Consider the following 72,089-nt stretch of genomic DNA (forward strand, 5'->3'; position numbering starts at 1 on the left):
ACTAAACGCCAAAAAGTCAAGCGTGGTGGGAAAAAGGATAAGTCCAAGTTGAAATGCTTTAACTGTGGTAAGAAGGGACATTTTGCTTAGGAATGCACTGACCCTAAGAAGGTTTGTCTTTTAAACCACTTTAGAACCTATGTATGTTCTCATGTGTTTATAGCTCATTCTCTTCTTGGTTGGATTGTAGATACAAGAGCAACCAAGCACATAACTTGCAACCGTGCAGGATATGTAGATTATCATCGTTTACCAATGAGTAGACACTTTGTCATGATGGGGAACGGAGAACAGGACGAGGTCCTAGGAGTAGGAACTTACCAACTCACAATGCACAATGGGCGAAAATGGCTCCTACATGATGTGCTTTATACTCCGTCTGTATGATGTAATCTACTTTCAATTTTAGCATTGATGGATTTAGGATTTAATTTTACCTTCGAGAATTATGGTTTGTCTATTTTTCTTGAAAACACGTTTTTTGGTCATGATTATTTTAAAGACGGTTTGATTATATTAGATTTGGATTCTAATAATGATGTTGCTTTTGTTTCAAATTCTTCTTCTGATGTTATAAATTATTCTATAAATGGCATGCTAGATTAGAACATATTGGGCAAAATAGAATGTCCAAATTGGCTAAAGAAAGGTTATTGGGCTCAATCACCAAAGTTAAACTTCCTACATGTGAGCCATGCCTTGCTGGTAAGTCCAGCAGAAAGCCTTTCGGGAAGGCTAAAAGGGCCACCCATCTTCTAGAACTTGTCCATTCAGACATTTGTGGGCCTATGAATGTAAAGGCACGCAATGGTGCATCCTATTTCATTACATTCATAGATGATTACTCACGATATGGATCCATATTTCTGTTGTCTCACCGTTCTGAAGTCTTGAATTGTTTTAAACGCTTTATGGCAGAGGTTGAGAATCAAAAAGAAAGGAAACTTAAAGTTTTTCGCACTGATAGAGGTCGTGAATACCTATCTGATCAGTTCAAAAAATTATGTGAGAAAAAGGGAATACGTCGACAATTAACGATACTTGGAACTCCGCAACTAAACGGTGTTGCAGAGAGAAGGAATCGTACCTTGTTAGACATGGTTAGGTCAATTATGGCACAAGCCAACCTTCTAATAAATTTTTGGGGGGATGCCTTTTTGACCGCATCATACATCCTCAATCGTGTGCCTTTAAAATCTATTCCCACAACTCCATATGAGTTATGGAATGAAAGTAAGCCCAATTTGGAAGGCTCATGTCCTTGGGTATCAACCGGGTACGTACATCACTCATCTCATAAGTATGGGAAACTTGGTTCTAAAGCTAATAAGTGTGTATTTATTAGATATTCAGAACATTTTAAGGGCTATGTGATGTATGAAGAACACCCTGATGAAGGGCTAACTGAGATGGAATCTCCTAATGTTGATTTTCTAAAAAATGACTTCCCAACCATAGGTGAGGTTAAAAAAAACCTTGAGCTTTATGAGATAGAAGAGCCTCAAGAAAATGTATCCCAACATGAGGAAATGAATGTGGAAACACATCCAATCCAAGAAACTGTTGAGGTCAGTGGGAGTACACTGTTTGAGCTCCACCAAGATTCATAGTTACGAAAAAGTGAACGTGGGCAAATACCCCGTAAACGATTCGAGATAGAAGGTCAGTCTTTCTTAAGAATTCTTGTGGATGTTGATGAACCATCTTCATATGAGGAAGCTTTATACTCACCATCATCAGACAAGTGGCTTACTACTATGGAAGATGAAATGAAATCCATGACTAGAAACCAAATATGGGACTTAGTTGATTTCCACCTGGGCGCAAAGCAATTGGAAACAAATGGGTTCTAAAGGTAAAGCGCAAAACGGATGGATCAATTGAAAAATATAAGGCTCGTTTAGTGGCGAAAGGCTATACCTAAAAGAAAGTGTGGATTATGAAGAGACGTTTTCTCTTGTGGTAAGATTTACGTCAATTCGCCTTATCTTGGCTATAGTGGCACAGCTAAATTTGGAATTGTTCCAAATGGATGTGAAAACTGCATTTCTCAATGGAGAAATCAATGAGGAGATTTACATGAATCAACCAATTGGTTTTCAAACCAAAGGAAAAGAACACAAGGTGTGTCGCTTGAAACGTTCTATCTATGGCTTGAAACAATCATCTCGACAATGGTATCTTTGTTTTCATCAAGCCATCATTTCCATAGGGCTTGTGATGATTGAATAGGACAATTGTGTATATGTAAAGAGATTAGGGAATAAGTTCCTTATTCTTTCATTATATGTGGATGATATCCTATTAGCCAAGAATGACATGGAGTTAATTGTCACCATTCAAAAGTGGTTGTCCTCCACTTTCGAAATGAAAGATATGGGACAAGCTGAATGCATCCTCGAGGTTAAGATCTCGAGAAATCGTTCTAAAAAGTCTTAAGTTTGTCTCAAGAAAATCACATTCAAAGGGTTTTAGAACGATTCCGTATGCAAAACTCCAAGCCAATAGACACTCCAATGGAGAAAGGTGTATATCTCAGCATGGAACAATGTCCTAAAACCAAAGAAGAAAAGAAACAAATGGCGAACGTACCATACGTAAGTGCTGTTGGAAGTCTGATGTACGTTATGATGTGTACTAGACCGAACATATGCTTTGCAGTTGGTATAGTTAGTAGGTACCAAAGTAATCCTGGGACTGCCCATTGGGCTGCGGTCAAAAGGATACTACTGTATCTGTGAGACCTCAACCCCTATAGGCTCATAACTATGCATACACGTAATAACACGGGCTAGTGGTAGTTTCATCATTTTCTTCAAAAAGCTCTCAAAAGAAGGTTTTATGGTATTTTAAGGTCTAAATAGGCATAATAAGATATTTTGGGTGCCAAGGAGACAAGAGGAGGCAAGAGAAAATTTTTGAAATAAAATAATATTTTAATAATAAAATAATATTAAAATATTAATATTTTATTCAATGTCAAAATTTTTCATAAAGAATGAGTATATGGCCAATCTAAGTGGGGGAGAAGAAGAATGAAATAATTTTGGAGAAAAATGACGTTAATGGGGCCGCGTATCTTTATTAAGTAAAAATAACACGGGCAAGTAAATATTTTAAATATTATGGGGACACCGCGTTGGAGTACAAACTTCATACCTTGTTTGCACATGTGTAGAAGAAGGTAATAGAAGGAAATTGGAGTTAAATGAGTGATGGGAGGACGAAGTTAAAATGGAAGGAAACAAAAAGGCTAAAATGGTCATTTTGCATCTCGAGTCAAAATTTTAAGTTTTCGTAAACTCGAGTAGCTTAGATCATTATGGACCTTGTCCCAGTGTCAAAAGATAAAAAGATTGCACAAAGGATGGGAGAAAAACAAGTTAACTTGCAAAAGGGCATTTTCGTAATTTATAAGGGAATTAGATAAGCTTGGGCTATAAGCATCTTGCTTCCAGCAGCTTCTCACATACTTTTCCAACAGCTTTCTTCTTCTCCTTTTTCTCCTTTTCACGTTGCTTCCATCTTCCATGGAAGCTTGATATCAAGCTTTATAACCTCTTTCAAATTAGCTTAAATTTTCATGCTTTTGATGCACCCTTTCATAAATCCTTATGCGCTTCCACTCTCTCTCTTTAAAACCCTTGAAAAATCTTGTTTCCATACTTTCTCTCACTAGCTAGATGTTTAGAGAGAGAAAGAGAGAAAAAGCCCTATAATAGCTTGGGAATTATTGGAAAAAAATTCAAAGTTACTAAACTATCAAGGTGAGTAGTAAATTAACATTGGGTTTTAAGTGTTGATAATGTTTAGTGATTGAATTGTGGGTTTATTGTTGAAATTGTGTATTGACTCTATTGTGACTAGGATAGTGGGAATAGATAGCCATTTAAAATGGCAATTGAAAGCTAGCTAAGGGGTAGCTTTTAGGGTTTATAAGTATGAATTGACATTATGGTGATGTTAATTTAATGGTAGGTTCCAAAGAAGTCCCATTATCCTAATTGGACCATTAGGGAGGTTAGAGTTGGCTAAAGGCTCAACTACTACCGGTGAGTGAACTACATCTCAAAACTTGTTTTGGAAATGTGAATGAAATTGCACAAAGCATTTGAATGATTTTATACAACTTTATCTTAAAACAAGTGCCTTGGGAACAAGCTTTTGCTAAATGGTTTTATGTTGTGATATGTGGTTGTTATTGATTTATGCACCATTTCATTATGATGATATATATATATATATATATATATATATATATGTAGTGCATGATAGTTGATATTGTGTATGATGATTATAACCGTGTGTGTGCACGATGTGGGGGGATGCATATGCCGGTGATGATGGCGGTGTGGGAGATGGATAATGATAGTGCTTGTGTGCACGATGTAGGGGGATGTACACGATGGCACTGATTGTGCACGGTGTCGGGGGATGCACATGATGGCGTTGGCTATATGCACGATGTGGGGGGATGTACATGAGCTGGGTGTGATTATACTGATATTGGTGTTTATCTATGCATTTATATATATACATCTATGTTTATGAAATCAAAGTTCATAAGTATGGTATATGGTTTTGCATATGTGAATCTTGCATGTTGAACATTGACAGTTGCTAAGTATTGTCAAATTGGTGTTCATTGCAACAAGGAATTTGGCTGCAGCGAAATGGATTCTTGCTGCCGCCAGAAATTCTCGATAGTGGTACAGTACTGTCACTTTGACAGTGATTTTGATCATCTTTCGATCAGAACTGGGCAAAGTGGTAAATAATAAAGTCGTAGCCCTGCCTCTTAGTTTTCTATTCACCTAACAAGAATGTCAATTGGACCCATGTAGTGGAAGATATGCTTGAAAAACCAAACCATATGCAAACCGAGAATGCCTTTTACTGCTGTGAGAAATGTGTTGTCACGTTGCTACCTTGCTCGGGTTCTGATATAATTTCCTCCACTCCCTTATCTTCATGATTGAGGATGGGTCTTTGCAATACTAAGAGTCCATTGATCAATGTCCAAAACAAGGGGGTTTAAGAAAGAAATTATACCAAATTGCATTGTTTTCAAAACAAGTGCATCACGATTTCCAAATTCTTCCTTATCAATTGCTTGTTCCCTTCCTTGTTCACTCACTGGGTTTATACTCACCATTTTCAATTTCATGTTTTCAGATTACGAGGCAGTTGGTAACTAGGTCGAGGTGCCTTTTTAGACTCGATTATTAGTAGGTGTCTCGGCATTCAGTAGTTGTATGTTCGTCGAGTTTTTTCGCTGGACATCGAGTCTTCTTTTGATATGTATAGACAAACTTAATGTAAATTATTAGAATACATGATGTAGACAATGTATGTATATTTTAAATGAGTAACGTCAGTACGAGTTGGCAATGTCCATCACCATTTTGATCCAAAGTTATAAAATGTGACTTAGCAATATTTGATGGAGTAATGAGCAGGATAAATAATAAGCTTGCTTGGGCTTAGTGGACTACGTCCATTGGGGCCATGCACCGGTCATGGCCTAGAATTTGGGTCGTGACAGTATCTAAGAGGAACCACTAATTTGGCTTTGTGCTATCAAGGTAGAAATCTAAAATTAGTCGGATATAGTGATGCTGATGACGCCGGTGATAAAGATGATCAAAAGTCTACTTCAGGATATGCTTTTATACTTGGAGGCGGAGCTATTTCCTAGAGTAGCAAGAAGCGGCTTTGTACTGCTCTATATACTATGGAAGCAAAATATGTAGCATGCTGTGCTGCAATACAAGAGGTAGTTTGGTTAAAGAGATTCTTACAAAACTTGAACATTACTAGGCATCTTAGTGAAGCTATTGTACTTTATTATGATAATACAACTGCCATAGCTTATACAAAAGATCCTAAGTATCATGGAAAAACCAAACACATTGATACTCGCTATCACTACATTCGTGACATCATTGCACAAGGTTTTGTTGTGTTGAAGTACATTTCCACAACTGATATGTTAGCAGACCCATTCACTAAACCTATTGCTCGAAATGCTTTTTAAAAGCATATTAGAGGTTTAGGATTATTACGCATTTAATATTCATGTACTATTATTTCTAAACAATTAATAAATTAAGTCTATTTTGAATCATTTGATCAAATGTTGTTAATTAATTAAGGCACATATCTAAGGTAATTATTGTCACCTGGCTTTATAGATTATTCCTCTCAGATGGGATAATCGCCCCAACGCTTCGGTAGTGTGTGGGATGAGACTTAAACGATCACAAGATACCAAGCATTTTGTGATCTCCTTGTCACATGAGTTGTGAGCAAGGATCTTAGCAATGTCACCTTGACTTATAGTCAAATTGAGGCTCGTAAGAGTCAAACATGGAGATTATTCATATTCCATGGAGCTAGTGATAGCTGAATTTGAATCTTAGGGGATTCAAGTCAATGCTTTTGTGAGGATTGGACCGAGATGTGTATGGTGGTTTTGACGTGACAAACCTTAAATAAAAGATCCACCATAACATACATTTCATACTGTATGTGCTATTAGTCGACCGATGGAAGGGAGTGATTGAATAAATTCCTGCTTCATCACTGTGTGAGCCTTAAGGACTTATGTAGTCCAAATTTTATACCCTTTGGACTTAGATCTATGATATGAAGTTGAGATTTGGTGTTGCTACTTTAGCATGATTTCCAAGGGTCAAAAATGATATGATCTAGCAGAGCATGACTAGGAAAGCAATCAGATCTCAATGGATTGACATGAGTATCCAAGGAAGAGTCATTATACATACATGGTCTATAACTCATTGCCTAGGCGGTTATAAAAAACATTAGTTGTTAGATATAACAATGAGTTTAGACACATAAAGAGATTCTGCATAGCTTTTACATGTAGGAGGCATCAGAGATGCAAAATTTTGAGTGATTAAAATGACTTGGGGTATGATGAGAACTCGAGCAGTGTTATGTTAATAAAATGGTAACTTAATATCTCCCTGCTCAATGGTACCTTTATTTTCTCGTTGGTCGCACGTTCCATTTTCCCTGTATGACGATGAATGAAGAATGAGTTAAATTGAGAATGATATAAGTTGATGCCAATGTGTACGAGTGGGAGATGTTGCATTTAAATGTGGTGCGTCCACATGGCATGCAACTTTATTAATTATTTGTAGATTAACTAATATTCAATTAATTAATATTAGATTTTGTTCTGATATAACTTAATTGAATAATTAATAATAAATGTTTGAAATAGGATAAATTTAAATTTAATTTGTTTAAATTTAAATAAGGATTAATTATATTTAAATTTAATTTGTTTAAATTTAAACATAATATCCTATCTCTATATCCCTAATACGTTTATAAATAGTGAATAGACGTGTTAGTTTCAAGACACAGAAAAAGAGTGAATGCAAATTCTTCTATAAGTCAGAAAAACAAAAAAGCTTTTTTCTCTCGTTTTTTTTTTTTTTATTCTTGAGGCACAATCAAATGCCATAAGGCTTTAAAACGTGTAATTTCTTGTAGATGATTCTAGTAACCACTCCATACCAATGAGAGTGAAGAAATTGTTGTGTGCACGAAGGAGAATTTGTAAGGCAAGCTTCTTGGATCAAAAAGAGAGTGGTATATTCTGTTGAAAAGGTAAGCCCACATCCCAATAATATGTATTATATATATATTTATTATTAAATTAATTGTTTGTATAAGATGTATTATATAACTTAACAATGCAAGAAACCTATTTTACAACCATAGATCATCCTAGAACTAAGTCAATGAATTTTTTTTTAAGCGAAAGCACTAGTTAGGTGCTGTAAAATTATAATTAAGATTTAGCAAGTGTCTAGCCGTTTCTCGATCTAGTCATGGAATCAAAATTATAAAAAATTGGTATGTTTGAATAACGCAGCAATGACAAATTCTGGTCCAAAGGGGTTTTGTCATCTCCACCGTGATGAATGTGTTTAAGATTATAGATATATGACTCCATAATGTTTCTTTTTGGCACATGGAATTAAGGATAAGACATGATTATAATAAAATAACTGAAAAAAAAAAAAAGAAGTGAAAGTTTGGGGAGAAGACAGAAATGGTATTTATAGTTAATATATATGAAATTACAAATCATTCCTTAAACCTTTGGACACGTTCACGTTTGACAGATTATAAAAAAAATCATAACTCAATAAGTCTTTTAGTTATAGTTTTTGTGATTTGTCAAATCAAAACACACATTACAAAAAAAAAAAAAAAACTCTTTAATCATTTTTGGGATTGATATATAATTCATTTGGTATCCTCTTTTTACTATCAAAATCTTCCTCTTTGGTTTTTTTTTTTTTTAACTTGGATCTTTTTTTTATTTGTTATTTTTGTTTATTTTCATGTTCATGAAGAGTTTACATATTTAACTAATTTATTATTTAGAACGAATAAAGTTATTATATACGTTCCATAATAAAAAATAAAAATGAAAAAAAAAACTTCCATATCATCCTACTCTCAATAATTATTTTTAATATCTATTTTAAAATAATGTTACAAATTAGTCAATGACATTTCGAAAAGTGTAAAGAGTGGTAACGCTTAAAGAAGTTACACTCATTTGTTACCACGCCACCTATTATTTTAATAGTAGAGTACTAATATTTTAAACTTCTGTTTGATTTTTAGGTCAGGGAAGAAAATGTTTTAGTTGCTTGCAAGAAACATATCGTTCAAAACTATAGCTTCCGTTGTCAAATTGACTTAAATAAAAAAAAAAAAGAAAATGAAGACATTATCATCTTTTATACATTAACGAAAAGGTTTTTAAATTTTATAAATAATTTGAATAAATAATACATGTTCATTTAGCATCGTTTATTCGAATTCTCCCAGTTCAGGTTAATCACCATGGAGTCAAATCCAAAATCAGTGCCAGTGCTTCTTGTAAGACATCAGTCATCATCTTTGAATTCCCTGTTGAAAAACAAAATACGGAATCATTCAAACAATCGTGTACTCTGGCTTTTCTTGTTATTGGGTATTTCTTTTATCAATCTAACACAACACTTTTGAAGCAAAATTGCCTGAGTAATGAGCATCTTTTCTCATTCTTATGACAGATTATGATAGACCCATGACCAATGATGGAGTTAAGATTTTACGTTTGGGGGATAAAAAATCAAAAACAATATTTATAAATTAAACAATTATATTAAAAATTCAATGTTTGACAATAATATAAAACAACTTGGATAAAAAAAATTCATATGAAAATTATACAAGTAAATCCAGAAAATTATTTAAAAGAATTAATCTTAATAATCTACTTAAAAGAATTAACTAGTATAATCATAAATAATTTAATAATAATAATAATCTCAATTTTTAGATTAACTTAACAACAAACAGAAAATAACAAAAATCTCAATGAGAAGCAATCCCTTAAAAATATTAAGGAACATCAATAAACAATTCAATGGAGAAGCAATTCTCTAAAATTAATTACAAAAATTAAATACAATATTAATAAACAATTCAATGAGAAAGCAATCTCTGAATAAAAAACTTAATTGTTCACAAGAATCTAAGCAAAAAAAAAACGCAACTAATTTGTAGGATAACAATCAAGCTAACCTTAGGTGTGTAATCAAATTGCTTTAAACAACAAATAGCTAAGACTATAATTTTTAAATCAAAATCATCAAGTAAAAATTATTAAATAAAGAAAAAATTTTAAGTTGAAAATATTTAAAATAAAATAAGTAAATAAATCAATCTTACCAATTTTCATAACATGAAAATTGAGTTATTGACTAAAAGTTTCTACACAAAGAATGTTGACAAGCAAAAAAGTGTAAAAAAATCTTTTTTTTTTTTTGTTTCTACAATATTTGGTAAAAAGAAAAGAGAGTAAGTGGTGATTGTGAGGTTTTGGAGAAGTAGGGTTTGAAAATAATTTTATTATAATTGGTTTTTTTTTTTGGAAAATGCAATTGGTTTTGTTTTAGTGTTATTAAAATTAGTTGTTGACTAATTGTTGTGCAATATTTCACTAAACAAAAAATTATTGTAAGGTAAAATTATAAAATTTTGAAAAAATAAAAATGTGCCAAAAAAATTTTAAAACTTTTGTAGAGATTAAATTATAAAATTTCTTAAGAGCAAAAACCAGTTAAAAAAATTTAAAAATTGTTGGAGGAGGCGGGGCCCCCACTAGCCCCACTTCCCCACCACCTCTACCCATGACCTAATTACATAACTGTTATTCAATTTTCTACTCATGTAAGTGTACTTATCACAAAGATAATATAGTAATGAGAAGAGTGTCGATCCCATAGAGAATTGAATTAATTCTTACTGTTAACTATTAAAATTGTAACACTTTAATCTTATCCAAACAATTAAATTTAAAATTATTAAAAAAATTAAAACTAATAAACTAATAATTAAAACTAATATATTAGCAAAATTACTTTTAGTGATTATCAGACTTAAGATTATGATATCCTTCAATACTTCATCTGAATATTGTCTCTCTCTCTCTTAACTCAGTTTAATAGATTAAGTTGCTAACCTAGAGTCTTAAATTATTTACAAGTCTTTATCAAGTTTCTCATAAAAATACCTCTCCCAATTAATTTACCATATATCTATGCAAATTATATTAAAGAAAGATTCATTAAGTTTGTTCTCTAATTTGGGCTACGTATGGCTTATAGGTGTATGTCTACCATATATGCATATTAAACCACCTAATCAACTAAGTGTATTCGATCATACACTATTTTATTCAAGGTCTACCAAAATCTCCTTCGTCAAGGTTTAACCTAGGTTTCCAATTGAATCTAATTGGTGATCAGGCAATTAGAAGCATTAAGAACAGAATAAAATAAACAACTTAAGTCTATCAAACATAAGCAAAAGAGAGATAAATAGATCAAACTACATATTGAGTTCAATCATAACCTTAGATAAACAATTTAGTTCCTCATCAAATCATATATTATCATCAAAATAAATTTAAACATTGAAACTAAACCAAGAATAATAAAGAATAAAAAAACTCCAAGAGTGAAACTCTTGATCTCCAACTCTTCTTGAGTCCTTCAATTTCTTTTCAGCTCCAATGAGACTTTTATTTTCAATAATTTTGTGGTTTTAATCTTAGCTGTCAATATGATATCTCATTCTCTTTTTTAAAAAAATCCTCCGAAAAGTTATTTTTATAGGGCTTTGAAGTTAAGCCAAGTTGAGTGAAGAAAGAAGTCAATTCCAATTACGATTTCCTCATCAGACTACGTGGGTCAAAGCCTTGATCTCCAACTCTTCTTGAGTCCCTCAATTTCTTTTCAGCTCCAAGGAGACTTTTATTTTCAACAATTTTGTGGCTTTAATCTCAACTGTCAATCTGGTGTCTCATTCTCTTTTTTTAAAAAATCCTCCAAAAAGTTATTTTTATAGAGCTTTGAAGTTAAGCCAAGTTGGGCGAAGAAAGAAATCAATTCCAATTAAGATTTCCTCATCAGACTACGTGGGTCATAGCCTTGCCCAATTAATTAATACAAATCGTAATTGCTCTAGGATTGCTACTGTGTGTCAACTTTGACAATATTTTTGACCATCTTCCATGCCAAACTGGATGAAGTGGTAAATATAAAAGTTGTAGAGTTTTCTCTTATCTTTCTAATGGTCTAAGAATCACTTCACTTAGAGCTCTGTAGAGAGAGTTATGGCTGAAATACCGAAATATATGTAGTAAAAGTCTGCACCTTGAAATTGCTTTTGTTCTTCCATTAAAATTCTTCTTTTATCAAACACCTACAAAAGCACAAATAAATCAACAACAACCTATCTTAACCACATTAACACCAAATTAAGTATAAAATTTACTAAGATTAGATTGACTCACCTAAAATAACTAATTTAAAATAATTAAATAAAACTTACTAATTTTTATGTATTACTAAAAAAACTAAGCCAAATTACTATCAAAAGTAAGCCCAAATAACTCTATAGTATAGAGTTATCAATAACTCGAACGTACTTACTGTTTAAGTGTGACCTAAGGGAAAAGGACATACCTACAATCAAGATACCAAGGTTGGATCCTACTACCTTGGCAAGTAGTGCATGTTAAAGAACCACCACTTTCACAGTTAATGCATTTCGAGGCTTCTTTCTCATCCCCACCAAGCTCTACACTTATCATCCCATTTCCCATACAAAACCTGCATCTTTCTGGACCATCATGAAACTTTGAATTACTCTAACATGACACTCCATGAAGCATGAACACCCCAAAAATGCTTTACAAAAATGATAGTACAAGTAGACCTTGAATTTGTAACATATACATCTTTCTTTATTTCTTTCTTTTTCTCTCAATAATTTTTCTTGATTTTTGTTTCGTTCAATTGTTATACTCGAGAATGAATTGCTTATGGGCATTGGTGCCATTCGGTTGGGTGTTTTCATACTTTACCTGCAAAATAATTGTCCCCATTTTTGTTTTCAAAATTTTAACCCAAAAGAAAACTACATTACTAAAATAATTCATTCATGTTAAAGAGAAAAACAAATGAAATTACAACACTATCGATTTGAGACTTGTAGAAGATTGGGATGCTGATCCCAATCGCAACGCTGACAAGCCCAACTGAAGCTGCTACTATCTAAAAACAGAGCTTTCTTTCAATTATCCCTATGAATCATTTCGAAATTACATGATTAGGAAACAGTTGAAGATAGAGAAGGAACCGTGTGCTGATCAAGATCGACAGCTCTGATGCATGGATAAGACGCCGACAACCGTGGGTTCCTTCCACATTTGAAGGACAAAGATAAAGTTGAAGGCTTGAGTGGACTGCAAAGAAATGGAGAGTGAAAATGAAGAAGTAAATGAGTTATTGAGATTTTGCCTCTTTTTCTTTTTTTTTTCTTTGGATAACGAAGGGAAATTCGATTAAGAACAATGAAACTCGAGCGCCAAGAATAGAGACCTGGCAATGGTCGATTTTGGATATGTAATTTATGGGACTAGGATCGATGGCAGCCACCTAGACAGCCGAAGATTTTGTGTATTCCACGTGGTAATCTCTGATTGGTTTAAGATTTGACAACTCAACATAACTTAGATTAATTGATTCTAAAAATTCATTATTTTTGTCTTATATTGAATGATTTTTGAATTTATGGAATGAATTTATAAAATTATTTGTTATAGAAAAGGTGGTATTGAATTGATAATTGTAAATAATAATATGTTTAACGAGTTTGTCGAAGACACACATCAAATTGATATTTTTAATAAATTTAATTATAAATATTAGTTTTTATTATTTGTTGATACATTATCAATTGAATCAGTAAATGACTTCTCATATTCACTAAGATCAACACTAGAAACCATAGTACACGCACAGAGTTCGTAGTCCATAACACTAAGCGTCAGGATCTAGACATCCATATCAAAGGCACTAAACATAACCTCTAATGTAGTCGTCGCCGACTCACGCCCTTGCACACTCCCTCTTGGCTTAACACGGGCTCACTTAGGCTTCAGACCTGTACAGGCCCTAGTGTAATAGGGCCTTGAAAACCATGCCATCGTGCTACAGTAACAGACCCATAGAGTATTGACCTTCGACTCTAATTTTGTGCAGTAGCACTAAGTAGTGGTCAGTAAAACAAATGCATGAGGTTTCTGATGCAGAAGATCCATCGAAATGGCAATCGCAGAGCATATGACTCTTGTCATTGCTTACTAGGTGTAAATAGTATATTCATACTCAAAAACTAACTGAAAGGAAAGAGTAGCTAAAGAGAGAAACTTTAGAAAAACATACTTTATACTTCACTTAATATTTTACAAAGGAAAACTCTAATAACTAAACTTAAAAATGTAGTCACTTGAAAAAGTGTTTACTTGAAAACATATTTAATTGAAAATGTGCCCCTTCTTAACGAAAGAGTTATCTTATATAGGCATTACAAAATCATATAATAACAAATTAGTCACTATTTATAATAGTGACTTGACAAGATTAAAGTTACATTATATTTTACATTATTAAAGCACATCTTTTTAAAAAGCATAAAGATAAAAGTATATAAAAAAAAGAATTTAATTTCTTTTCACTTTTTTTGAGATTGTGTTACTTTTAAGGAAGCATCGGATTCCTTTTTCTCTGTCTTGATGCACTTATTTGCTGATGACTTGGCACACTTGAACAGGAACTAAATTTTCAGAGCTTCTGTGCTTTGGATTGTTAGGCTTTTCATGAGCTGTCTTCTGTAAAGTTAGGACTTGTCTGTCTTAAGGGAATGGGCCAGTCTTGATTTGTTATGGTAAGTATTTCCTGGATATTTTCTCCAGTGCTGGCTGCAAAGTGTCCCATTTGCTTCTAAAGTTAAAATGTTGGTTCGATCAACTCTAGTAAAAAGGTACATGTGTTTGTCAAAATAACAAATATCTATATTGAAGAATTTAGTTGGGTCGAACCCAAAATCTTGATCCTTTGTCCAGTAAACGTTGTAAGGAAAATATCTTGCTTCAGAGGGGAGCATTAGGGGTGTAGACACTAAAATCATAAACAAAAAAATGAATCAAAAAATATATAATAAAAATAAAAAATAAAGAAGAAATGAAAAAAGAAGGGAGAGAGGTACGACTCCGCACCCTGCCAAACACCTCCCTCACCCTGCCAGACTTGAAAAATTCACGTCTGGCAGGGTAGTGGAACGTGCCCCCCCAATGCCCAGGAACCGGATAGTGGAAGCACTACACTCGACCAAAAGTCGAGTGTATAAAACACTGTAGCATTCGGGAGGGGGGTAGCCTGGAAAAATCGGCAACAAAAAAATCCCTAGGAAGTGAAAAATTTGAATCAAAAAAGCTTTAGAAAACCCCGAAGCAACCTGCAAAAATAAAAAAAAAATACCCTAGATCCTCTAGCAATCGAGAACAACCACAAACAAAAAAAAAGAAAAAGAAACAAAAAATGTCGTAGGTAGTGGGAGCTGGGGCTTTTGGGTTTTACCAACCACCGGTGAAAAGAGAGTGAGAGAGATCTTGACAAGAGATCTTGACCACCGGTGAAAAGAGATCTGGAGATCTGATCGAGCAGTGTCAAGGGGGTCAAATCTGGTGGCATGGTTGACGTCGGCAGAGAAGAAGAGTTTTCGGATGGTTGGTGAAAGGAAAGAGAGAGAGAGAGAGGGTGAGAGGTCGACGCCGAAAAGAGGAAAGAGAGGGAGATCCGATTTAGAGAGGGCATGAGCCTTGGGTTGCTGCCGCCCGATTATAGTGAGTCACGCCGGGAGAGAGCTGTTGGGGGGTGCGACATCGGCGACGTCGGAGTGAACAAAGAGAGGAAGACCGACGGACAGCTAGGAAGAGGGAAGGTCAATCTGTACCAAAAAAAAAAGTGAGAGAAAGAGTCATTGATTGCAAAAAGGAGGGTCGATTGGATAACTGGCGGCGGTAGTGAGACCATTCAAGAAGTGTTGCCGGTGAAGGGTTTTGGAGAGAGAAGCCGGCGCCTGCAAAGAGAAGGAAGAAGGAAATATTTTTAGAGAGATGGGAGAGAACCGGTGCTATTAGAGAGAGGAAGTGAAAGAGAAAAGAATGAGAAGCTTAAAAGACAGTGGGCAAAACGATGCCATTTTGCTAATCAATTTTTAGGTGCCCCAAAGAAGCTGAAACGATGTCGTTTCAAAGGAAGAAGAATACTCTTTTGGGCCTCCAACAGTAAATTCGGGAAGAGAGTCCAGTCGGTTGTCCTATTGAACTTGGGTCAGCATCTAAGCCAAAGTCAGGTAAAAAATTTTCACTTATTCCTTTATGGGCTTTTTGTGTCTTGTGATGATTAGACCAAATATGGGTTAGCTAGATCATTTAGTATAATGTTTGAAAGCTTTTTTTAAAAATAAATAAATAAATATTTAAAAATATAAGAATTAATGCAAACAACAAATATAAGGGTGAATATTAGTGGTAAAAGAAATATATTTAAATACTTTGTGAGTCATAAAAATTATAATAATAAATAATGAATAAAAAATAATAATAATAAATAATAATATAACTTTATATGAAATAGAGAAAGGAATATGAATGAGGAGAGAACGAAAATAGGATAAGATAAAGAATCATTAAAAAAATAATAGTTTAATTTAATACCAATGATGGGATAATCGGTCGAGGTACGAGAAGTCGCAATCCCGGGCCAATATTTCCTAGGTTCGGAATCCGAATCAAGGCTCCACCAGTACGATGGGAGAGCCTTGATTTCGAGATCCTGAAATTTTTTTAAAATAAAAATTAACAACAAAAAAATCATTAAAAAAAAGTAAATAAACAAATAATAGAAAAAAAGAAAAAATATAAAAATATAAAAAATGAAAAAATGAAAACCATAATAATAATAATTTGAATATATAGTAAGTAATCAATTTGTGAAAATGCAATATACATGACATTAAATAAAAAATAAAAATAAAAAAATAATAAAAAACAACTAATGTCAAATTAAGCATTGAATAGTAAGTGGCATAAACTATAAAAATATATAAAATATAAAATTTTTGTTCACTAAAATAACATAGAATTATAAACAATTTGTCTAATTATAAATGAAAAACATAAGAACTTAGAACAAAAAATGTAAAGTATAAAAAATAATAATAAGAAATAAGAATAGAAAATATGATAAAATAAAAATATAATAAAATAAAAATAATAATTAATTAATAATAACTAAAAATATATAGATAATTGCATTAGCATAGCATATATATATTGCATCATACATATCATTGCATATAAATATTTCTATTTTCGAGTTTAAGCCCCGATGATGGGATCTTCCGAGGATCTTGCGAAGGCGGGTATCCCTCGAAAAGTTCCTTAGGTGAAAAGGTGTCCCTGGGTCCCACCAGTATGATGGGAGGGCTCGAGAACCATCTTTAATAAGAGGCTTTTGCCCGAATTAGGTTCATTATGCACAAAAACATTATTTTTAAAGAAAAACATACTATAACTCCGATGATGGGAATTATTCGTAAAATTTGCGAAGGCGAATTTCTCGAACAATTTCCTAGGTGAGAGAATACCCCGAGTCCCATCAGTATGATGGGCAGATTCGAGAAAATATCCTCGATAAAAAGTTATTCGTCCGACATTTTTTTCACACCATGCATCTTTCCTCGCATTTGCATTCCATTTTAGGTCAAATAGGAGATAAAAATAAAAGAATAATAATTAAGAAAATATAGTGAAATTAAAAATTAAAGCCCAATAGGATAATCTAAAAATGGTACTGTTCATGGAACGGGCGTCACGGGGGTGCTAATCCTTCCCCGAGCGTAATCGTACTCCCAAGCCTAGATCTAGAAAACCGTAGACCAGTTGAAAGTTCTTTTCGGTGGGCTTAAAATTAATTTAAGGCTTCATCGATTAGAATCGAGTCAATAGGTGGCCAATCGCGCCTAGTAAAAAAGATTGGTGGCGACTCCTATTTTAATTTTTTAGTGAGTTTTCACATCCACGTCTGGCGGTCGGGTTTCCGGACCCGCACGTTACGACAGCTGACGACTCCACTGGGGACTGCCGAGAGTCGAACCATTAAATAATAATAGGTTATCCAAGGCTTTCCATAATTCAATATTTCATTAGTGTTAATGATTTGTTCTGCATATTTTGTTTGGTGCATTAGTTTATTTCGCATTTATTACGTTATTGCTTTTAATAATTGTAGGGATTTAGGATAGAGGGATGTGAGATTTTTACTCCAAACTCGATGTTTTCCTTCACACACACAGCACATTTTGTATTCATGCATAAACCCTCCACCCGGGTTATGTCCTTTTTATGAGGGAGTTTAGTAGCTACGCTCTCGTGAGGTGATAACCTCTGCACGAGCTAGTGAAGACTTCCACTCAAATCGAACCTAGTCCGTTTGAAGCCTGTAATGGGTGAGGACCGGGGTGCCTTACTAGTCCGCGTGGATGACAGTGAGGAACGATTTGGGAACCTTAGCTTTGTCTACAATTCCAACCCAGCATATAGAATACCGAGAGTAGCTTAATCCTAGGTAGGGCCATACCCGTGAGAATATACCCTATAAATAGGTACACATGAAGGAATTTCTTCCACTCCCTATATTTTAAATTATGCCACGAGATAATAAAGTATCGTGGAGTAGATAATAATACCCATGATATTGCCTATTATTCTTTTTAACATTCCATTCTTTCTTTTTACCATACTAACTTAAGTTTATTTTGCCTGTCATGCGCATGTTACATGTTCATTTGCATGCATCTTAATTGCATATAGGAGAAATATTGGCTACACAACATTCAACCTAAGGGATCCCGATTATATCCATGGCATCGTCATCGGCAGGTCTGCTCAACATATACAGAAATGACTATGAGATAGAGTTACAGATGGGGCAGATCCAACAAGAAAAAGGAGACTGTTTGAACCAAGGACATGTCCTAACTTTACCCGAGAGAGTTCACTTGGACCTTCAGTAGAATGACTTCACAAAAATGGTAGGAATTTGGGAACAGTGGAGACGTGCTCACCGAGACAATTTTTAAAACAAATATGGACACATTGCATGGCTCCTATATGTACCTGTTGATGACCAGATGCTCCGAGCCATTGTCCAGTTTTGGGATCCCTCATACCGTTGCTTTATCTTTAACAAGGTGGACATGACCCCTACCATAGAAGAGTACTCCTCTCTACTCCGAATAGATCACATGCAGCCTGACAAGATCTATTGGAGGGCCCAAAAGACGGGATACCGACGAAAGTTGGCCAAGTTGTTAGGAATGACTACGGTAGAAGTGGATCAACATTTGAAGAAGAAATGAGACACAGAATGCCTTCCGTGGAGTTTCTTGAACGGATATATTAAAAAACACATGGAGGATGAACAAAGTCTCTTAGCTTTTGCGATGGCAATCTACGGCTTAGTGGTCTTCCCGAAGGTTCTAGGTCATGTGGAGGTGTCAGTCATAGACTTCTTTGATCAAGTGACGAGGAGCATTAACCCGGCCCCATCTATCTTAGCTGAAACCTTCAGATCTTTGAATTTCTGTTGACGCAAAGGCGAGGGACGATTCATCGGATGTGCCCAACTCTTAACTATATGGGTCAAAAGCCATTTCGAATGTAAAGAGAGTAAATTTCGGAAGCCTTATCTGTCTGTAAGTTGCCCTATCCTCGAGTTCTGCGAAAGTGTATGGCCTGACTACAAGAGGAAAGAAGAGTGGGTCACAAATCTTCGAAGGTTAATGAGCGTTGAAGTAACTTGGAGAGCTCCATGGATGCCGCGAATACAAGTGATGTATAAATACGAAGACAAGCCGTGGGTGCCGCTGATGGGACCATGGGGAGCCATTAGCTATGCACCGATAATGGTACGGAGACAGTTCGAATCTGAGCAATTTGTCCCCATGACTCACCAGCTCAACTAGTTAGAGTTTACATATGGAGAGTCGGAAACGCTAAAGAAAATTGAGGAAATTGCACAAGATTGGAAGAAAACTTGCCAAGTGGATCAGGGAAGGGTTACTGATGAAGTCACCATAGGGTATCATACTTGGCATGACCAAAGGGTGAAAGATGTCGTATGCCCCCGAAAAATCCATCAAAACATCCCATAAACCTAAAACCTCAAGATGTCCTGCTGGAGAGTGAGTTAACAAGAAAGAGACTTGAAAATGAGATGATGAATATGAAGCGGAGACATGAGGATGAGCTAGAAGAAGTGAAGAAAGAGACGGTAAGAAAGGTACGGATGGCTTTGAAAAAGCTGGATGAGTGGTAAAGCAAGTTTGAGGAAGTGAGCGTGAAAAATTCTTCTCTGATAGCCAGAATGCAAGAACTCTAAAGTGCCAACAATGCTTTGCAGCACGAGGTACGAAGACAAGAACAAACCATCCAAGAGTTGAAAAATGACTGCAACTTGTTGGAAACTGCCATGGAGGGCTACAAGGCACAATACGAAGCAGTAAGGCAAGAATATTTCCAAATGAGGGAAAGAAATGATTCATGCACACAAAGCCTTCAAAGGAAAGAAGCTGAAATGCGATGGATACTGAGACAGATGAGAGAAGTGGCATTTAGAGCTCGGGTGATGGCAGACAAAACCGAAGAACTCATGCGAGATATTCTTCCCAGGGATGAATTGAGTGAGCGGTTGATCGATCACCTCAGGATAGTTAGGGACCAATATGACAAAGTCAGCTTTTCCTTTTGATAGTTATGTAATGGTTTTAGACAATGATGTAATCGGATATTTAAGTTTTATGGATGCGAATTTTCTTATGGTAAATGTTGGATGGCCAATATTTTTCCTATTTTTTATTTTCAAATACATTTCATTTGCATCATAATGCATGATTTAAATAAAAGTAATAAATAATAATGCACTCAACATAAAATTTTAACTTATTCCTTGAACTAATAGAACAAAAGTCAGAAAAACAAATTCTCCACAAATACAATACAAGAGCCCGTTCTAAGATCATGGGGGACGAGCATTCAAAGAGGATGGATAAGATTGAGAAGAAGCAAGAAGAAATCATGGGTCAGTTATCAAAAATTTTGGAGTTAATATCTACAGATAAAGGAAATAGAGCGGCTGGGAGTTCTGGTACACCAGAAGACGTTCAACAAATAGAAACCAATACAGACCCTGTGTATCCACCAGGATTTACACCACCACCTGCAAGAAATGCGTCTATTCCCATGCCATCAATGGGTCAATATCCATTTTTTGGGATGCCAATAGGGCCACCACCGACTTATGCTCAACAAAGGCCAATTAGAGGGGCAAGTCCTTCAGATCCCATCTCTGTACCTGATTTGGATGATCCAAAGGAACAAAAGAAGCTCAAATGTGGATCCGTTGAATCGAAAGATAATCCCGATACCCATCAAAAATTTGACCTTTTTGAGGAAAAATTACGCATGATAGAAGGAATGGGAATTTATTGTTCTATGGATGCAATTGAGCTCTGTCTTGTTCCAGATGTGGTTATACCCCCAAAGTTCAAAGTTCCAGACTTTGAGAAGTATGATGGAACCAAGTGCCCGGTCACACACATCACCATGTATTGTAAAAGGATGGCCGCATATACTCATGATGACAAACTCTTGATACATTGCTTCCAAGATAGCCTTACTAGTGCTGCAGCAAAGTGGTACATTCAACTGGACCGTAATTGAATCCACACGTGGAAAGACCTTGCTCAGAAGTTTGTAGCTCAATATAAGCATGTTACAGATATGGCTCCGGATCGTCTTTCTTTACAAAACATGAAGAAGAAACCCACTGAAAGCTTCAAAGAATACGCTCAAAGATGGAGGAATGTGGCCTCTCAAGTTCAGCCACCATTGACTAAGAAAGTAACCACTGTAATGTTTGTTAACACCTTGCGAGCCCCTTACTATGAACGATTGGTTGGTAGTGCCACAAAGAAATTTGCTGATATGGTGATTTTGGGAGAAATGATAGAAACTGCCATTAAGCAAGGGAAAATAGAAGCAGATGATATGGCAAACACGAGGAAAGGGGGAACTTTTAAGAGGAAAGAGGGAAAAACCCAAGCCATCACTTCAAGACAACATCAAGGAGGAATACACAACCCTTACCAGCCATACCCACCATACCCCTATTACCCAGCTGTGAACAACACTTCACAAAGCCCATACCTATACCCACCCATGCCAAATGCCTTTCCTAATCTGTACCCATATACTCCCATCCAACGGACACCTTACCCCACAAATATTCATCCACCTACTTCCACACCTGTTACAGCTTCAACCACACAACAAACAATACCTTCAAACAACCATACTACCGGTGAATCAAGAGGATGGCGGAACAAGTAAGAGAAAGTGCAGTTTGACCCAATCCCAATTATATATGTTGAACTCTTCACTCAGTTAGTTGCAAACCATCTAGTGGCACATTTATACATAGAGCCATTAAAACCTCCATTCCCGAGATGGTATGATACTTCCGCCCACTGTGATTATCATTATGGAATCGAAGGTCACTCGATCGAGAATTGCACGGCATTTAAGCATAAGGTGCAAGGGTTGATCAAGGCAAGAATCCTGAACTTTGAAAAAAAGCCGGAACAGAATGTTAACAACAACCCACTGCCAAATCACGCTAGGGTAGGGGTAAATGCAATAGAAAGGGAGGTGTATGTTAAAAGAAACATTCGGGAAGTGGAAACCCCCATGGAGAAAGTATTTGAAGCCTTGGTAAAAGCCAATATGCTCGAGGTTTGGCCGGAATGTCCTAATGCGAATGACTCGAGAGATATCCAAAGACTATGTTGCTTGTATCACAAAGGATGTGCGGGGCATTTAATCTAGGATTATAGTTCTTTCCGGAAGGAAGTGCAAAGAATGATGGACGAATCAAGGATCGAGTTTTATATGGAAGCTTCAGAGTCAGCAGTAAACATGATATCCAAGGAGTCCACTCACTCAATGAAGATAAAACCTTTAACCATTTTCTATGAACCAAAAGGAGAGTTTGTGGAGGACAGAACCCATGCCAAGATGATCATCGAAGTCCCCAAACCCTTCCCCTATAAAGACGACAAAGCGATCCCATGGAACTATAACTGCAGTATACAAGTTTCAAAAGTGGAGAAATGGATAACTAAATCTCAAGATGATGCTGCAAATATAACTGGTGTTAGAGAGATTACTCGCAGCGGACGTTGCTATTCACCGGAAGCATTAGAGAATCTCAAGAATGAGAAGGGAAAGGAAAAAGAGCAAAGTTCGAGAGAAGAAAAGGTGCAACCTCCGAAATAGACAGATGACTCAAAAGGACCGATGACGAAAAAAGAAGCTGTCGAGTTCCTCAAGTTCATCAAACATAGTGAGTACAATGTGGTCGAGCAATTGAACAGGTTGCCCGCTCGTATTTCACTATTATCTTTCCTTCTCAGCTCGAAACCACATAGGAACTCTTTGATGAAGATTCTGAACCAAGCATATGTGGATCACGATATCTCAGTTGAAAATTTAGACTACATCATTGGGAACATTTCGGTGGGTAACATAATATCCTTTAGTGATGAAAAACTCCCCTCTAGAGGTAGAGAAAATTACAAAGCCTTGCATATCACTACCAAGTGTAAAGGCTGTACCGTCGCAAAGGTACTACTTGACAACGGATCGTCCCTAAATGTGATGCCCATGAGGACCTTGGCCTGTTTACCCATCAACATGTCCTACATGCGAAAGAGTCAGATGATCGTGAGAGCCTTCGACGGAACAAGGAGAGAAGTAGTAGGGGACATTGAGATACCGATAGAAATTGGCCCGTGTACCTTTACCATTGAATTCCAAGTTATGGATATCGCTCTTTCATACAATTATTTGTTGGGAAGACCTTAGATCCATATGGCTAGGGCCATACCTTTATCTCTTCATCAGAAGGTCAAGTTCACGTCGAAGGGAAGATTGTTTATGTTAACGAGGAAGATGACTTACTCATAAGCAAGCCAGTAGATACTCCTTACATGGAAGCGGCGGAAGAAGTGCTTGAATGTTCCTTCTGATCCTTCGAGTTTGTTAACACCACATATGTTAGAGAAGGAACCACACAGCCTATTCCAAGGCTTTCCAAAACCACCAAAATGGCTGTTAGTCAGATAGTAGGGAAAGGATACTGAGTGGGGGCAAGACTGGAAAGAGAACTGCAAGGCATTAGAAGGCCCATACGTGCTACCAAAAATGTAAAAAGGTTTGGCTTGGGGTATAAGCCAACTAAGAAGGAAAGAGAAGAAATAATAGTCGAAAGAAGAAAGGAAAGGTTGGCTCGCTTTAAGGGGCATGAGTTGGAAATCCAAGGAATGACATATCCTCATCTCTACGAGACATTCCAATCTGCAGGTTGCATCTTTCCTGAATCACTCACCGTTGGGAGCCGAGAATCAGTGTCAGCTTTAGGGGAAGCCTTTTCTGATTTATCAATATGTGCAACAGAGGAAGCTGAAGAATAGTCAGGAAATGTGGATGGGATTCTTACTACATACCTCGAGCCACTGAATCTAAAGTTGAGCAGCTGGACCACCATGAGTTTACCAGTCACTTGTGATTCAATTTCAAAGTAATGCAAACTAAACATTCGTGCTTATACCCAAAAGCATTAGAATTTTATGTATCGGGCTTTTTATCATTTATCATTCTAATAAATTGACATGCGTAGTGCATTTCTCATATCTCTTCTCATGATTAACCATTTCCATTCGTGTCATTTCATCCCTTTATTTTAACTGTTTATCTATACAATAGCTCTACATATTTCAATCCCCTTTACCTTCCAAGATTCCAAATAATGAATGCGAAGATGATAATGACAGTGGTTTTGAAGTTAATTTCAAAAAAGGTACAAGTGTCAGTGAACTTGACGATACAGAAAACGTGGAGGATTATGATTTAACTCCGGACTTGTTAAGACTAGTAGAATAGGAGGAGAGACAAATTGTCCCACATCAAGAGACACTTGAAACGATAAATTTAGGAAATGAAGAAAATAAGAAAGAAGTTAGAATTGATATGACGTTGGTGCCAATGGAAAAAATAAAAATTAATAAAGCTACTCCATGAATATGTAGATGTGTTTGCATGGTCCTATCAAGATATGTCAGGACTCAATACAGACATTGTAGTCCATAAACTGCCTTTGAAACCTGAATGCAAACCGATTAAGCAAAAGTTGAGAATAATGAAACCTGAAATGCTGTTGAAAATTAAAGAAAATGTGAAAAAGTAGTTCGATGCAAGATTCTTGGAAGTAGCTAAGTACCCTGAATGGGTTGCAAATATTGTCCCAGTACCTAAGAAAGACGAGAAAGTGAGAATGTGTGTGGATTATCGAGACTTGAATAGAGCTAGCCCAAAAGATAATTTTCCTCTTCCCCACATTGACACCCTTGTTGACAATATTGCCCGCCATTCCATGTTTTCCTTTATGGATGGCTTTTCAGGGTATAACCAAATTAAGATGGCACCAGATGATAGAGAGAAAACTACCTTTATAACTATGTGGGGGACCTTTTGTTATAAGGTAATGCCATTTAGTTTGAAGAATGCCGGGGTAACTTATCAGCGGGCTATGGTGACTCTCTTCCATGATATGATGCACAGAAAGATTGAGGTGTATGTGGATGATATGATTGTAAAAGCTCGCAAAACAGAGAACCATGCGACTAATCTTGAAAGATTATTTAAGAGGTTACGAAAATTTCAGCTCAGATTAAATCCGGTAAAGTGCACTTTTGGAGTCACTTCAAGAAAGCTACTGGGTTTCATCGTCAGTGAAAGAGGAATAGAAATTGACCCAGATAAGGTTCAAGCAATCCGTGATTTGCCTCTTCCCAAAACGCAAAAAGAAATTAGAGGATTTTTAGGAAGATTAAATTATATAGCCCGGTTCATATCACAACTCACACTCAAATGTGACCCGATCTTCAAACTCCTTCGAAAACATAATCTCGGGGCATGGAATGAGGAGTGCCAAGTTGCTTTTGACAAGGTTAAAGAATATCTGTTGAGTCTGTCAGTATTGGTACCACCTGTGGTCGGGAGACCCCTCCTCTTATATCTGACGGTAAATGAAGGATCCATGAGATGTGTGTTAGGACAGCATGATGAAACTGGTAAAAAAGAAAGGGCAATTTACTACTTGAGTAAAAAGTTCACTGAATAATAGTCCAAGTATTCCTCGTTGAAAAAGATGTGTTGTGCTTTAGCATGGACGGCGCATCGACTCAGGCAGTACATGCTATATCATACCACTTGGCTCATTGCGAAGTTGGATCCTATTAAATACATCTTCGAGAAACCCTCATTATCAAGTAGAGTGGCAAGATGGCAAGTGTTATTGTCTGAATATGACATTTGTATATGTGTCCCAAAAAGCTATCAAAGGAAGTGCAATCGCGGATTTTCTTGCAGAAAGGGTGGAAAAGGATTATGAACCAATGGAGTTTGAGTTTTCGGATGAGGACTTGATGTCAATATGCTAAACAAGTGGGGAAAAATCGGAGAAAGAGAATTGGAAGATGTTTTTTGACGAAGCTTCGAATGCCTTGGGGCATGGCATAGGGATCATGTTAGTGTCACCAGAAGGAGATCATTATCCCATCATAGCTAAGCTCAACTTCTACTGCACCAATAATGTGGCTGAATATGAAGCTTGTGTCATGGGTCTTCAGGCAGCAATCAAGAGGAAAATTCACGTTTTGAAAGTGTATGGGGACTCTGTTTTGGTTATTTATCAATTACGAGGAGAATGGGAGACACGTGACTCGAAGTTAATCCGATATCACAAATATGTTTCAAAGCTAATTGAAAATTTTGATAAAATTTGCTTCACCCATTTGCCCCGAGAGGAGAACCAAATGGCCAATGCATTAGCCACGCTGGCGGCAATGTTCAAAGTTGGTACCAATGTCAAGATTCAACCCATGATGATTAATGTTCGAGAGTGCCTTGCACACTGCTCCAGTGTAGAAGAAGAAATAGACGGGAAACCGTGGTACCATGATATTGTGCATTATCTCAAGTTTCAGCAGTACCCAGATCAAAACTCAAAAAATGATAAGAAAACCATTAGAAGATTGGCAATGAATTTCTTTTTGGATGGGAACATCTTATACAAGAGAAGTAGGGATCAAACGCTTTTGAGATGCGTGGATTCAGCCGAAGCTCTGAGAATAGTTGAGGAAGTTCACGAAGGAATTTGTGAAGCACATGCAAGTGGACATAAGTTGGCAAGACAGGTCATGAGAGCAAGGTATTACTGGCTCACGTTGGAAACGGATTGTATAGATTTCGCTCAAAAGTGTCACAAGTGTCAGATATTTGCGGACAGAATCCACACCCCTGCTAATTCACTACATGTATTGACATCACCATGGCCATTCTCAATGTGGGGCATGGATGTGATTGGGTTGATGACCCCGAAGGCATCAAATGGGCATCGGTTTATTCTAGTGGCAATTGACTACTTCACTAAGTGGGTAGAAGCAGCATCTTATGCCAAGGTGACCCAGAAAGTGGTATGTAAGTTCATCCAAAAAGAAATAATATGCCGCTATGGTCTCCCGGAAAGGATCATCACGGATAACGCTAGTAACCTCAATGGTTCGATGATGAAAGAGGTTTGTGCCAAGTTCAAGATCAAGCATCACAATTCAACGCCTTATCGCCCAAAGATGAATGGAGCGATAGAAGCAGCCAACAAGAACATCAAAAGGATAATTGAAAAGATGACAAATGTATACAAAGATTGGCATGAGAAGTTACCCTTTGCTTTGCATGCTTATCGCACAACAGTCCGAACTTCCACGGGAGCTACACCGTTCTCTTTAGTGTATGGGATGGAAGCAGTTTTACCAATTGAAGTAGAAATCCCTTCCCTTTGTGTCCTTAAAGAAGTACAGTTGGAAGAAGCCGAATGGGTTAATGCTCGTTATGAGCAATTGAATCTCATAGAAGAAAAAAGGTTAACGGCACTTTGCCATGGGCAGTTATATCAAAAGAGAATGATGAAGGCATATGGCAAGAAGGCACATCCTCGACAGTTCCGAGAAGGAGAATTAGTATTGAAAAAAATTCTCCCGAACCAGCATGATCCTCGCGGGAAATGGACACCGAATTAGGAAGGACCATTTGTGGTGAAGAAAGCTTTTTCAGAAAGAGCACTAATTTTGGCGGAGATAGATGGAAGGGAGTTTTCCAACCCGGTGAATGCCGATGTTGTCAAGAAATATTTTGCATAAAAAAAAAGAAGAAAAAAGAAAATTTTCAAGTTGAAAACCTGAAAAGGCGGCTTGAATCTAGGAGATGTGTTTAGGGCGAAAACCCGAAAAGGTGGTCTAGACACGAAGGAAGTCCAAGTACTACAAAAGCTTAACACAGAAAGGGTGAAGATCATGATCCGGAGATGTTCATGCAAAAGACAAGGGAGCTGACAAATGTGCCTGTTTCAGGATAAAATTTCGAGACTACTGTTAATATCTATCGAAACAGTCATTAAAAAAGAACTGTATCCCTTTTGTTTTAACCAATTTTCCCCTGTTCTTTTTCATTATGCTTGATTGTAGAAACTTCCCTTTTTTCTAATGAAAAGTAGCCTTTCTGCTCCCAACAATGCCATCATTTCCATTCTGCCAAAAGAGGAGATAAGAGTACATTGCATTGCATTTGTCATAAAATTGGAATGATACTTAATAAAGAGCATGATAAAGTAAGAAATGTTTGCAATACTTTGAAAAAGGATCGTAATTGACAGGAAATAAAATGGAGTCTGGCAATGTAAGAAAAGAAAAGAGAAAAGATTAAGAAAAGAAAGAAAGAAATGGAATTAGCAATAGAATGGAGCACAGTAAAAATGTGAAGAATGATTAGACCATGCATATGATAGAGGAAGAAAACAGTTATGAGCAAAGAATTGGGGAAGACGAGAGATCGGAAGCGTGATCGATTCATCCCCCATTAATCAAAGAAAAGGCTCTAAAACACCCAAAAAAAAGGAAACTGATAAAGATGAATTGCCATGTTCAAAATTTTAAAACAATTGAAAAAGAGGGAAAGTCATCTTTAAAATCATAGAATTTCAGATGAGGAATTGATTATTTTTCACCATTTCAAAAAAGGAAAAAAGGTTTCGTTGCCTCAATTTTGAGGAATTCATTTTTAAAGGTACGTTGCCTCAGCTTTGAGGAGCTCATTTTTAAAAATTCTCGTTGCCTCAGTTTTGAGGAGTTCATTTTTAAAGTCTTGGTGCCTCAGCTTTGAGGAGTTCATTTTTAAAGTCTCGTTGCCTCAATTTTGAGGAGCTTATTTTAAAAGTTTCATTGCCTCAGTTTTGAGGAGTTCATTTTAAAAGTCTCGTGGCCTCAGTTTTAAGGAGTTCATTTTTAAAAGTCACATTGCCTCAGTTTTGAGGAATTCATTAAAAAAAATTTTAAGAATTTAGTCAAATACAGTGTCTACGTCTTTGCACTATTTCGAATTTCTGAAATGCGCAAAGAGGGGCAGCTGTAGACACTAAAATCATAAACAAAAAAATGAATTAAAAAATATATAATAAAAATAAAAAATAAAGAAGAAATGAAAAAAGAGGGGAGAGAGGTACGACTGGCAGGGTACGGACGCACCCTGCCAAGCACCTTCCTCACCTTGCCAAACGTAAAAAATTCACGTTTGGCAGGGTAGTGGAATGTGCCCCCCTCCCCCCCCCCCCCCATGCCCAAGAATCGGATAGTGGAAACACTACACTCGGCCAAAAGCCGAGTGTATAAAACACTGTAGCATTCGGGAAGGGGGAGCCTGAAAAAATCGGCAACAAAAAAATCCTTAGGAAGCGAAAAATTTGAATCGAAAAAGCTTTAGAAAACCCCGAAGTAACCTGCAAAAATCAAAAAAATACCCTAGATCCTCTAGCAACCGAGAACAACTACAAACAAAAAAAAGAAAAAAAAAAAAACAAAAAATGTCACCGGTAGTGGGAGTTGGGGCTTTTGGGTTTTACCAACCACCGGTGAAAGGAGAGTGAGAGAGATCTTGACGAGAGATCTTGACCACCGGTGAAAGGAGATCTGGAGATCTGATCGAGCGGTGTCAAGGGGATCAGATCTGGTGGCATGGTTGGCGCCGGCAAAGAAGAAGAGTTTTCGGGTGGTTGGTGAAAAGAAGGAGAGAGAAAGGGTGAGAGGTCGACGTCGAAAAGAGGAAAGAGAGGGAGATCCGATTTAGAGAGGGCAGGAGCCTTGGGTTGCTGTCACCCGGTCATAGTGAGTCACGTCGGGAGAGAGCTGTTGGGGGGTACGACTCCTACGACGTCAGAGTGAACAAAGAGAGGAAGACCGACGGACAGCTAGGAAGAGGGAAGGTCAATCTGTACCAAAAAAAAAAGAGAGAAAAAGAGTCATTTGATTGCAAAAGGGAGTGCCGATTGGTTAACTGGCGGCGGTAGTGAGACCATCCAAGAAGTGTTGCCGGTGAAGGGTTTTGGAGAGAGAAGCCGACGCTTGCAAGAGAAGGAAGAAGGAAATATTTTTAGAGAGATGGGAGAGAACCGGTGCTATTAGAGAGAGGAAGTGAAAGAGAAAAGAATGAGAAGCTTAAAGGGCAGTGGGCAAAACGGTGCTGTTTTGCTAATCAGTTTTTGGGTGCCACAAAGAAGCTGAAACGGTGTCGTTTCAAAGGAAGAAGAATACTCTTTTGGGCCTCCAACAGTGAATTCGGGAAGAGGGTCCAGTCGGTTGTCCTATTGAACTTGGGTCAGCATCTGAGCCAAAGTCAGGTAAAAAATTTTCACTTATTCCTTTATGGGCTTTTTGTGTCTTGTGATGATTAGACCAAATATGGGTTAGCTAGATCATTTAGTATAATGTTTGAAAGCTTTTTTTTAAAATAAATAAATAAATAAATAAATATTTAAAAATATAAGAATTAATGCAAACAACAAATATAAGGGTGAATATTAGTGGTAAAAGAAATAAATTTAAATACTTTGTGAGTCATAAAAATTATAATAATAAATAATGAATAAAAAATAATAAAAAATAATAATAATATAGCTTTATATGAAATAGAGAAAGGAATACGAATGAGGAGAGAACGAAAATAGGATAAGATAAAGAATCATTAATAAAATAATAGTTTAATTTAATACCAATGATGGGATAATCGGTCGGGGTACGAGAAGTCGCAATCCTGGACCGATATTCCCTAGGTTCGGAATCCGAATCAAGGCTCCACCAGTACGATGGGAGAGCCTTGATTTCGAGATCCTAAAATTTTTTTAAAATAAAAATTAACAACACAAAAATCATTAAAAAAAAGTAAATAAACAAATAATAGATAAAAAGGAAAAAATATAAAAATATAAAAAATGAAAACCATAATAATAATAATTTGAATATATAGTAAGTAATCAATTTGTGAAAATGCAATATACATGACATTAAATAAAAAATAAAAATAATAAAAAACAACTAATGTCAAATTAAGCATTGAATAGTAAGTGGCATAAACTATAAAAAAATATATAAATATATAAAATATAAAATTTTTGTTCACTAAAATAACATAGAATTATAAACAATTTGTCTAATTATAAATGAAAAACATAAGAACTTAGAACAAAAAATGTAAAGTATAAAAAATAATAATAAGAAATAAGAATAGAAAATATGATAACAAAAAAATATAATAAAATAAAAATAATAATTAATTAATAATAACTAAAAATATATAGATAATTGCATTAGCATAACATATATATATTGCATCATACATATCATTGCATATAAATATTTCTATTTTCGAGTTTAAACCCCGATGATGGGATCTTCCAAGGATCTTGCGAAGGTGGGTATCCCTCGGAAAGTTCCTTAGGTGAAAAGGTATCCTCAGGTCCCACCAGTATGATGGGAGGGCTCGAGAACCATCTTTAATAAAAGGCTTTTGCCCGAATTAGGTTCATTATGCACAAAAATATTATTTTCAAAGAAAAACGTACTATAACTCCGATGATGGGAATTATTTGTAAAATTTACGAAGGTGAATTTTTCGGATAATGCCCTAGGTGAGAGAATACCCCGAGTCCCACCAGTATGATGGGCGGATTCGAGAAAATATCCTCGATAAAAAGTTATTCGTCCGACATTTTTTTCACATCATGCATCTTGCCTCGCATTTGCATTCCATTTTAGGTCAAATAGGAGATAAAAATAAAAGAATAATAATTAAGGAAATATAGTGAAATTAAAAATTAAAACCCAATAGGATAATCTAAAAAATGGTACCGTTCATGGAACGGGAGTCCCAGGGGTGCTAATCCTTCCCCGGGTATAACCGTACTCCCGAGCCTAGATCTAGAAAATCGTAGACCAGTTGAAAGTTCTTTTCAGTGGGCTTAAAATTTATTTAAGGCTTCATCGATTAGAATCGAGTCAATAGGTGACCAATCGCACCTAGTAAAAAAGATTGGTGGCGACTCCTAGTTTAATTGTTTAGTGAGTTTTCACATCTACGTCTGGCGGTTGGGTTCCCGAACCCGCACGTTACGACAAGGGGAAGGTTTACATGTTTGAGATGTAAAGGTTCATATCCCCAATCATTAGAATTCCACCACTAGAAGTGATTATCAATGTAAATCTGAAGCTGAAGTTTTAGTTTTGGGATGTATTCCAATGGGTAGTGTTGTCAGGGATTTTCTTGGAGAAATGGGTATCTTTCTTCAGGAAGGTTTTTGCCATTCATACAGTAAAGAATGCTAAGCAACTCTTTGTATGGTTACTCTCTAGTGAAAAGGTTTTCATGGAGAGGAGGTGGGGATGAGGTGTAAGGTGTGGCAAATGGTTTGAACCATTCGAAAGTGAAAGGTCTTCCAAATATGATGACCGTAAAACTATACGGATTAACAATGTGGGTTTTAAGAAGAGTTCGTCAAATTTCTAGAGGATAAAACCACTTTAGGAATGTCAAGAAGTGGTCTGGTTGAAATCTTTCTTTAATAGCTCAATCCATAATAACACTTTAAAAGTGCTTAACATAAAAAATTTAACCAAGTATATATCCTTTTACTCCATATGAATGCTTTGAGCATACTAACTAATCATTCTTGCTAACGTAAAGATTCACAAGGATTAAAGATGAAGAATGAGAAACCAAAGATTAATTTGAAATCCTGCAAAAACATAATATATATATATATATATATATATACTAAATTGAAATCATGCGAAAAAGTTGTAAAATAATAATCCATATGAATGCTTTAAGCATACTAACTAACTGTTCTTGCTAAGGTAAAGATTCACAATGATATGAAGAATGAGAAACCAAAGATTAATTTGAAATTATGCGAAGACAGAATTATATAAATACTAAAGTAAAATAATGTCAAACAGTAACATTTAGAATAAAAAACTTAATCAACAATATATATCCTTTTACTCATATGAATGCTTTAAGCATATTAAGATTCACAAGGATATGAAGAATGAGAAATCAAAGATTAATTTTCGTTCAAAGACACAATATATAAAAATACTAAACTGAAATCGTGTAAAAAAGTCATAAGTCAAGATTCATTTTGTTTGTTAATCAAGATAGATGTGCATTATTGTTGAAGCATTGTTTTTCATCTCATTAACAAGGTTTATGGAGGTTTAAGGGAATTCGTGGAATGAAGTTTGAATTGAAGGAAGAAGACTACTTTGCTACCATTTTATTCTTGTTCTCATCTCGTTTCAGTTCTTTTTCTATCTTTATAGCATGCTTTATTTTATTTTTATGTTTATTATTTTTTTTTTATAATTAGAGGAAAGGGGATTCGAACATTTCTCTTTAGGGAGAGAGATAATACACCAATCAATGAGTCAAATGCTTAGGTACATTTTTACGTATACTGTTTGTATTTACTTTTTTTCCCAAATGTTAGGATTGTTTTCAGCATTTACTTTCCTTTAAAGCTACATATTGTTTCATACGGTTAGCTTGTGTGGGTGTGCCAAGGAATATTTCACCATTCCTTTTGCACTTAGAAGATAGAAATGCCAGATGGCCTTGTCTATTACTTTGATAATTTTCTGTATCCTTAACCATGTATATATCGAATATTGGAGACTAAATAAAACGTGTTAAATGAGTGTTGTTTTGGACTTACAAAATCTTTTCTCTTTTCTTTCTTGATTGCTCTATTTTCTCCTTCATTTTTCAAGTTCTTCATCATTTTCTAGATTTCTTCAAATCCTTCAACTTAAAAAAACAATTATACATCATTAATTCTTTTATTTATAAAAAATGGGTATTTATAATTTGTATAATTTTTTTTTAGAGTTTAAATGCTAATCAAGTAAACAATGCAAACACTGGAGAGAAATTCTTTGTACATTTCATACCAAACTAACAGAATACAAAAACCCCTTTATACTACGGTGTGATACAAGAATACAAAAGAGAAAAAGTAAAGCTAACTAACTTGAATATACTTTATGGAAAGAAAAGAGGAACAAAACAAGGAAAGGAGGAAATGAAACTGAATTCTTCTATTTTTGTTAACAGTTTATTACAGCTATTTATATACAAGACTAATATTGCTTTAAAAGAAAACTAATCCTAATTACAAGAATAATTAAACATATAATCATGTGTCTTTATACAATTAGACACGTGTAATATAACATGTGTAACTACTCTCTTATGGAAACCATCTGTTTAACACTCCCCCTTCAAATAAGTATTATGAGCACATGAATGTTCAGAATACTCATCTTGCTGATTAAAAATTAAAATTGTCCTAGTAGTGATGCTTTGGTAAACAAGCCAGCTAACTAGAGAGTGGTATGTATATAAATTGGCTTGATAAGTCCTGCAATCACCTTCTTTCTCATAAATTGACAATTTACTTCTATATGCTTTGTTCTTTTATGGAACAATAGGATTTTTGCATATATTTAATGTAGGCGGATTATCACAATACAATTTATGAGAGAGAAAATAAAATTAATTACAAGAAATTAATAAACTAAGAATTATTACAGTAACAAGTTATTAACAACTCGCATGACTACCACGTGCTTTTTAGTATATCTTGTCATGTGCTCTCCATGTGGTCCTCCTTTCAATCAAAGGTACTCTTTTATTACTTCAAACATAATCAACCCTCAATAACCTTTCACATTATCACTCCCTCTCAAGATGTGTGTGAATATTATGAACACACATCTTGTTGAGTAAATGATGAAATTGCTTTGGCTATAAAGCCTATGTGAACAGGTCTGTAACCTGTGAATTAGTGTGTACATATGCTGGTTCAATCACTCCTTGTACCTCTTCACGAACGAAATAGCTGTTCATTTCAATGTGTTTAATGCATTCATGAAAGGTACGATTTTTACAGATATGGATGGCAAACTAATTATCATAGCACAAGGATTTTAACCATATAACCTTCACTGCTGGATTGACAAGTGTGACACGAAACGACTTGAGAATTTAGTTCGAGCTCTAGAAAATGGTCTATAGGATATGGACTCCCATGGTGCCTGTAGTAGGGTGAAGAGCTCAAAGAGCTTGGGAGGTGTAAAGGTTTTTGTGGTAGAAACAGGAAGCGTTGTAAACAAGTAAGGGATTACCAGAGATAGCGAAGAAGAAGATTGGAATAGCTCCTAATGTCGTAACGTGCGGATCCGGGAACCAGACCGCCAGACTCGTATGTGAAAAATCACTAAAAAAATTTAAACTAGGAGTCGCCACCAATCTTTTTTTACTATGTGCGATTGGCCACCTATTGACTCGATTCTAATCGATGAAAACTTAAATTAATTTTAAGCCCACCGAAAAGAACTTTAAACTGGTCTACGATTTTCTAGATCTAGGTTCGGGAGTACGGTTACGCCCGGGGAAGGATTAGCACCCCCGAGACACCCGTTCCATGAACGGTACTATTTTTAGATTATCCTATTGGACTTTAATTTTTAATTTCACTATGTTTCCTTAATTATTATTCACTTATTTTTATCTCCTATTTGACCTAAAATGGAATGCAAATACGGGGCAAGATGCATGACGTGAAAAAAAAATACCGGACGAATAACTTTTTATCGAGGATATTTTCTCGAATCCGCCCATCATACTGGTGGGACTCGGGGTATTCTCTCACCTAGGGAATTATTTGAGAAATTCGCCTTTGCAAATTTAACGAATAATCCCCATCATCGGAGTTATCATACGTTTTTCTTTAAAAATAAGGTTTTCGTGCATAGTGAACCTAATTCGGGCAAAAGCCTTTTATTAAAAATGTTTCTCGAGCTCTCCCATCATACTAGTGGGACCCGAGAACACCCTTTCACCTAAGGAACTTTTCGAGGAATACTCGCCTTCGCAAGATCCTCGAAAAATCCTATCATCGGGGCTTAAACTCGAAAACAGAAATATTTATATGCAATGATATGTATGATGCAATATATATATGCTATGCTAATGCAATTATCTATATTTTTTTTGTTATTATTAATTAATTATTATTTTATTTTATTATATATTTTATTATCATATTTTCTATTCTTATTTCTTATTATTATTTTTTTTATACTTTACATTTTTTTGTTCTAAGTTCTTATGTTTTCCATTTATAATTAGACAAATTGTTTATAATTCTATGTTATTTTAGTGAACAAAAATTTTATATTATTTTTTTATTATACTATTTTTATTTTATATATTTTTATATTTTTATTATTATATTTTTCATAAGCAATCTTTTATTCAAACCTAATGTCTAAGATCTTATTATATATATATATATATATATATATATATATATATATATATTTATTATTATTTATTATTCTTTTTTTTATCTTTATCTTCACATTTTTTTATAGTTTATGCCACTTAATATTCAATGCTTAATTTTAAATTAGTTATTAGTTATTTTTTATTATTATTTATTTTATTTTTTATTTATTTAATGCCATGTATATTGTATTTTCACAAATTAATTATTCATTATATATTTGAATTATTTTTTTTTATCATTTTTTTATCATTTTTTACTATTTTTATCAAGTAATTTTTTTGATATAGTCAAACTCTTTATTTGTTAAGAATTTCAGAATCTTGAAATCGAGGCCCTCCCATCGTACTGGTGGAGTCTTGATTCGGATTTCGAACCTAAGGAATATCGGCCCGGGATTGCGACTCCTCGCATCCCCGACCGATCATCCCATCATCGGTATTGTTTACTTATTGAATAATTCATCACTTTGTCCCATTCTCATTCTTTTTCATTTATGAAACTATCTTTTTAAATACTTTGACAATTACATATTTTATTCTACTATATTTTCTATTTCTATTTTTTTATATTTTTTTTTCATATTCTTTTCCATGTACAATGTCCCTCTAAGCCTATTTACCATATTATTATTCTTTACTTAAATGTTCATTTATTTTCCTACTCATTTTTATTTTTGGATCTATTTTTATAACTAAGTAACCCTTTTTTTTTCCTTTTTTTACTTTTTTTTCTTATTTTTACCTAAGTTTGCTATTATCTATTACATAATTAAATGTATAGATTCTTATATTTTTACTTTATCCAATTTCTTGTATATAAAGTTTTAATTTCATTTTTTCTAAAAATAACTAAAATAAGTAAATATATAAAACAAAATTAAAAAAAAAAAAGAAAAAAAGCATTCACAATAAGCATAAAAGATTCAAGCCCAATAATCGTAGAGCCCAGAACATACCAAGGTCGGGCTTGGACTAGCCCAAAACTGAACCCACGGATGCCCACAATAGCTCCAGAAGCCCACTCCTCTTTCAGTCAAAACGCACCGTTTAGTGCCTTGCTTCAGCTGCCCTGTTGTGCGCCCAAACGACACCGTTTAAAAGGATTGGCTAAGTTTGTTGATGAGTCTCAAAATGACGTCATTTTGAACCTCCCAAACCCTAACTATAAATTCTTTTTTTTTTCTCCTCTCCCCATTTTCTCTCTTTTGCCTCTCTCTCTAGCCACCTAACTCTCTCCCTTCTCTCTACAAACCGCCGGCCAACCCAACGGTCAGCTCTCTCCCAAACCGGCAACGTTTTTCCTGCGTCGGTCGGCTGTCTCTTTCCTGGGACAGCTCGAACCTTTCTCCTCTCACTTTCCTTCTTTTCACCAACCACCTGAAAACTCTTCTTCTCTACCGGCCCCAATCGTGCCACCAGATCTGACCCCCTTAACACCGCTCGATCCGATCTCCAGATCTCTTTTCACTGGTGGTCAAGATCTCTCTCACTCTCCTTTCACCGGTGGTTGGTAAAACCCAAAAGCCCCAGCTCCCACTAAATCGGATCTCCCTCTCTTTCCTTTTTTCAGCGTCAACCTCTCACCCTCTCTCTCTCTTCCCGTCAGCCACCGAAGCCTATTTTACTTTCGTCGCCCAAATCTGGCTTTCCTCCCCTCGCCGGCACTGCTCGAACCAAACTCTCTCCTCTCTCTGCTTCTTCTTTTCACCGGGGGCGAGCCCAAAACCCAAGGCTTCCTATCCTTTTTTATGCATATGTGTGGTATTTTTTGCTATGTTGATTCTGGCTGCTAGAAAAACTTAGGGTAATTTTTTTTATTTGATTGATTTTTTTTTTTAGCAATTTTTGGTTGCTCTCGGTTGCTTAGAAAGCTTGTAGGTTGCTCTCCGGGTTCCCCCGAATGCTACAGTGCCCCCTCCCCTTTATACCCGATTCTCGGGCTCTAGAGGGGGCACGCTCCACTACCTTGTTCCTAGGCACTGGGGGGCACGTTCCACTACCCTGCCAGACGCAAATTTTTCACGTCTAGCAGGGTGAGGGAGGGACGCACCCTGCCAGTCATACCTCTGTCCCCTCTTTTTCATTTCTTCTTTATTTTTTTAATTTTTATTATTTTTATTATATATTTTTTGATTCATTTTTTGTTTATGATTTTAGTGTCTACACCTAAAGTATTAAGTGTCGTGACAAGTGAAAAAGAACAAGAAGAGAATAGCTAGACAATGTATAAAAGGGCTAGAAAGAGCAACTCTAAGTAAGAGTAAGGTAGTTTCAAAAAGTGAAAGTCTCCTCAAATGAATTGTGAAAGTTCTATATATAATGCTAGAAGTGGCGATTACTCAAGAATAGGGTTTAATGTGTATAATGAATGGCATTATTATAAAGAGTTTTAATGTGAGTAACTGTTACTGTAATTTATTATGTAGATATTAAAACAAAGATTTTATTGCATATAATGAGTAATAGTTGGAAACTTAATATATAATTGTTGAAGTAATTGACTATAATAACACTTGTTCTCGAGTAATAAAGAAGATGTATACATGAAAAAATATATTAGAACAAGTTAAGAGAAGAATGTGTACGTGAACAATTACAAGAGAAATAGGTAAAAAGGAAAAACATTTGTATTTCAAAAAAATGTTAAGAGGAAAACCTTTTAATTACCTCCACATTCGAGCCACCAAGCCAAACTCTTCAAAACATCTAAAAATGAAAATAACCCGTGAACCCTGTCACTTATTTTAGATTATTTTCATTGTCATCTGTGTGAAGTGGTTATTCTGTGCGAAATAGTTATTCTACTTATATTAGTTATTTCACATTGAGTAATGTTCTACTTATTCTAGTTGTTCTATGTAAAGTAGTAATTTATTTTTTTTAATTATTTTGCGTGAAGTAGTGCTTCACTTGTAATGGTTATTCTTATTATTCTCTGTATAATATTATGCTATAAAATAATTCTTCAAATAATAAGTATCGACCAAAATCAAGTATTTACAAGAGATGGTAGTAATAGAGGAAGAAATGAGAAGGCCAAAGGTTCAACCGCTAGATCCAACGGCTCTAGCGGAAATATGATGATTCAGGCCATTGGTCCTCTGAATATTGCACCTTTGCAAATGTCAAGTCAGCCACCATTTGCCATAAATTTTCATTACTACACCAGATTTATCTGCCTGGATGCATAGACATCGATCGGCTTTGCCTCATGATATTTGATAGCCATGGCGTGGGCCTCTAAAGCATAGCCAAAGGGATAAAAAAAGTTTTCCATTGCTCTTTCCATCTTTTAAATCAAATTTGCGGTGACACAGTGCAGCAGCATGGAGAAATTAATGTTGGGAGAAGAGGGAAAGAGAGTTCACAGTATGTTTATGTTGTTGCCATGTGAGCTGTATATAGTTATTCTAACTAGGTCCAACCTTTCAACTTGAGTTGTTCCATGTGGCAGCAGAGTCATGCCAATGTATTCATATGTAATTTCTACGGTTATAATTTATGCAAAAAATATATTTGTAGCAAGCTTGAGGCTTTCGGGTGGATTGTAATGGAACTACTTACAAATGATAGGTTGTAGTGGCCTCTGCAAGAATAAATAAATTGTTGTAACCTTTAAAAAAAAAAAAAAAAAACCTTACAGCAAGCTGATGCCATTGAACGGTATTTTGCCTTTGTTGAACGTGCCACTATAATATGCTTTTTGAATTTCTAGCTCATTGAAAAACCTCCAACAAAGAAACTAAAACCTGTTACAATCCTTCTTGAATTAGGACACCCTGTCCAATCACTGTCTGAGTAAACTGTGATGTCTAACTTTGAATTTAATTCCTTGTGCTACTGAATCTTTAAAATATTTCAACACCCTATGTGCTACCATCAAATGCACATGTCCTAGTCTATCTATGAACTGTGACAAAACCTGAATTGCATAGGCAATATCAAGCCTTGTGAGTGTCAAATACAACAATTTACCTATAAGTTGTCCATATGTTGTAAAATCTGTCTTCAGATTCTACCTTGCTCAGTTAATAATTATAGTCAATAGGAATTGACACTGGTTTTGTACTCAGAAAACCATGTTCTTCAAGAAGATCCAGTGTATGCTTTCTATGGCATATCAAAGTGCCTGGTGGTGATCTTGCAACTTCAAGTCTTATGAAGTATTTTAATTTTCCAAGATCCTTAAGCTTAAATTGAGTGCTCAAATAAGCCTTTAAACCATTGGTAGCCTATATTGATAAGCTTCCAATGACAATGTCATCAATATATATTAGTAGTGCCACAAAATCTCCACATTAAAAAATTTTATTATTGACAATTTATAAAATAATTTTATATTATAATATTATTAAGAAAAAACTATCTTAAACTGTACATAAAAGTGGATCTAAGATGAGAGAATGTATAATTTAATAAAATTTATTCAAGGTAGGATTTTACCAAAATCAATTCTTGGTGAGACTATGTGCAAGTAATTTTTTTTTTTTTTACAATTAAAAGCTCTTTTTTTTGGATAAATTACATAAACAAATTCTATAATTTGAAACGGAATAAATTGGAGTCCTAAAATTTAATAAAGTGATACTTAACTAGCTTATTTTGCTACGTTGTGGTTTATGAGAGAAAATGAATTCTAGAGAGAGAAAGTGAGAGCTGAAGTTTAGGCAATAAAGTAAAAAAGAAACATAGGGATATATGATCCATGATTGGTGTCGGAATGTTGTTGAAGCATAGCCAAAGATTGACCATGAAACTTAAGTAGGGAATTTAGGATAAAAATTTGATGTTCAAAGGTGAGGATAAAATGGTTCTAAATAGGGAAACTGCGACATAACGGGGGAGGAAAGATAGAAAGAAGGAAGAAGAGAAAAAGATGATGACTATAGCCATGATTGTACGATGACTTGTGAGAGATTTGCTGCAAAGAGTGACTGGAATTGGAACTCAACGGGGAAGAAGAGGACAAATAAGAAAAAAAAAAAAAAAAAGGAAGCCATGTGACAAATTGTAATAAAAATGGAAAAATAGTTAACGGAGTTAACTTTTAAATAACGGACAAAGACAAATTTATTTACCTTTTTGTAGTAATATGTATTTTCATTAACGGTAAAAATCATTGAAGACCCGTAGCGAAGACTGGTAGGAGAAGCGAAACGAAAGAACTCAACAAAAAAAAAAAAAACATTGTAGTGCTAATAATAATAATTTAAAATTTCTTACGCCTGATCTGCTCTATGCTCAACAGTCAACCGTTCTTCTTAGAACCCTAATTCAGGTAATTTTTCTTTTCCCTGTTGTTTCTTCGATCTGATTCAGTTGCCTACGCTTTTCCATCAAAAGTAAGAAAATGGTGAACGTTTGAATTTGATTTGAAGCTTATTTTAGTCCATTTTCCGACTACTTTCTAGCATTAGCTTTATTGATTTAAAATTTCAATGAATTATGTTACTGGTTTTAGGCTCTTCATGCTTGGCAAACTCTTGATTCAGGATTCCACTAAAGCATCATGGTATTATTTCTCAGGAAATTGCTTCTTCTTTTTTCTTTTTTAGGTTTTACTTAATCAAAGAATATTTATATATGAGCAACTTATGATGATTTTTTTCTTTAATCATGTGCAGAATTACCTAGTAGGAGCTTTCAAGCCGCCATGTAATATTTTCATTTCATTTGCAGATGGAAGAAGCCGTAAGCAGGTATATCTTGCTTCTAAATACTTTCTTTTTTCCCACTCCAATCACAAAGGGATAAAAAATTTAGGTAAAAAGCAAAAAAGTGCATGTATATACAAAATAAAATGCATGATTTACTTTTATATATAACAGTTATGTTAGAATTGATGTTGTGTTTTAGCCATTGTTCATTTTAATTAGATATGAGTTTTCTGCTATTTGAATTACCTTTAAGCAATTTTATAAGGGAGCAAAAAGCACAACGAAACATATTCTATGTAATTTCCAAGCAGCTATCAGAGAAAGTTGTGGTTTAAGTAATTGTCCATTACAAATTTGTTTCACTTTTTGTTTTGTATGCAAAATTTTACATATATAGTATGTAATTTTGTTGCTTTGAACTCATTAAACTCTCCTCCCTCCCTTTTTTCTCTTTTCTAATGTTGTCAACTTTGGTCAAGGGTTATAATCTTGAGTTTTAGATGAGATGCTTTACTTTTATTTCAGGCTGTTTGTTTGGCATTTTGTCTTCCAATATACTCTTCTTACATTAATGTCCTTTTGTAGGTTCCACTAAAGAAGGAAAATGGGAAAACAGTTATGGTTGCTCTCTTCCAGAGCCAAGAAAACATTGTAGGGGAGGTATTGTTTTGTGTAGCCATTTTGGAACTTATAATTGAGTTTATCTACTTATTTTATGTAAACCATTTTTGTGATTATTTGCAGTCAAAATTGTATGAGTGATTTGATTTTTTATTACTGATATTACAGGTAGTTATAGAACCAATACAGGGGAAGAAGGTTGAACATAATGGTGTTAAAATTGAGCTCCTTGGTCAGATAGGTGTGCTTCATTTGCTTCATGTCTTTTGTTTTAGGTCTGTCATTTGACTATTAGCTCAGCATATCTATATAGCAGCTATTACTTTAATGCATTGCTTTTTTAATCTTTAAAAGTTACACATATTTAGCCTGAGTCAACTCATAATCACGCTTACCATTATGTTGTTTTACTCTTTCTTATAGTTGAGTCTGTTCTGACTTTAAAGTTAGATTGTCTTCCGTAGTGATACTTGGTTGCCAGAGTTTGTCAGTAATATGTTATATTGGAGGAGGATTTCTGTATGTCGTATGATGCCCCTATACCTGGACCATGACATTTTTCTTTCTTCTTTGCAGAATTGTATTTTGATAGAGGCAACTTCTATGATTTTACCTCTCTTGGTGAGTGTATTTGATCATGAGAGAAAAAACTTAAAGTCTTTGATTTAACCAGCAGTTTTAGCATTCTTACAAGTTTTACTATTTATTTTCCAATTGATCCTTTCCCCACTCCACCGCTTTTCCATGTCTGTTGAGCCATTATATATCCGTTTCTCCTCAAATTGATTAGTAATGGTATGCTGCTTCTAAGTTTACTCCAATTTTCAATCTTTGGTTGCAGTACGTGAACTTGATGTTCCTGGTGAATTATATGAACGAAAAACATATCCATTTGAATTTTCTACAGTGGAGATGCCATATGAGTCTTACAACGGAGTCAATGTTAGGCTTAGGTAGGCTATTCATTTCATTTCTTCATTGGTTTTTCTGATAAATTTTTAATGCATGTAGAAATTATCCTTTTCTTGAACAATCTTTTGAATGTTACTGTGCTTATTTGAGTTATCCCTGTGATGTTGGAGTATGAAGGACATAAGCTTATGTCTGCTTATCGTAGCTTTCTAAATGGTTACTCCTGCTTTCACTAGTGTCTCATTTTATTTGTGGAATTCAATTTATTGTTCATGTTTGTTATTGAGATTAGAGATTATCGCCATTTACTTACAGAACACGTGTGATGATATAGCGACCACGAATCTATTAGAATAGGATATTAACACAAAACTAATCTGTCTAAACTTTCTTGCAAATTTGTAGGTATATACTGAAAGTGACAATCAGTAGAAACTATGTCAGCAACATTGTGGAGTACCAAGATTTTGTGGTAATGTATTTTATATAAGCACTAATAGATTTATTATGCTATTCTAGTTAAATTGTCATTTGGATTGCTAATACATTATTGTCATAATTGTTGTCGTTTATCAGTCTCCTTTTAACTTTTGTATATCAGTGTATGATTTGACTTGTTAAATTATGTGAGGGTGATGTTATGTTACTCATGTCAGTTTTTCAATTCAACTGCCCTAGAAGTTAATAAAATGCACTTTCTATGTTTAGCTTTCTTTATCTTTGGAGGAAAGAAGGTAATCTATTGTGTCTCTTTGATAGACTGTTATGCATGAGCTATAGTTACAGTTTTGCAATAGTAAACAGGCTTGGACTGTGTGGGAAGGCATCTTACAGTATTTATTCAAATGCGATAATGTTTATTTTTCATTTGAAAAATTCTGCTAAAGCTGTTCCAAACAAAGGAGTGTATTACGTAAAAGAAACGTATGAGGTCTGGAAGAGTTGTTGAAAATTGAGAGAATTAGGAAGCTATTCTTTCTAGATGATATTGTGAGAAGGACAAAGCTGATTAGCCATTTAGCACTCTTTACTGATATGGTGTTCACTAGGAGATGTTAATATTTATAAAATTTGATGTTAGTATTTATAAAATTTGATCTCTTTTATTATATAAAATCTGTGAGCATACTCAGATAATTGTTGATTCTCTTTGACTATTTCATCCTCTTAATACTCCACCATATTAGGGTAAAAAGGATTTTCCTTTATTTTGCATCCAATTTTATATTTTCCTATCTTGTAGAAGCTTACTTGTTCAATTAGTTAGATTACCTCGATTAAGATGATAGCTTAGAAGATTGAAATTTATTTTTCATGTTTTTCTTTTTAAATTTTCTGCATCAGGTTCGCAACTATACTCCGCCTCCATCAATCAATAACAGTATTAAGGTGAGGAAAGATTCCTATTACAAATATTGTGCTCACTTTCCTTTTTTTTCCTGATGCTTATTTGTTTCAGGTAGTTGATGAGATCTATATTAGAAGAATTTTTTCCTCTGAAACTTATCTATACTTGTGTGTCAAAATTTAACTTTTCCTGCTGCTCCAATACAATTACTTTATCTATTCTCTTTGTTGACCATATGAAGACGTGCCATAGCCTAAATTTGGGCTACATTTATCATAATTCTTCATAGAGACATGCTCCCTTAGTCCCTTTACAAATTACACGGAGCTTTAAAATCTCCTATACTAGTGCCTGATATTCCGAATGTTAATTTCTGTGGAAGTTATTGGAATGACTGTGAAACTGTATTTTTAATTGTTTCCTTGGTGATTTGATGGTTTTGGAATTTTCATATTGACTTGATCTGTTTGTGTTGATGCTTCATCTAGATGGAAGTGGGGATTGAGGATTGTCTGCACATTGAATTTGAATACAGTAAAAGCAAGTACGTCAGTGAAAGTGCATTCCTCGACAAGAGTTTGTATAGATTCATGCAGCTTATTGTAAACTAAGTTGGAAGGATACTGATATGTTTATATTGGATTGCAAAATATTCAGGTATCATTTGAAGGATGTCATTATCGGCAAAATATATTTTCTTCTTGTTAGAATTAAGCTAAAAAATATGGAGCTTGAGATCAGGCGCCGAGAATCAACTGGATCAGGGCCTAATACATATGTTGAGACAGAGACCCTCGCAAAATTTGAGTTGATGGATGGTGCTCCTGTCAGAGGTACTCAAAATTCTCTATTTCACATCATATGATTTGTACCTTTATATTTTTAAATGTTACAAAGTGAGAGTCCTAGGAAGAGGACACTTATAGAACCATGCTTTTAAAAAATGCCTCCTACTATTGGTATTTGCCTTGATGACGTTCTATATTGTTGAATTTGCTGAATTGTTTACTTTCTAAAACAATCTGCTTGCAATGGTGACATGGAGCTGGATGACCACTGCACACTATAGTGGATAGGCAGACTGCTGCTTTCTTTGCAATATTAATATCATTTTAGACTTAGGTTTCAAGAAATGATATTAACAGATTTACTGATGTCTGATGCTGCAAAACTATCATGAAAATGCTAAACAGAAATAAATATTCTGATATTGATTTGAGAAGAGAAAAAAAGAGAAAATAAGTTATGGCAAATTATGAGTTCTAAATGAAAATGAAGAAGTTGATTGTTTCCCGACCCTCCATGGGTGGGTTGCCAATCAAAAAAAGAAGTTGATTGTTGTATTTATGCACGTTCGTCCTCAAAATCTTGCTTTTTTTAATAATCTGAGATACTTAATGGGTATATATCTAAACTATGATAACATTGTGATGTATTAATAAGCTTAGATCAGATATTTCTGTGGAGTCATGTATATCACCAAGGGTCATCTGCCCAGATTGAGGAAATTGTCTAACTGGAGCTACTCCCAATGTTTTGGCAGGAGAATCAATTCCAATCAGACTTTTCTTGAGTCCATATGAACTGACACCAACATATCGTAACATCAATAACAAATTCAGCGTGAAGTACTATTTGAATCTTGTGCTAGTGGACGAAGAAGATCGACGATACTTCAAACAGCAAGAAATCACTGTGTACCGGCTTCTCGAAACTTGATAATTTTCTTTCAAATCCAATGGGTTCAGACATTTGAATGTGGGAAAGAAGAGCAGAATACTTCATGGCGCATATATTGGAACCCTTTCTGGCTCTCTGATAGAAGATTGTATGCTAAACCTGGGCCTTGTTCCTCTGTAATCTGCACATTAATGACTTGATCTTTGGAGTTCGTTTATTCATCAAGCACCCATGGAACGACAAGCCATGACAAATCCTGTTCGTTCATCTTGTTAAGGAAGTCTTGGGCTGCTTTTGTTTTGCGACGGCATCATACTTGCATCTCAGTCTTGTTTGTCCATCATGTATTTTCCATTCATTGAAAGAAAAAAAAATGAAAATCTGGGTTCCATCGTTGGCTGTAGGCTTGTTGAGTTGTTCAGAAAGTTGGCTTGCATGGAGTTTGTTTTCTTTTGTCAGCGCTTTAATCTTTATTTATGATAAATAAAAATTGCTTGTACTCTGTTTTATGTCACCATGTGTAGTGTTTTCATGCATCAGTCTTTTCCGTGGTTGGCCAGTCCATTCACAGTTACCCCCTCCCCTCCCCTCCGCACGGATGTCAATCACCTTTTACCTATTCGATTTAGGTAGTGAAAGCGTTTCATCGTTGTCAAAAAACCAAACCAATTAAACCTTTAATAAATTACTACAATTAACAAGCACTTTTTCTCGACAAAGTCCACTAATAAGAAACTCAACTAATAATCCTGAGCTGTTGTAACCAATCATCTTGAGTTGGAAAGTGGGCACCAATCTTTACTTTTCCTCTCATTCTATATCATGTTCCCCCCCAGGAACTTTCCATGCTCGGTGGAAATTCATGTCCATAATAAAACCTGCAGCATAGAATCTGATCATTTACGATTTTAAGTGGTCTGAACCTTTTTTTTTTTATCCCCATAATTTTAGGAGCTAAAAAACGTGAAGAATCTACCAATAACGATATTGACAACATGGAAAGCTGCCCAAATTGGACCAGATAACAAGAGTTATAAAGTTGGTACTGGAATCATTGTGAAAGTTATATGAATAAGAATGTATCTTACAAACTTTTGTCAAAAGTCTTTGACTGGTAGATTATGAAAGGAACATTTCCACGAAACTCCCTAGAATATTCTGCGAATATGCCCATGCAGACTTGGAACTCATATGGGGTCCTTGGATTTCTCCTTCAAAGAAAGGAAGCCAGAGTTATTGCAATCATAATCTTTGTTGTTGTCACATGGTCAGTGTCCACTATGACATTGATATTGACTCCTACCAAACTTTCAAAAGTAGAAACCTCTCATTGATTTGCAGAAGGCATAGAAACAGATTGGGGAACATTTTTTTTGTCTAATGTAATTTCCAAAAAAGTTTGACAAAGTTGCTTATACTCTTCTCAAAAATAAAGGAACTATTCACATAGTGAATGAAAATCCCTTTTCCGGTCACTTCAATAATATTATGTCGTGTTCTCTCACTAGTAATGATACTAAGACTCTTTTGTTTTCAAAAATCATTCTTTCTTATTCATTAATTTTTTTTTTCCTTATTTTCTCTTTCGCAAAGTGGTTTCCCATTCATTAATTTTTTTTTCCCTTCTTCGTCTCTCATATTTCTTCTCTCTCTCACAAAACATTACTAGTTAAAAATCCATGATGTTATCTAAGTATTTGGGTTTTGCCCTTTCTTTGTTTTTTTCTCTCTTTCATTGATCTCATAGCAAAACCTGATCCTTTTCATCTACTCTCCTTGCTAGAACAATTTGTGAGAGAAAGGAGAATGACAAGAGAGAAGCGAAAAAAATTAATGAATGAAAAATGGTTTTGTGAGAAAAAAAAGTTAAAAGGAAAAAAATTTAATGAATGAGAAAAATGAGCTTTGAAATCAAAGAGCTATGGTATCATTACTAGAAAGAGTACACATGACATAATATTATTGAAGGGGCAAGACAAGGAGCACCCATCGGAGGCAAGAGATTTTCATTCCTACTACTCAGTATAACTTTGCAAAGTAACAAACAAATGAAGACACAAGAGTTTTCTGTTTTCTTCTTCTTCTTTTTTTTTTTTCCAAATATCAGTAACCATTTATCACAATTGACATTTTAGAAGGGTAAACCAAACCAGTGCATTCCATGAGAATCGTCCATGCTTTCCAACACTAATAACAGGGAAAACAATTGGAAGAACCATGGCTGTTTAACCATACAAGGAAAACAATCCCAAAAAACAAAAAGATAGGGACAAAAGAATGAAGATATAGAGCAACTGAGGAACATTCAACAACAGCATGGACAATAGATCAAAGTCATTACACTTGGAAAAATGAGCGGCCATACGTTTCACTTTACTTCTTGCATGTCCTCCTCAGTTTTCCAAACAACATCTTCGAGACAGGTCGAAAGGTTTTTATAGAACTGCAGAGGAAAAACAAATGAACGTTAATGGCCAGCAAAATATAATCTTTACTTATGATGAAGTGACTTTAGTTCAGACAAAAAATCAACTGCAAGTAAAATTGAATAAGGGACATAAAAGACCACCAGACAGGTTCTTAAGAGCTTTTCTTCTACCAGTCGCATTTCATTAAAACACCCTTTGAATCCACTGTCAATTCAATCTATAAATAGCACTATTATTTTCCGAAACTAACTAAACTAAATTTATTTTCTGCTGATACTTGGTTCCCAAACAAGTTATTATTAGGGAGAAAAACTCATGCCCAGAAAGTGACAAGAAGCCAAGCATGCTCAGCTTTATTAAAAACCCAGAGCCCACAGCCCCTTAGAGCAAGCAGATTAGAGCAGATGTATTTAAAATTAGAAAATGTGATCATAGAATGAGAGATCTTGACCTTACTGATCTGATAAACATTTTGGTAACATTGACATCTATGATGCTTGTGCTGCTCAAAGTATGATCTAACTTATACAATGTCATTGTGTCAATCTGAGTACTTGCAGAATGGATTTTATGCAATACACATTATTTACATCTATAATTAGAATTGGATCGTGCAGTAAACAAACACAAATCCAACAACTATTACAGGAAGCAAAGTCATTTGGCATCCACATTTTTAACCAATTTTGTTTACTAACCAAAAAAGATCACTCCATTTCCATTGGCTAAGAGCAATCAATCATTAGGGGACAATAAAATTATCTACTCTGTAACCAATGATATACCATTATATTACTCTCTTCAGTGGTTTAACCAAATTGGAAAAACAAAAAAGGAAAGGAAAAACACAACATAGTCAAAAAGATGTAATGGAATTATAAAGAGAGAATTGCATTGTACCTTATGGAATTCCAATGTGTCCCCTTTTGCTTTTCTCACCTCAACCATATGTAAAGAAGGTGCCACTTGAAATATCTGATTGACATAATAAAAGCTAGATAAGTTAAAAATGTAAGCCAAGACTTAATTAAAATGATGCTGTAAGTTACCTCTGTGGCCACGTTAAGGTTTCCTTTCCTCCCAGCTTTCGAATTCTCAAGTCTCATCTAACATAAAATAACAAGAAATAAGTAAATTTGATATATAGATTTCAATGATTACCTTCATAGCACGTATAAGACTCACCTTGTAGTTTTTCTTGTGGACATCAAACCCAAGAGGCTTTGCAGCTTCCTCAATCTTATGGATAATCTCATTAGCAGGACATTTAGATGTAAACCTTGTTTCTCTCTTAAATCCCTGCAGAAAATAGAACAAATAATAGTTAATTTTAATGTGAAACTCAATTTTCATAATTGTAAATTTTTTAAAGTTTGCCATTGTATACCCCTAATGGAGTCTGCCTGCTAAGTGCTAACCAACTACTTTTGTCACAATTTATTTATATGGTCTTAATAAGCCAAAACCTCATTTTGATTATTTGATAATAAGGGTGTGTTTGTTTTGAAGTAAAAGTTTATTCGGAAAACATTTTCTGGACATATGGGTGTTTGGAGGACTGAAATGAAATTCTAAAAGAAAATGTTTTACAAGTCAATGGGTAAAAGAACTGTTGACTCCAGAACTCAAGGCTCAAAAAAAAGACGTAGCAGTGAGTCTTTTGAAGATGAAAGCATAATATTCATGTCAGAAAATTGGGAGAGATTGCACCTGCTATCAAAAAGCTAAGTGATGATAAAATTGATGATGGTCTTCTTTATGTTCAAGTGATGAGTATGGATGGATATGATGAGCACTTTCTTATCTCTGCATTTGATTATTTAATGGAGCATGAGAAGCAAGCAAGGGCATTCATGGTCAGTAACAACAATCTAAAAAGAGCTTGGCTTGACAATTTCATGTTTCGCAAGGGTAAGGATTAGATTTTATAATTAGCAGGATGTATGTTGGATATTTGTAGGATGCTTAATTATATAGATTTTTAGGTATTTTATTATTATATCATATTTTTTATGTTGAAAATTAAATTTTAGATTTTATATACAATTAATGAATATTAATATTTTCAGACTTCTAAAAATATTATAGAATTGGTATTCATATAATTTTTATAATTTTAGTGATTTCGGAAAATATTTTCCGAAAGATGATCCAAATAACAGAAAATATTTTCGACAGTTTATCCAAACAACAGAAAACATTAAATTTTCCCGTAAAATATTTACACAGAAAAAATTTGCCTCAGCAACTTATTGTACATTTACCAAATGGACCCTAAATAAGCAAATGAAAATTTGCTTCGCAGCTTCTAAGCTAGTAGTTTGTAGATCTAATGCATTTACATGTCACAGCATAATATTAGTAGCCAAAACTTTAAAACAGCAGCATAGTATTAGTAATTATCTTTCTCAAGGGGCACTATAAATCTGCTTCGAAATCACTAAAACACGATTTTGCGACAGCCAATCCAGTTTCAGTTTATCCACCAAAATCTTTAAGAACTTTCGGTGCAATATTAGAAACATTTTATACTTTCATAAGCCAACTTTAAAAACCTCCAAAACACAATTAAGAAAGTAAAATCAAGAAAGAAGGCCAGATATTTATCAGTCTAGATAGCATAATAACATCTGATAATATTCTATCTGACATTCGACATACTGCCCATTTCCCTTCCAAAAATAAAGGCAAGTAAAGGAAAGATAACCACCACTCTTAGATAGTTTATATACAAAAATAAATGCAAGTAAAGGAAAAGCCTTTTAAAATGCAAACCTGTTCCGCATCAAACAGATTCCCAAGGTTTAACCCTTTAGACATAGAAATTAACTCGAAAGCATTCATAGCTGCCGGTTGTTCTTCTCTCTTTTCCATTACATGGTGCTCCTGTTACAGAACCAAAAATGCAAACTTATTAACAAAAACGGTTAAGAAGTACCAAATATAAGAGCAAGTTTCCAGTTTACAGATGTCAATTGTTCTATAAGTTTGGGAAAGACCTCATCCAACTTACTTCAGAATCCTTAAAAACAGCTTCTACATCATCTAAGTTTGTATCCTCTTTCTCCTCAAACACAGGAGGTTTGTAATCTTTTTTAAACCATTCATCTTCCAAAATTTCAGGAATGGTAATTCGCTGCAACACAAGAAAGACAGATGCACACGTGAAGACTACTCAATAATTACAGAAAAGGAAGACAAAAAAATTTGTTAAGGCAAATAATTTCCTAGCATTAAAGGCCAACATAAATATGCATTGCTACGTGCATGGAGGTCCAACATGCTGCTCAAAGATTTAAATAGTGGAGCACTTATACGTGGTTGAAGCATCTTGTCATGTACATACTTTAGCCTTGGCGAATGTGCAGGCAATGCCCCAGATGATGAGCTAAAACAAATTGCTTGATTATTAAGAAAATTCAAAGGGCAGGGTTATTTGACACTTAAAAACTCCTAACGCTATCACTGAATCAACAATATAAAAAATACCTTGCTTTTCTAATCTTAGTTGTGGGCCTACAAAGAGAAGAACAGCATAATATGAACCTTGTACCTGAAACCCACCTGGTGGGAAAAGGCTTTGATGTTTGTTAGGAGTTGTAATTAATGAAACTAGTCTTTTATTATGTATTCTTGTAGTTGGCACTGTTATACATTGATAATATAGTTAGAGATAATCACCTTCAAATTTTGCATAGATGATCTAAATAGATAGACAGTAAAATCCATTGTTGGATTTGATGGAAAAATGGATCATGCAAAAAGAATGAAGGTATAGCATGGAGTAAGAAAACCCTTACATCAGCTGTAAGTTGTCTTTCCTTAGAAGTTATATTCAGACTGCCAATTACACATCTTTAAGAGAGGGAAAGAGGAAAAAGAGATAGAGCAGATAGAATTATACATTTTTAATATCTATTTTGCAGATTTCTTGGACTTCATCTCCCACTCTTGTGCCCACTAACGAGAAAAATGAGTTAAACTATATTGCTGATGGAAGGGCAAAAGACAAAAGAATAAAAGAACAGTTTACAAACCTCACGTTACATCACTAAGGAACCATGTTTCAGGATAATATGTTACTTCATAGAATTATTGCACATAGGTAAATGCTCATTTTTAACCAAGACAATTTTTTGATTGGACACTATTCTTTTTCTTTCATTGATAGAGGTTTCATTTTCAACTAGTTTTAGAAGCTTTAACTTATCATAGTAATATACAAACAAATCCAAGTATGAGACTTAGGCAGAATAACTTACAGTCATTGGGTTTGGATCCAAGATTCGAGTTATCAATTTCATTGCACTAAAAGATAGCCAAGGGGGGCAAGTGAATTCAGCAGCTGAAATCTGCACATTTGGCAAATGGGAGTGAAAAACGGGTAATGAATAACAAGAAATAACTGTAACATGCAATTAGGAAATGCTCACTTTTTTATACAGGGTCATAAGATTAGGATCATCAAAAGGCAAGTAACCTGCAAGCAACACAAAGAGTATCACGCCACATGACCAAAGGTCCGCGGTTGCCCCATCATAGCCTCTATCATTAAGGACCTATATAGGAAGACAGAAAAGTGTTAATAATCAGGGTTTCTGAGGGGTTACAAATGCTGGAAGAAAATTAGTGTGATTAAATAATTGTCCACACCTCAGGAGCAACGTAATTTGGTGTTCCACATGTAGTGTGAAGGAGACCATCGTCCTATAAATTCAACTTTGGATTAGAAACATATCTTGATGTTCTAAAAGCCATCAAAGACAAATAGAGATTGAACAAGCCTTACACACATTGCAGAATCAGTTACATCAGGAGTCGGGAGCTTAAAAAAAACTTAAACAAATAATTAAGAAGTAGATCAATTACTTGGATAACAGAACATCTATAATTTTGAACTAAGCATGCTAGCATGCCTTTCCTTGTTCACAAGCTTTAAGGTCACCAAGCCCAGATTTAATCAGTTCATTATTTTTGTTCAAAAGTACTGGTTGAGAATTACATACAGTTACATAGGGAGAATGATCTATGAAGAGCATAACGGATGACATAAAATTTCTCTCTCATCAAGAATAATCAAACTACAAAATGAGGGCAACATCTATCACATGCTTTAATAGCTTGACCCTTAACCACATTATCTCAGTAACAGTGCCCAATTCACTCTTTGCTCAATTAGTAGTATAGATTTTCTAAATATCAGAGCCTTATTCAGACACTAAGTAGTGGCAAGTAACTTGAAATGGTGATGTCTAAGAATCGCTATTTTCTATGGTAAAAAGAAGATGATTGATTCTATCACAGTTGTATCAGAAACCAATTTATCTCTTTCATATTTTCTCTCCAAAGAAATTAAAATTAAAACGTCCACCATATATGTTATGCAACAATTCAACATACTTATATGGAACTTGTCCTTTCAACAACTCTGAAGGCACTAAGGTCATGTCAATCAACTGCTAAAGCAAATAGCTTTTGTTCTAAAATCCCCAAGCTTGACACTAAACGAGATGCTAAAAATTACATAATTTTTCATGCTTTTCGTGCTTTTTGTCAAAAAACATATCGCTAAAAGATGCTTCCACTCTCCACTAATTATCACCAATATTAATTTGCCATTCCACTCCACAACAATTATACTTTAAAAGGCATTCACCATCAACAAGATCAGGATAGAACAAAGATGAATGACTTTGTAGTTCAAAGGAAAAGGTTGAAGACTGAAGAAAGCTTGAGCTTTCAGATATCAAAGTTTCATAATTACCCATCACTTAGAAGGAAAAAAACAGGATATTATAATTACCCTGACTTGCTGAGATAGTGCACTCAATCCAAAGTCAGAAACTTTGAGGTTACCATAAGCATCCAACAGCAAATTTTCAGGCTGCAACAAAATCAAGGTAAGTATAAATGAACTTCATTTCCTGACTGTACAACATGCATGCATGCACACATATATTAATATATGTATGTATGTATATAAGCATAAACATATACGTCCTTAAAGAGTACCAAGTTAAAATACCTTTAGGTCCCTATGGTAGACACCCCTGCTATGGCAATAATCAACAGCATTGATGAGCTGATGGAAATATCTCCGTGCTTCTTCTTCTCTCATCCGTCCATGTTTTACCTTCAGAATTAAGAAATGGTTAAAGGCCTGTGTTATATGGGTATACAGCAATGTGAATGGAAAGAAACTTTTATCTGGTAGTAGTTAGCTACAATTCAAACAAGGCTACAAACATATAAGCAATACCAATACTAGCAAACATATAACTGCAGCTCAAGGATTAAAGAGATCCATGAGCAGGAATGGGAACCTGACGTAATATGCAGTCACAAGTTCCCAATTATATGCTGATGCTTGAGCTTCAACAATTTATCTAACATGGAAATCCCTGGTTGTCAAAATAGTAAAAGTGAAAACAATGAATATCTTTGTCAACTCACAATTTTGTCAAAGAGCTCTCCCCCGGTAACGAATTCCAAAACAATAAATATCTTTGTCTTGCTTCCCATCACCTGAATGAAAACATTTAAAATAATTTGAGACAACTATTTAAAGCTTGTTGCTTGTCTGCTTTTCGAGGCATCACCTTAAAGAAGTTGTTACACACACCCACAGCTCTATCAATCTTTCTACCAATACATGACTGAAATTTTAAATGATAGTTTTTCCAGATACTTAATTGCTCTAGATTAACAATTATTAACTGATTCAAGAGGATTCTACTCCTTTGAAGTCTCAAAGTATGAAGATCAGGAGGCAAGATAAAACCATGTAGCAAGAAGAACAAATAACAAGATTTTCTTAGGTTGGTTCTACACAGGCATTGCAAGAGAATAATTATTGAAAAATAGTTTGCAGGCTGCTTTTTCATCTTAATCACATGTCAAGCACACGTAGACTGGGTGCACACTTATGCACACAGTTCACAGATGTACACATGCAAGCTACAAAGGAAAATAATAGAATCTTACTTTAGGTTTGGATACACTTAAGATTCCAATACTCAGTTTTATTCTAAAAATCAATAACCATAACTAGCAAATAAAAGCCAAAATTTTCAAATGCTAAAGCTTGGAGGAAGAAACATGAGATCTCAATTATTGAAGCTAATTATCATGCTGCCCATATTACTGCTGGAGACGAAAGGTAAGAAAGGAGGCTTAGGTTCACAATAGAAGATTCTGGAAAATAATAACAATTCCACAACCCAATACTAAGAAATATAGATTTTACAGCATAAACCATCATAAATACTCCAATGAAACAAGAAGAAAAAGAAAAGCAATTGCATGGTGCATACATCCCCCCATCCCCCCCCCCCCCCCCCCCCCCCCAACCCAAAGACACACATATAACACACACACACACACACACACACAGAGAGATAGAGAGAGACCTCATATAAACGGACAACATTTGGATGCTTTATCAACTTCATTGTTGCTATTTCTCGCTTGATCTGCAAAAGCAAGCAGTAAAAACTTCTGATACAATATCTGAATTATACAAATTCTTTTCATCAAAATGTGAGTACAATAGTTTTGACAAACTATGAAAATAGCAGGCTAGAAGCATGGAGGAGGTTTTGAGCATTATCAGAAAACAAAAAAAAAAAAAAGCTACAGAGAAAGTTCCTTTCAAATCACAAAGAAATAAGAGTTGCCAAAAAGATTATTAGCAGAGAAAGAGAATGGTTCAAAAGAAACCTGCTCAGCCATCTTATGCTTAAGAACCTTCTCTTTATCAAGGATCTTAAGTGCTACAGGTTCCCCGGTTTCAGAATTTCTTGCAAACTTCACTTTAGCAAATGTCCCCTCGCCAATGGTCCTTCCCACCTCATATTTACCCACACGTCGCTTAATTTTAGGTTGACTCATGCCTCTTACTATAGCTTGAATTTTCTTCTACTAGTTCTGCAAGCTTTGAAAACCACTTCCTGAGACAAATATTAAGATATGACTCCCAGACCAACATTCTTGTAACTCAATTTAAACGACATCAATCAAAAAAGAAGAAAAAAACACCACATTAACATAAAAGAAAATACACAAAACAGCGGAACATGTAGATGTTAAAAAACTTTTGAAAAAAGAAAAAGAAAAAGTCAAAGACCAGGTGAATATTCAATCTAAAAATTCCCCATTAACAAAGCAAAAGAAACTCCTCTAGAATATGCGAGTATCAATCCAACCAGAAACTTACTAAAGAAAACTACAAAAAAGGAAAAAGAACCCTTCGCTGGAAAGTCGATTAGAGGCAAGAAAACTAGTTTAACTCATAAATCGATGGAGGAAAGATGAAAAGAAATTGGCATTTAAATGCCATCAAATCATAAAGAAACCGAAAAAGGGTAGTAAAACAGCCAAATGAGTAAGCTACTCACTCACAAAACTCAAGTGATTTTACTAACAACCTGAAAAAATGCAGAGGCTTCTCTTTTCCCAAACAATCGATTTCCCCAGCAGCAGGAAGCAGGCCAATTCAGGTAAAAGAAACCAATCCTTTCGTACCAACCTTATATAGGGTACCCAATAACTAGTAAATTGAAAAAAAAATGAATTAGTACATATAATATTTCCCACGAGAATCTTTTTCTTCTGCTTAAAAATCGCAGAGTTTTTGTGGGTATTAAAAAAGTATGAACCTCAAAATATCATAACAAAACAATTAAATAACTTAAGCTGTGAAAATGTATGCATAGCCCCCCCAAAGTCATGAATTTTAAAGTTTAAACCAATCAGCCCACACTAGAGACAAAACCAAGGAAGATAATCAAAGTCTAAAATTTTTGCTGATTCAGGAAATTAAAGAATTACCCAGAAAAATAAAATAAAATTCGGAGCTTGATTTGATTTCAGAAGGGCTGAGGCCTAAAGGGTCAAGAAACATCAACCAATAGTCAAAATTTAATCTTTCATGTACGTAAAGGTACAAGCTTCAAAGCAAATTCAAAAACGGCACTACAAAGTATATAGTATATTTAAATAATAAAAGAAGAATACGAAAGAGTATAATAATTAAAGAAGCGAATTATTGAAAGAAAGAGAAAAAGCAAAGGGATATACTTGAGAAGATGGATAAGAATGGAAAACGGGTAGGAAGGAATTATGGAAAATTTGGCTTTTGAGTTAGCTCAAGTGTCAAATATAAAGCAAAAAGCCGGTTTCAAAGACTTTGATCATCATCATCTGAGCTGCTGCTACAACCAGACAAACTTTTGCCTAATACTACTTTTAATTTTTTATATTTATAAACTGGCAAAATTTGGTTATTAATATTCAACCGTTCTTAGTCGTTTAATTAACAGTAGTAGAATGATAATGGAGCATGACAGGCAAACGTTGCTGTTGGTGGTGAAGGTGCAACTGTAAAACATAAATGATTGTAAGAGAAAGAGAATTTTGGGCCACGCGTTTGGACATGCCCCTGTCTCCATCAACCCAGTTCTTGTTCTAAATATTACCCTGTTCATTGCATTTATGTCTGAAAGGCTAGTGGCCCCACAAAAGCTACCCAACAAATTATTTCCACCAGACAAATGTTACCATTTTTAATGATTATTATTACTGTCATTTGTTTCAACTTTGACCATGATCACCACTATTCAAAGTCGAATTTGTATTATCAAATCTGAGTTTAAAGTTTTTTTATGTTTGTAAGAATAAAAAATTGAAAGCTGCATGAAACCTAAATGGTTCAAATAAGTAAGTCTTTAATTTAAAGTTACTTGCAAGTCTGAACAAAAGGAAGAAGAAGCTCGTAGTTGGTGTGAACGGCTTTGTCTTTTTTCTCATTTAGTGAACACAAGCTAAGCGTCCCTTGCCTCCAACCCGACCTCACTTCATAAATTCAATAATAAGCTTAATAATCAAGCTTGCAATTATTAAAGGTACTTGAGTTTTTCTTTTTTATTTTGAGCTGAATGTCTAGAATTGACTTACTAGTATTTATATTTTGTTTTCAAATTTAGATAAAATCTTTTAACAATAAGATATCCATCTTAATTCGAAGAAGTAGCACTAAAATAGATTTGAGGACAAAGAAAGGGTTAGAAACAAATTTGATGACAGTGAGAGCTTAGAAACCAAGAATGATGAAGATTTGGGAGATTGGGTTAAGAGAGATGGAGAGTATTTTAGGAGAGAAAAATAGAAAAAATAAAAGAAACGGGAAAACCATGAGTTGCGTCGTGATTTGTTTTGGTATTTTTCATGAAGCCAAAAAGATAAAAGTGTTTTCTTTTTTGTTCACTTTGCGGCTTCTCCGTCTTTAAGTGAACAGAGACAATGGCTAAAATAGAATGGAAAAGGAGACCATAGACATTGACTTACCTCCTTGTGTTATTTTCTAAAAATTATTAAAAAGTAAAATTACAATTCCTTAAAAATAAACGAATGAATATTACTTGACACCAATTCTACTATAACTCATCTATCTATATAAAAGTAAAACCCTGCATTGTGTTTTTCGATTTAATTTTTTAATCTTCAAAAATATTATTATTTACTTTTCAAATCCAAATGTGTGTTTTTTTTTTAAAGAAAAAATAAATAATATAAGAAAAAATTATGAGAAATCACCTTCCTCGTAATCTCGATACAAAAATATCTTTCATTATAATTTTAACTATTTTTAACTAATTTTGACATGACTTGATAATAATGTCTTTTAAACAATTCTAGACAAATTAAAATGGTTTCGATTTTCTCTATCTCATCATTTAGATAAAAGTTTTAAAATTAAATCATGATCTTTCTCTCTTGTCAAATATTTTCTATCTTGCCATCCAGCTCTCTCTCGCCATCTTAAAGAACAAAAACGCATCAAGTATGTATTTTAAATTCTTAAATTTATTGGTTTATATTTATAGAGGTATTGAAATTTTCTTAGGTTTATTGGTTTATATTAATAAAGGTATTGAAATTGATTAGACATATTTATAAATTAAAACACTATATGACTTAGGCAACTTAAATCTGGCTACGAGTAGGCAAATCAATTAGTTATTAGGCATTGCATTACTAGTTTTTAAGCATTGTGTTATTAGTTTTTAAGCATTACGAAACTAATTTTTAGATATTATGTGACTTAATCATTGCATAACTTAGGCATTATGTGACTTAGATATTACGTAACTGGTTTTAAGTATTAGGTGACTGATTTTTAGGTATTGCGTAACTAATTTTTAGGTAATGCCTAAGTCACATAATACTTAAAAACCACTCATGCACTACCCTATTAATCAGTCACTAAATGACTAAAAATCAGTTATGCAATGTCTAAGTCATGGAATGTCCTATCAACCATTAACACAATACCTAAAAATCAGTCATACAATGTTTAAAAATTAGTAACGCAATACCTAAAAATTAGTCATATAATACTTAAAAATCGATTATACAATATTTAAAAACCACCAAAACTATCAAATTTCATTTAACAAAATCATTAACTTCAAACAACACATCATATTTTATTTAATAAAATAATCAACAAATATGCTTATTTGACAAAGAATGCTCAAGATGCTCAAAGATTTTTTTTCGTATATCAAAAATCATTCCAAAATACTCAAAACTCTAGAGGTTTTTTTTGCGTATATCAAAAACCATTTCAAAATGCTCAAAATATTTAAAAATTTTTCTTTCTAGAGAGAAATACTTTAAAAATAAATAGTTTAACGAGAAAAACTAAAAAGATATGAATCGATTTAAAACGCGAATCTAAATATATGAGTCAGTTTCATTAAGAGTAAATTTATCTAAAATTAATTTCTCTTAATTAAAAATACTTAAAATTATGTAAATAATTATTTTTAAAAAATACCTTATGTATGATAAGTATTTTTGAGAAAAATCATAATATAGGTAAGAATCAAATGTAAACTTAATTCTTACTATCGTACAAGCTTTTATGGCCATTCTTCTTTGCAGTGTTGTACACGGAGATGTCAATCTCACCAAAATTTGGTGGGAACCCGATTCCCTGTCCCAATGAGGTAGGTTCAATGAATGAAAGACGAGAACGGAAACGGGCGTGGAGGTTGGGGAGAAATGAATTCCCCGACGGCGATGGAGGCAGGAATAGGGGAGAAATGAATTCCCCGACGATTGGAGCAGGGATTGGGAATGTATCCCTGCTTTGCCCTGCGCCCATTATTTATACGTAATTATATAATTATGATTTATAAATTATATATTTAAATACTTGATTAAATTAACGCTTGACTTTGTTCTCATTAGTTTATGTCTCGCACGTTGCACACAAACCTTTTTTTATCTATTTTTTTTTACTTTTTTTTCTTTTTTTATGCTTTTAACGTGGTTAAAAAAAAAGTTTTTTTGAATTTTTTTTTAAATATGTTATAGATTTATAACGTTTATTTACTGAAATTTTATAGTTTTAGATTTATTTATAAAGTTTATTTGGTGGACTTTTATGATTTCGTATATATATTTGTGTAGTTGTATTTTGTATTTTGTACGTTGGAACTTTTGATAATTTTACTTTATTTTTGTTTGCATTTTTATTTGAAATTGTCAAATTTTTATTATATTATTGAATTTAGTCTAAATTTATTCTTAATTAATTATATTAGTTAAATATGATAAAAATAAAATATTAAGTATTTAAATTTTTATTTTATAAATTAAAATAAAAAACAAAGCGAGGATAGAATTTTCTCCGTCGCTGTTGGTTCCTTGTGGACAAGGATGAGGACAATGAATGCATTCCCCAATCCGAAGCTAGATAAAGGCTTTTTACTTCAGAGAATTTTTTCTTTTTATGGAATTCAAATTGAAATTTATGTTTGGAATTGGAATGACCCAAATTCATAATTTCGTTTTAAAGTTTTATTTTTGTATAAAATTTATAATTTTTTATTAAAAAATTGAGGATCCGATTTTTATTTTTTGAATACAAAGATCCTACATCAACTATTATATCAAATATTCAAATGTGTACGAAATCGACATTAGATAGTTACTGCTCCGAACTACTAATTAAAAAATAAAAAAAATAACAAACATTAACAATGTATACATATCTTGATATATAATAATTGTCTCTAAGGGATTTATTAGTGGACATATGATGAGTTATTTACTCCGCACATGATAGCCAATAATTTTGTTTTATTTAATTTTTTTAATTTTAAGTTTTTTATTTTTATAAATAATAAATAAATATTTACTTATCTTCATACTATATATTAAAATTAACTCAAGTGGTGTTTTTGATGACACTAGACATTTTGTAGGGTGACACATCGCAAGTTTTTTTTTTTTATCTCAAAAGTGTGACATTTTAAATTTTGTTAGTCTTTATTGGTGGATTAGTACTAATTATATTAGGTTTAATTTAGAGTTTTTTATTTGGGTTTGTATTTGACATTTACATTGGTTAAGTGTGTTGGTCTTTAGTTGTTTTAAGCTCGTTGAGTCTTTGTTCTTGTAAATGTAATTTTATAGTAAATTGGGGTTGGCTAGGTATTTATTTTTTGGTTTTTTTTATTGGAATTTGTATTTGTTTTTGAATTATTGTATTTGGTTTTATTAAAAATTTGATAATTATTGTTGAATTAAAAAGGTTTATTGGTAGATTTTTTAAGTTTTAGTTGTTATGGACCCGTTGGATTTTGGTTTTTATAGGAGTGATTTTTATGGTAAATTAGTTTTGGGTGGGTATTACTTTTTTAGTTTCTACATATTTTGAAATTTATATTTGATATTAAGCTTTTATGTTCAATATTTTTTAAAATCGAATTAAAAATATTATTATTTTGATAAAATGTTGGAAAAAGTTAAATTATTAAATAGTGATATGAGTTTATGTACGTGAAACCTTTTTTTTTTTTCTATTTAAGTGTTCAATCAAAAGAAAAATATTATGATGGTTAGATGATGAGAAAAAAAAAAACTAAATTATAAGATGTTACGAGCTAGTGTACTATAGCCATTGGGTTTATATTTCATTATTTTTTAATTAGGCTCATTACAAATAATGGATATTAAATATAATTTAAAATGAATTAAGTTTGATATTTCCATCATATTTTTTTTACATGTAGTTTACAAACTTTTTTTTGTACATACTGCAAATATGGAACTGTAATTAAATTTCAATTAAATCAATGATAATTATTTGCATTATAATCTTTAATTTCATATCTTTATAATTAAATCAATGATAATTATTTGCATTATAATCTTTAATTTCATATCTTTATAATTTATTGATGTAAAAACGAGGAAAGGAAGCCAAAAAAACCCTTGCAATATTTCTTCCTTATATTATATAGAGTATCAAGCAAGCTTTCGTCAATGAATATAATGGCGACGCATGTCCCTTCCGGGAGAGTTATAAGGCTGAGGCAAAAGGCCAGTGACCAAAGTGGAAACTCCTTACTAGAAAGCTCCAATAAGACAAAGGACGCGTCATGTCAAAGTAGAAGCCGACGCTAGAAATGAGACACAACTGTCTTTTTGTCTGGGGTGGTTGAGCATGTCTCTATCAGTAAAATATATAACGTAACAATCAGGCTGGAGTGAATTGGTGTACTTAAAAATCTTCGAAGAGAAAATATCGAAGGACAGGATCAGCCTGCACCGGGTGCAAACATACTTTGCTGCTTTCACGTATCAGTGTTTGGTGACACAGAATGGGAAAAACAAAAGGGTGGTAATTGGTAACGAAATAAAGAATTAAAGAAATAAAGGAAAATAACAAAGAAAAAGTTTCAAAAAAGCTTAAAACATATATTATTTTTTAACTTTAAAAGACACAAATTTATTCATCAAAGTTTACTATTTGATATTTTTGAAAGTTTTTCTCAATTAAATTTTCTTAAAAGAAATTATCTAAAAGGAATGTGAAAATGAAATGTGAGAAAACAAATGAGAATAATGAAAGAAATTCAGATTTTCTTTTTTACTTTTTCCCCTTTTAATAAGTATGTTATTCTCCTTATTCCTCTTATTATTGATTAAGTTAAAATGTTTTTGATTAGTTTTTTAAAAAAAGGAAGCAAATTCATTGACTAAATGTATGTACTTAATTATGTTTTTTTCTCAAGTCATTCTAAATTATGTTATTTTTATTTGAATATATATGTCAAAAGAAAATAATAAAAAATAAGGAAAGAAAATTAGAGAAGGTTCAATAAGCAAATACTTTATTTTTATTTTGTTTTCTTGCCCTTTTTTTTCAATTTTTTTCTCTTCTATAAACTAAATACCCGTAGAAATCCTAAACTTTAGAATCAACATATTGTAGACAAAATTTCGATAAACTACGATGAAATTTTAAAATCATTTTTAGATTTGAATGTTTAAAGATTGAAAGAAATACTATATATATATATATATATATATATATAAAACAGAGGATGGACAAAAAAACAAAAGATATTTAGGCAATCATTGAGGAGAAGAAATGATTACCCATTAGGGTAGACCTCAAAATGGAGAGGCAAGTGTTTCAATTTCAAACGGTTTCATTTGTTTGTCCGATTTATTTATTTTTCCGTCCCTTTTCTCAAAATGGAAAGGTAAGAAAGAAAGTATTGAAAGATCAGTTATTTCTCTAGTTTGAAAACAAGGAAATTGAGTAAATTCTTCTCTCTCACATAAGAACAAATACTTTCCATAAATGAAGGGATAAATAACCAAAAAATAAAAAGAAAAAGAAAAACTCTCCAAACTTGTTGTTTTGACATTTTTACCATTTAACAATTTTTAATATTTTCATCCATCTCCCTTCCCCACCCTTTTCTCTCTCCCCTTTATCTTCTTTCCCTTCAACCGTAGCTCATCCTCACAAACACATATACAACAGCGTCCAGTCAATCACGTTCTGGGTTTGCATTCGGCAATTTATGCCTATTTTAGGCAGAGAGAACTGGTAGATAATTGTCTAATTCACCAAGTGTCCATCTCAAAATCAAAATTCTTGCAATCAGGCAAATACTTTGGCTAACCAAACATATAATATGGGAATATAGATACATGCTACTTTTTCCAGATTGCTGATCCAAATCACCTTAAGATGAGAAAGCATACTCTTGCAGCCCAAAAAAAAAAAAAAAAAACTACTGGGAGCACCTTCGCCAAAGGGCTAACATACAGCATAATTGCAATCTCAGTACACCCTGTTGCTGACAGTTTGATAAAGGGACCTAAGCTGTGTGTTCCATTTATCTATGGCGGTGTACTTCTTCATACCCTTTGACCTGCACGAGCAAGCAAATGTGAGTACAAAGTCAAATCATTCTGACATTGGTTCAATTTCAGCTGAACCTGGTAGAGAATAATAAGAAATAGGCTGACCTGTCACCACGCTCCAACAGCCGGTTCACTTGATCAATATGCCCATCAATACGATTATCCAAGATCAAGGAAACCAACAACTGCTCAACATCTTTTTCTGGCACATTGAGTTCCTGAATGTTGAAAGTTCATGCAGGAGTTGAATGATATATCTTTTTTTTTAAAAAAATAAAAAATAAAAATAAGCATATCTGGAGTTTATTATATAAAATAAAGGTCAAGCTGAAAATGCTGCTGTAATAACAAATAAAGATTAAAGCAAAATGGAACAACTGAAGCAACTCATAAAAAAGGTTTTCACCTTTGATATAAAAGGGATCCGGATTCTTGTATATGGTTTTATAAGCTTAAGTAGCACTTGAGTTCTCACATTCTTCAAAAGATCTTCAATATAATTTCTGATGAATGGATCATCCATGATTGTCCTCCTGTTACTCTGTGAAAGTAAAAAATTTTAAAATATAAAAGTCCAAGCTTAATAAGAAGTAAAGCAATCAGATGTAATCAGCAATATATATCAGAACAGCCAGAAGCATTGCACAAACCTTAAGGATTTTTTCAAACTCTATTATTTCATTTCGTTGATATGCTGCTATTAGATTTGTCATTGCCAAAATCTCAGGGTCATTTTTGTACCTGCAGGAATAGCAATCAGGGGGGAAAGAGAGAAAGAGGCTACACTTGGAAGGTCGGACTGTGAAAGAACTTACGGCTTTGCCTCCTGACCATCAAAAGGATTAACTTCAGATTCCATCAGCATATTTGCCAGAACAAGGTATCTGGAAGTGGCACAACAACATGAAAAGATCAATTCGAAATATTATCTAAGTTGGTAAAATGACTGGATTAAGAGGTATTTATACAAAGCCAGCAAGGACTGATTGGACAAAAGATTAATAGATTTAATCTCTCTCTCCCTATTCCCACCCCTTGCCTATCTTTTTTATCTGTGCTCCTCCTGGATAGTGCCCTCCTTTTGTGTTCTCACCTTGTCCATCCCTACTTTCTCTTTCTTCTTTGCTCTGCTAGAAGTCAACAACTGGGATTTTCTTCACATGTCCTCCATATTGATCATTCTCTATAATCTGTCTGTCCTCAACCTTTTATGCCTACTGTAGCAATTATTTATTTCTTATATTACTTTAATAAGAGAACATTTTGCCTCACAGTGGCACCTTCATACATGTTTAGAGAAATGTTATCCATTTTATAGATTTGTTCTGGACCACCTAGTACCATAATGGGGTTAGAGCAGAAGGCCGACAAACGATAACTATAGCAGATAAAAAGCTTCAGCTCTCATGTCAAATCTTACTTATTGTAATACCAATGAGAGAAAGAGAGTAGTACACATCAGATAGACAATGTGAAAAAAATTAGGAAAAAGCAATCATACTTTAGGCATTGTATACGTCTCTGATTTCCAGCTTCATCATAGTTCTTGAAAGCTTCAAAGAAATCTGTGGCTGCCTCAGCCCATTGACGCTCAGCCATATGCATCTTGCCACCACATTCGCGAATTATTCCCATGATCCTTGGATGTGGTATTGCTGACTTGATAGCAAGTGCTTTCTGGTATAATTGCTGCATTCAATCCAATATAAGATCAAACACAAACATAAACAATGTAACTTTGTAAAACAATTATCATATAAAATCAAGGTAGGCTCTTAAGCCATCATATATTATAGAACAAAATTACTAATATCCCTGGAAAAGATTAGAAATATCACAACACAAACATCCAACTTTCAAGGCATTTTTTTTATTGCTTTCTCACAAATCTCAAAAGGAAGTATAAGCATCAAACTCAGTAAGTAGCATGAAGCCCAGTTTAGAGAGGGGTTATGCCCTCTTTCTCTCTCTCTCTCTCCCTCTCTCCCTCTCTATGTGACCTTATAGGTAAATATTACTTATACCATAACATTTCTAAGATTATAGTTTGCTGAAATGATCATATTTGCTAAAAAAAAGAAAGAAGTCATAACATAATATTCAGTTCCAAATAATTTTGATATTCTTCTAATGTAAGATGATAAAAGAAGAACGAGTTGGCAAGGAAAGAATACAGTGTTAACAAAAGGCAGAAAGGTAGTGGACTACACATGCAATTGAAATTGAACAATACAGAAAATTTCAGGAAGTAAATGGTGCTTTGTGGCAATGTGAACTATACTAGTGAACAGGATTCGAAAGAATTTCTGGCTATAAGGGAATATATTTTAGTAGCTCTAGGTTTAATAGTTGCTAAAATTCTAAAGAATAGCAAAATGAAGACAGAGATACACTTTCACACCTAAGGTTCTGGAGATTTCATATCTTAGTTTAACATTGCTTCACACGAATCCCTGAAGAAAGCATATTTGATATTGGGCAAACAACAGATTGGGCACACATTTTGCTTTGTACCTTACATGGGAAATCAATGATGACATAAAATCCAATATCATCTTTTTCAGTTGTAGGCCTTTGTAAGGGAAATACAACTGCATGTGTTACATTCTTACAAACTGCCAAACATTTAACTTATGTCGTTGTTGTCATTTGTAATAATTATATTAGACATGTAACAGCACCATTCCTTATTCATCAATAAAGAGATCTTTATCATACCAGCTGGATTTAAAATATGTCAAATTTTCACTTTTTTGGTACATATGAGGAAGTCTAAAGGGGGAAATGGGATTAAATCCTTAGACCTCAATCCTCTAAAATAGGGGTAACAACTGCCAGGTCAATCCTAGGTTGTTCTTGATGACATTTTTTCTACAAGCAGTCTATGATTCCTTTAAAAAACAAGGAAAGAAAGAGGGAAGAGGGACAACTGAAATCAAGTTTGAGAACTTTCCCTTTTCTTGGAGAGATTGTAAAGGGTAGATGGCTTTAAATTAAGCAAGTATCTTTACTTCACATGACTAAATCAAGAAACAAAGTATTCAACCAAGCTTCACAAAGTCCTAGCCCAACCAAAATGGACATCTGTGAGTCTGTATCCATATTTCATCTTAAAAAGGAAGTTAAAAGACAAAGAAGAAAAAATGGAAAGTTTTTACCTTCAGCTTCTTGTTGTTCTTGGTCTCAGTATACATTTGAATTTCAATTGCATATACCTCCAGAAGCTGACTTCCCTTCTTTTGATCATCAGTACCATCTTCCCTTTGACAAGACTTATGAAGTTCCTTCAAAATCTGATAGTGCAACACATTAGCTGATTATTAACACTCTGAATCGTGGATATTTAAAATTAGGAGGTTTTGAAAAACATACCTTGCTCATTCGCCCGTACTCACCCATATCAAACCAGATCTTGCAAAGCTTAAGATTTGTCTTAAACCAAAGTCTCTGCATGCGAAGAGAGCAATAAATCACAACTTGATGCAAATGATAGTGTGATGGTATTGTAGAATTGATAGTTCTCTAACCTCATTCTTTGCCTCTTCAAGGGCCTTCAGTGTAGTCTGATAGAATTCTTGCAAAAGACCAAAATTTTGACTAGCTGACCCGGAAACAAAATCCATAATATTGTTTATACATTTTTCACTGTAATTTCGCGTCACAGCTGATTTGATGTATGTTAACATCTCCCTGTAAGCGTCCATCATTTCTTTATACCTCCCTAAACGGTAATAGAGCTTTACAGTTTGCTTCAGAGCTTTGAATCCCCTAGCAGAGAAAGTATTGGTACAGCTAGTTAATATTGATAAGGCTCAAATCAAATACATACTTCTTTGGTGAATGGAGAGAATTACTTTTAATGGATGCATAAAAACAATAACCGCAATTTGTAAAGTTGCAAGAACTTTATTTGCATAAGAGAATTCTTCAGTAAATTTAACATAAGACGGGAGTCCACCAGTGGAGAGGTAACAGACACTATATGCTCTTAATAACATGGCTAGCATGTTCTAAATCGAAAAAATACTTAGCAAAAAGAGAGCAAAAAGAGCATTACTGAACAATAATTGTAGAAAGGATAGGTAATAACCATAATCTAACAGCAAGTAACAAATCCAAATGTCAATTCCAGAGAACTCACCACTCAGCCTTTTCAGGCTCCATGTTAACAACTTCAGCAAAACCAGCAAGCGCTCCTTCAGGGTCTGTTTCTACTAAACCTTTTATGAAAAAGGAAAACAAATTATTAGCAATAAAAGGTAGGAAATTGATAAGATCTTCAACCAAAAAAAAAGGTTTTAAGCATTTATCCAAACAGAATTGGACCCTTGAGCTCACCCCCACCTCTACTCTATGGCAGAGGAGATTCTACTTAGGAACCAATAATATGATATATCAATTACTGATTAATTAAGAGGACATTGAGAAAAAGCAAACACAGTCACACACACATACATAATACAAAGCACGGCACTTAATGAGATTAACTAACCTTTAACAGAAAACACACACACACAAGGGAATAAGAAAAGCTTAGTGAACAAATAATGATACTCCAATGAAAAAAGTAAGGCAGGAGGGGTTAATTGCTAAACTCATAATTGGCCTAACAAGTTTAGGTTACTATCGGACCCCTACGCAACTATTATAAATGAATAATTGCTCAATTTTACAGGCAAAATCCCTAACCGCACTTTTCAAATATGAACCTGCAGCACTTGTCAGCCATATTCAAAAGATGAGCTCTAACTTTAATCTAAGGTAATACTTTGAAGCACGTAAAATGTGAAGAAACAAAAATTTTAACTTTTTTTTGGGTAAAGCTAAAAAAAGCATGATCCTAGCCATAACAAAATTGAGATTTTGAGAACAATATTCCAAAAAAGAAAGAAAGAAACCTTTGGAATTGTAATATTGATTCTCAATGTCAACGTCTTGTTCCTCAGGTTCCTCATCGGAGTACTCAAATCCATAATCCTCCATATCTGCATCTGCCCAATTCCAAAAACCGATCGATTTTATCAAACAGTGAATAATAAAGAAACTGAATTTTAAAAAAAGAAAGGTTAAAAAAAGAAAATTTAAATTTGATAAAAGGAAATCATCAGAGAAGATAGGAGAGACCTGAAGCCATGATTGCTGGGATGAAATCGACAGGTTTAGTGAATTAGAAAATTTTTGGAATTAGAGAAGCGAAGGTGAAGGTATCGATTTGCTGAAATAAAAGTAAATTTCAAGCAAAGCAATAAACCCCCCACACTGGGCACTGCTACTGTTTCGAAAGTCCTTGATAGGGTGTGAACAGTAGGAGTTGAATAGGCAGAAACCTGCCTTCTTCCTTTCTCTTCTCCTTTTTACAGTGCTACCGTCCTAGCAACAGAGGGCGTTTGGTGAAACAACTTTCCCTATCCGGATCAAAGTATAAGTGGTGTAAGTCTATCCTTTTACCCTGTTTGGTTTTCAGATGTCTAATGGGCTTCTGCAGAAAAAGCGGCTAATGGCCCATGTCAGAGCAAAACTTATTGCTCTTCTCCTTAATTAAACCTTATAATCTTATCTTTCTAAATATTTAAATATTTTAATTAATCAATAATTATAATGTTATCTTTTGACAATCACATTAACAAAAAATACCACTTAAAAATTACTTCACACCCAAATTTGCCAAAATATAGTTAAATGAACTTTGGAAACTTAAAAATATTATTGCACTTGAAGAAATATCAACAGTAAACTCTACCCCTCATCCACATTGGTTATGAAGAGTTTTTGTGCAACTATTTCTGTCAAAATCTTCAAGACCACCAATGGCCAAAGAAAGAAGCATCTCCTAGCATCATCTGCTGCCAACTTTGCAATGATCACCACCAAACCAGACCTTACACTCTTTAAAGACATGGAATACTGTCTCCTCCAATGAGGACACTCTGCCTGATGACGGCTCCGCAATGGCATGATTTGTACGAGACATATACCTCGCAGAGCCCGCCTCTGGGCAATCTTGATTCTGGCCGTAACTTTCAGACCCCGATGAGGGGTTGTGACCAAAAGAATTCCTTCCATCCCTGTAATTTCTTGCTAACCTTGACCCTTATCTGACCAAACAACTCTGCCTTTTTTGACCTTCCAAGAAACATAGGCAATTGCAGATACTTATCATTCTCCAACACACTACTCATTCCCATAATTCGTTTCACTACTTGTTGGTTTTGTCGTGGAACATTAACGATTTGTAATTTTATTTAAGATCTAGATTCAAACATTTAAAAAAAAATAAAGGGCAAAAACTATGGAATGGGAAGGTACAATCTCTTACATATGCTACGATTTCCCCAATTCTCAACATTCTAATTCTCATATGCAGAGTCGGACTAGAATAGCAAAATGTCTGCAAACCTTTTCATCATTGCTGCTGCTGAAGTCACTGTTCATAGTCAGATGCCTAAACAAAAACAGTTAAAAAGTTCACAGTCGTTTGTTTGAAAACCATAGTGGAAAGGTCAAGAGATTATGATATAATCTTTAGGAAACACGTTTGATCAGTCAATGACTTCATCATACATTAAACATCAGGTTCATAACAATGGGAAAATAGTGAAGATCAAAATATCATAAAAAGAGTATTCTGGCTCCACCAATTAATCAGCATCCATCTCTTCTAGTGCAGTCCTAGCCGCAGCCTTGGCTTCCTCTAAAAGGTCATCTGGAACCTGAAATCCCACGAAGATGAGGAACTGTTCAGATTCTAAGAGTACAAATAAATAAATATCTAGAACTTGCAAAAAATTATCTCTTAAAGAAAATTTAAATTACACAGAAACAAGGAGACACTA

At 34.2% G+C, this 72,089-nt stretch overlaps 4 protein-coding genes across 5 annotated transcripts in view; 1 reads left to right on the forward strand and 3 right to left on the reverse strand.

The window, feature by feature from the left end:
- The first annotated feature begins 41,494 nt into the window (after nucleotides 1-41,494).
- Nucleotides 41,495-47,105, forward strand: LOC18590050 (vacuolar protein sorting-associated protein 26A-like). Of its 2 annotated transcripts, XM_018128474.2 has the most exons (12): nucleotides 41,495-41,651; nucleotides 41,835-41,885; nucleotides 41,998-42,072; nucleotides 42,616-42,690; nucleotides 42,820-42,892; nucleotides 43,228-43,272; nucleotides 43,493-43,604; nucleotides 43,969-44,035; nucleotides 44,908-44,952; nucleotides 45,400-45,455; nucleotides 45,569-45,744; nucleotides 46,455-47,105. In XM_018128474.2, the coding sequence occupies exons 2-12, from the start codon at nucleotides 41,883-41,885 to the stop codon at nucleotides 46,628-46,630; spliced, it is 903 nt and encodes a 300-aa protein (XP_017983963.2). In that variant the 5' UTR covers nucleotides 41,495-41,651; nucleotides 41,835-41,882; the 3' UTR covers nucleotides 46,631-47,105. The 2 variants fall into 2 exon arrangements, with proteins under 2 accessions (XP_017983963.2, XP_088665965.1); XM_088809839.1 differs by lacking the exon at nucleotides 41,835-41,885 and having other exon boundaries at nucleotides 41,505-41,651.
- Nucleotides 47,106-48,640: 1,535 nt separating this feature from the next.
- CIPK3 (CBL-interacting protein kinase 3) lies at nucleotides 48,641-58,258 on the reverse strand. The gene is made up of 17 exons (XM_088809838.1): nucleotides 58,099-58,258; nucleotides 57,850-57,903; nucleotides 57,447-57,568; nucleotides 56,740-56,969; nucleotides 56,430-56,492; nucleotides 55,474-55,545; nucleotides 55,046-55,153; nucleotides 54,824-54,904; nucleotides 53,674-53,727; nucleotides 53,454-53,579; nucleotides 53,283-53,372; nucleotides 52,034-52,156; nucleotides 51,796-51,906; nucleotides 50,206-50,319; nucleotides 50,070-50,126; nucleotides 49,921-49,995; nucleotides 48,641-49,034 (listed from the first exon to the last, which is right to left on the reverse strand). Exons 4-17 carry the CDS (start codon nucleotides 56,908-56,910, stop codon nucleotides 48,960-48,962), a joined length of 1,320 nt encoding a protein of 439 aa, XP_088665964.1. The 5' UTR covers nucleotides 56,911-56,969; nucleotides 57,447-57,568; nucleotides 57,850-57,903; nucleotides 58,099-58,258; the 3' UTR covers nucleotides 48,641-48,959.
- A 6,686-nt stretch (nucleotides 58,259-64,944) lies between these two features.
- FUS12 (proteasome family protein) lies at nucleotides 64,945-70,678 on the reverse strand. The gene is made up of 12 exons (XM_007015340.3): nucleotides 70,381-70,678; nucleotides 70,155-70,247; nucleotides 69,398-69,476; nucleotides 68,784-69,024; nucleotides 68,629-68,703; nucleotides 68,415-68,549; nucleotides 66,758-66,945; nucleotides 66,072-66,140; nucleotides 65,907-65,997; nucleotides 65,663-65,797; nucleotides 65,362-65,474; nucleotides 64,945-65,264 (listed from the first exon to the last, which is right to left on the reverse strand). The coding sequence occupies exons 1-12, from the start codon at nucleotides 70,388-70,390 to the stop codon at nucleotides 65,174-65,176; spliced, it is 1,320 nt and encodes a 439-aa protein (XP_007015402.1). The 5' UTR covers nucleotides 70,391-70,678; the 3' UTR covers nucleotides 64,945-65,173.
- Nucleotides 70,679-71,730: 1,052 nt separating this feature from the next.
- The window catches only part of LOC18590053 (proteasome subunit alpha type-3), a 4,354-nt gene continuing 3,995 nt past the window's right edge, over nucleotides 71,731-72,089 (reverse strand). Inside the window, exon 9 of the mRNA XM_007015342.3 lies at nucleotides 71,731-71,966. Within this exon, the coding sequence (XP_007015404.3) occupies nucleotides 71,895-71,966 (72 nt within the window). The 3' untranslated portion in view covers nucleotides 71,731-71,894. The remainder of the gene's footprint in view (nucleotides 71,967-72,089) is intronic.

Source organism: Theobroma cacao, chromosome 9 (genome assembly GCF_053813885.1).
Source record: "Theobroma cacao isolate CCN51 chromosome 9, ASM5381388v1, whole genome shotgun sequence".
NCBI classification, from domain to species: Eukaryota; Viridiplantae; Streptophyta; class Magnoliopsida; order Malvales; family Malvaceae; genus Theobroma; species Theobroma cacao.

Coding starts and splice junctions, on each gene's coding strand:
- LOC18590050 (XM_018128474.2), top strand. Junction 43,605..43,968: donor GGAGTCAATGTTAGGCTTAG/GTAGGCTATTCA, acceptor GCAAATTTGTAG/GTATATACTGAAAGTGACAA. Junction 44,036..44,907: donor TGGAGTACCAAGATTTTGTG/GTAATGTATTTT, acceptor TTTCTGCATCAG/GTTCGCAACTATACTCCGCC.
- CIPK3 (XM_088809838.1), bottom strand. CDS start 56,910: ATGAGTCAACCTAAAATTAAGCGACGTGTGGGTAAATATGAGGTGGGA. Junction 55,546..56,429: donor ATGTTGTCCGTTTATATGAG/GTCTCTCTCTAT, acceptor GTTTTCATTCAG/GTGATGGGAAGCAAGACAAA. Junction 55,154..55,473: donor GAGAGCTCTTTGACAAAATT/GTGAGTTGACAA, acceptor TTAATTCTGAAG/GTAAAACATGGACGGATGAG.
- FUS12 (XM_007015340.3), bottom strand. Junction 69,477..70,154: donor TCAATATTACAATTCCAAAG/GTTTCTTTCTTT, acceptor TTTTCATAAAAG/GTTTAGTAGAAACAGACCCT. Junction 65,998..66,071: donor GATGGTCAGGAGGCAAAGCC/GTAAGTTCTTTC, acceptor CTATTCCTGCAG/GTACAAAAATGACCCTGAGA.